The sequence below is a fragment of the Vicia villosa genome, linkage group LG5 (assembly GCF_029867415.1).
Source record: "Vicia villosa cultivar HV-30 ecotype Madison, WI linkage group LG5, Vvil1.0, whole genome shotgun sequence".
NCBI classification, from domain to species: domain Eukaryota; kingdom Viridiplantae; phylum Streptophyta; class Magnoliopsida; order Fabales; family Fabaceae; genus Vicia; species Vicia villosa.
This window is the reverse complement of record NC_081184.1, coordinates 172057620-172126658: the sequence shown is the minus strand read 5'-3', so window position 1 is coordinate 172126658 and position 69039 is coordinate 172057620. Positions and strand designations below refer to the sequence as shown.

At 32.7% G+C, this 69039-nt stretch overlaps 6 protein-coding genes across 6 annotated transcripts; 3 read left to right on the top strand and 3 right to left on the bottom strand.

The window, feature by feature from the left end:
- The first annotated feature begins 23202 nt into the window (after positions 1-23202).
- Positions 23203-29613, top strand: LOC131606030 (uncharacterized). The gene is made up of 3 exons (XM_058878316.1): positions 23203-24544; positions 24836-25024; positions 29606-29613. Exons 1-3 carry the CDS (start codon positions 23203-23205, stop codon positions 29611-29613), a joined length of 1539 nt encoding a protein of 512 aa, XP_058734299.1.
- A 744-nt stretch (positions 29614-30357) lies between these two features.
- LOC131603981 (peroxisome biogenesis protein 3-2-like) lies at positions 30358-35035 on the bottom strand. The gene is made up of 7 exons (XM_058876465.1): positions 34752-35035; positions 34507-34668; positions 34139-34338; positions 33885-34015; positions 32401-32528; positions 31199-31420; positions 30358-30965 (listed from the first exon to the last, which is right to left on the bottom strand). The coding sequence occupies exons 1-7, from the start codon at positions 34763-34765 to the stop codon at positions 30713-30715; spliced, it is 1110 nt and encodes a 369-aa protein (XP_058732448.1). The 5' UTR covers positions 34766-35035; the 3' UTR covers positions 30358-30712.
- An 8105-nt stretch (positions 35036-43140) lies between these two features.
- LOC131606029 (uncharacterized) lies at positions 43141-43596 on the bottom strand. Its single transcript, XM_058878315.1, has one exon. It carries the CDS (start codon positions 43594-43596, stop codon positions 43141-43143), a length of 456 nt encoding a protein of 151 aa, XP_058734298.1.
- Positions 43597-45253: 1657 nt separating this feature from the next.
- Positions 45254-47267, top strand: LOC131603980 (small ribosomal subunit protein RACK1). The gene is made up of 2 exons (XM_058876464.1): positions 45254-46203; positions 46995-47267. The coding sequence occupies exons 1-2, from the start codon at positions 45331-45333 to the stop codon at positions 47094-47096; spliced, it is 975 nt and encodes a 324-aa protein (XP_058732447.1). The 5' UTR covers positions 45254-45330; the 3' UTR covers positions 47097-47267.
- A 9002-nt stretch (positions 47268-56269) lies between these two features.
- LOC131603978 (alpha-dioxygenase 2-like) lies at positions 56270-59548 on the top strand. Its single transcript, XM_058876462.1, has 10 exons — positions 56270-56457; positions 56619-56879; positions 56968-57117; positions 57414-57550; positions 57646-57859; positions 57960-58105; positions 58202-58429; positions 58602-58804; positions 58902-59145; positions 59227-59548. Exons 1-10 carry the CDS (start codon positions 56383-56385, stop codon positions 59441-59443), a joined length of 1875 nt encoding a protein of 624 aa, XP_058732445.1. The 5' UTR covers positions 56270-56382; the 3' UTR covers positions 59444-59548.
- A 1067-nt stretch (positions 59549-60615) lies between these two features.
- LOC131603979 (actin-interacting protein 1-2-like) lies at positions 60616-66468 on the bottom strand. Its single transcript, XM_058876463.1, has 6 exons — positions 65927-66468; positions 65539-65700; positions 64710-64896; positions 62782-63204; positions 61582-61989; positions 60616-61348 (listed from the first exon to the last, which is right to left on the bottom strand). The coding sequence occupies exons 1-6, from the start codon at positions 66322-66324 to the stop codon at positions 61091-61093; spliced, it is 1836 nt and encodes a 611-aa protein (XP_058732446.1). The 5' UTR covers positions 66325-66468; the 3' UTR covers positions 60616-61090.
- Between the last annotated feature and the right edge of the window lie 2571 nt (positions 66469-69039).

The window sequence follows — 69039 nt, the reverse complement described above, 5'->3', positions numbered from 1 at the left end:
TGGCAATTAATAAGTTCTAATTAATCCTAAAGCGTTCTCGTTGTGTTTAGGATTAATGCTCAGTTTTTACTATTTGGTTAAAATCTCATATTGTCGCTCTGTTGATTTTAATCTTTATCGACTTTTTACTCTCGTTACAAAAAGCATATTAGTTATCGAATTAAAAACCAAAACCAGAAAAATAAATATATAAAAATCAACGCCAAGCTTTACCAAACCCCGTCCGGACGACGGTATCACATACCGGTATCAAACAATTTAGCCGAACATGGTTTTAAACATACACATACTTATATGATAATTAAACTTGAAACTAAACATAATTTTGAAAAACAAATTTAATTTATCAGTTCACATCAATACAAAATAACCACACAGGCATAATTCAGAATGATCGTAAACAAAATAATAAACATAAATAAGGAAATTGAGATGAAAAAGGAGAAAACTGAAATAATTCTAGAAATAATTTTTTGAAATCAAATACAGATGATGTCGAAATGCTTGAGATAAGTTACAAGAAAATTGAAAGACTAAAGTGTGGTAGCTCACCGATGTAGCAAACTACCACTATAACCAGTAAAAATGAAGACTAGAAGACTAAAACCAAGAAAACTGAGTCAGATGCGTAAGAGGCACGCGCTTTTGAAAAAAAAAGGAAATTGCAAGGAGAGAGAGGCGGTGCCTTTATGCTGAGGTGGCGGTTGCCACTAACAGAGGGGAGGGTGCCACCTTCGTTATCCACTTATTTTATTTTATTTTATTTATTTTCTCTCTCTTTTTTTTCTCTCCTTCCATTTCTTTACTACCATTTTCTCTTCACTTCATTTCTCTCTTTCCTCTTTCTTTCCACTTCATTTTCTTGCATAGCCATTTTATAATCGAGTACCTAAAATACGATAACAAATACCGGCATAATAAAACATAAACAAGTGAAAATTAGATAAAAACTCATGTGAATCAAGTCAAATGTACGATATAATTTCGCGTTATCAGTTGTTAGTAAATATGGTTTGTTCATAAATTTATTTGATCTTTTGATTGCTTTTTATTTTTATTCGTGACATGTTGTTAGTAAATATGGTTTGTTTATAAATTGAAGCGATCTTTTGATTGTTTTTTATATTTATCTGTGATTTTTTCTTAGTAAATATGGTTTGTTCAAAATTGAAGTAATCTTTGAATTTTTTTTTATATTTATTTGTGACTTGGGTTGTTAGTAAATATGAGTTGTTCATAATTTGAAGTGATCTTTTTATAGTTGTTGATATTTATTTTTGATTTGTTGTTAGTAAATATGATTTGTTCATACATTAATGTGATCTTTTGATTGTTTTTTATATTTATAATGTTAGGGAATTCAGGCCCTTGATTGTCTCGGATTCTAATTTTAAGTGATTTGACAGTCCAGCTGGATTTTTATTTTAAATATTGTCAAACATATTGGGCTTTTGACCCGTATACTATCATCCTATTTTCAATTCAAATGCCCATATGAGTGATTGACTTATAAAGACTAATATTTTTGTACTACCAAACGATGTGGGACTCCTATATAGACGAAACAACTTGCTTAAATGTTTTTCCAGTCAGACTACCACTATAGCTTGCAAGTTCATGTGCGAGGTTGGATATATTTTTTTCTTCATTGTTTCAGATCAAAATATATATTAAGTGTTTCGGAACAACTATAACATGCAACAATAACAACTATTACATGTTAATGTATCATCATCAACTAGTTAAAGCATACAACAACAATAAGTATAGCATGCAACAGTTCCAGAAACATGCATAGAAACCAATTGTACCAGTCACCACAAAGTGCAAAATAACATATCCTATTTAGATTGTTTCAAATATATGGATAGTGTTTTAAATGTATCATGATAATGTTGGATGCAGGAAAAATGTATTGATATAATAACCATCATATCATATGTATTGATATTTCTCAAATGTATTGATACAATAACCACTATAGCTTACAATGTATGTATTATTTATTTAACATTGGGGTGTTTTATTTTTTTATTAGAGAAAGGAAATATGGTATGACAAATAACGTGTTTGGCTCCTAAGCTGCATAAAAAATTTACAAGCTTATTGAGTGCATCAAATTATGGTCTCTATGAAACATAATTCTCTACAATGTCATGTGGTTGTTTAAAGAGAGCCACAAATTCTTAACAAGTTAGCTGCAGACTTGTTTAGTGGTTCCATGAAGACTTGTTTGGTTGAATGACAAGTCTTAAATTTACATGTTCTACTTGATTTCCATTAAATATTATTTGTTTATTGTTTTATGTCTTCCATATGTTTAAGCATTTATGGTCTTTCAAAAACAACGATAACATTTGATAGCTTGCAGTCTCAGGCAGGTTTCTTGAACAAGCTGAAACAGATATAGTCCCACATCGTTTTTAGATCCAGAAACTTAAATGTATATAAAGCAAAACAACATAGGGATTAATAACTTGAAAATAGGCTAAGAGTAAATGGGCCACATGTCCAATATGTTTAATTTCAAATTTTTATTTAAATAACTTCTAAATTTAAAAACAAAATGAAAATTATTAATTAAAAACAAAACGTAAAAAAAAATAATATAAGAAACAATAAAAAAATTTAAAAAATTAATAAATTTCACGTGGCTAAAAAAACTAAACCAAAATTAAAATCAAAAATCAAAATCAAAATTATTAGTTAAAATGATTTTTTTGATTGTTTTTTATATTTATTTGTGACTTGTTGCTAGTAAATATGGTTTTGTTCATAAATTTATGTGTTTTTGATTGTTTTTTATATTTATTTGTGATTTGTTCTTTGTAAATATGGTTTGTTCATAATTTGAAGTAATCTTTTGATTGTTTTTTATAATTATTTATGATTTTTTTTGTTAGTAAATATGGTTTGTTTATAAATAGAAGGGATGTTTTGATTGTTTTTTATATTTATTTGGGACTTGTTGTTAGTAAATATGATTTGTTTATAAATTGATGTGATCTTTTGATAGTTTTTTAAATTATTTGTCTCATGTTGTTAGTAAATATAGTTTGTTCAAAATTTGAAGTGGTCTCTTAATTGTTTTTATATTTACCTGTGACTTGTAAAATTGAAGTGATCTCTTAATTGTTTTTTATATTTATTTGTGACTTGTAGTTAGTAAATAAGAGTTCTTCATAAGAAGTGATATTTTTATTGTTTTTGATATTTATTTTTATTTGGTGTTAGTAAATATGGTTTGTTCATAGATTAAAGTGATTTTTTTATTATTTTTATATTTATTTGTGACTTGTTGTTTGTAAATATGATTTGTTTAAAGTTGAAGTGATATTTTGATTGTTTTTTATATTTATTTGTGACTTGGTGTTAGTAACTATGATTTTTTTTAATAAATTGAAGTGATTTTTTTATTGTTTTTATGTTTATTTATGATTTATTGTTAGTAAATATAGTTTGTTGATAAATTGAAGTGACTTTTTTATTTTTTATTTTATTTGTTACAAGTTGTTAATAAATATGATTTAAATCAATAGTTATTTTTCATACTAAAGACCAAGACATTGCTATTGCTAGCTTTTAGAAAGAAATTATCTCTGTTGTGGTCGGAGGTGAAGAACTGGGGTGTTCAGTCTTTTGGAAAGGGTTTTTATGAATTCACATTCTCAAACACTGAAGATATGAGAAGGGTTCGGGCTTCTGGTTCCATTAGTTTAAACCCAAGTTCACTAAAATTGTTCGCTTGGACGAGAGATTTTAATCATGCGCTACAAAGCAATACTTCTGCTCAGGTGTGGGTTAGATTATATGGGTTAGTGCAGGAGTACTGGAGACCCAGGATTCTATTTGCTATTGCTAGCAGCGTCGACACACCTATCTGTATTGACTCTGCTTCAACAAAAGCTAGGGTGGACCGAACTTTTGGGCAATTTGTTAGAGTTTTAATAGATATGGACTTGAGCTTGCCACTGCATCATAATGTCCTGATGGAAAGGGAAGGCTTTGCCTTCTTCTCAGATATAGAATATGAGAATTTACCTGAATTCTGCAGTCACTGCAGGAAAACAGGTCACATGGTTCAAGACTGTAAAGTATTGAGACCACAAACTAGTGCGACAATTCCTAAGCCCCAGGCTATTTTTGTGCGAAAATCAAATACCATACCATCTGAGGTTGTTTCAACTCCAGTTGATCAAGAACATGGCGCGGTCCGATGTAGTGAGCTTGGTGTGGTGAATACTAAAATAGATCCAGTAGTTGCGTGCGAAAGGAACTTTGATCCGGTAGTGGTATGAAAGGAGATTGTTGTGACTCCTAATTCTCAAAACTTTGTTTCACAACATTTTGCTGAATCAGGTTCTCCTACGTCCTCCTTTGTTGATGCTACTCAGGACTTGGTGGTGCATAATGAAGGGTTTCTGCATAATTCTTGGGAAACTCTTGCAGAGATACCGAAGATTCCTGTGGGTGTTTTTACTGGTGCGGTTGAAACTTTGAAACATAAACGCTCGGCAAGATTGAAGAAAAAGCTTTCCATCAGGTCTCAAGCAAGGCCAGCTAAATTGTCCTTGTGAAGTGCATCTACTGGAATATCAAGGGCGTGGCTAATGCTTCCTCGAGATTAGCCTTGAAACGTTTGTTGAAGTTACATAACCCAGATTTTCTATTTATTGCGGAGCCTAAAGTGGATTTTGCAAAGCTCCCTCATCTTTGGTTCACTAAACTTGGGCTTAAAATGTTCTCTTTTAATTCTATGGATCAACCTTCAGGTTGTGGTGTCTTTGCAAGGTGGATCTTAATCCATGTATTATTTTGTCGTCTGAGAAATTTATGGCTCTAACGATATCTGTAGATAATTGTTTAATGGCTATTGCTGCAGTTTACTCTTCCACAAATGTATACAAGCGAAAAGATCTTTGGAAGGAGTTTGATAGCATTATGAGTACTTTTCCTTTGCCATGGGCTTTGTTTGGTGATTTCAACGCAATTATTGGTGCCCATGAGCATCCTGGGAAAAATAGCCCAGCTAAGGCGCCCATGTTGGATTTCCAAGGTTGGTCGGATTCGAATAAATTGCATCACTTTCCTACTACTAGAGCTTGGTTTACGTGGTCTAACAAGAGGGATCCTTCGTATCTTATTGAGCGTCGGTTAGACAGATGTATAGGGAATTTGTTGTGTATAGACTATTGTTCAAATCTATCAGTGTACACTCTTCCTAAAGTCTGCTCTGACCATTACCCTCTTCTCTTGGATTTTTGTATTGCTGTTGTTAGGAAGGCCTCAATTTTCAAATTTCTGAGCCCTTGGGTCTTACATGAGGGTTGTCGGGGGTTAATTGAATATGTCTGGTCGCAGCCGGTTGTAGGATGTCCTATGTTTGTTTTAAGTAAGAAGTTACAGTTGTTGAAGAAAGAATTGAAGCAGTGAAACCCGATCTGTTTCGGTAATGTTTCGGATAACGTAAGGAGAGCTGAGGAGTCCTTAGGGATTATTCAAGATAACATTCAGATCCAGGGTTTAAACCACAGTCTGAAGCAGCAAGAGTCTGACGCTCAAGCCAAGTTAAAACAAGCTCTTGCCATGAAGGAGAAGTTTTGGAGATCCAAATCTAAAGTCAAATGGCACTTGGAAGGTGATCGTAACACCATTTTTTTCCATCGAGTTGCCAAGATTAAGCAGTGCTTTCGTCCTATTTCTATTCTAAGGAATGGAAGCTCTCTCCTTATTGACCCGAAGGAGATTGAGGAGTGCTTCGCCAATTATTTCAAAAATCTATTTTCTGCTAACTCTTCTTCTTTGCAGGATTGTAGCTTGATTAATAGTACCATTCCTTCCCTGGTTGACGATGCTACGAATCATATGCTAACAGTCACCCCATCGTTGGCTGAGATTTCTACCGCGGTTGTTAACCTGAATTGTGATATTGCGCCTGGGCCGGATGGGTTAGGGGCTGTGCTCTATCAAAAGTACTGGGATATCATCAAGACGGACGTTTCAAATGCGGTGATACAGTTTTTCAACACAGGTTAGGTGCTTCCTGGGTTCAATGTTAATGCTATCATCCTTATTCCGAAAGTTCACAGGGCAGACTCCTTGGACCTTTTTAGACTTATTGCAGTTGCTAATTTCAAATTCAAAATTATAACAAAGATTATCACGGACTGGCTTGCAGCTATTATGCCTATTCTTGTCTCGAATGAGCAACGAGGTTTTAATCGTGGGAAACAGATTCATGATTGTATTGGGTTGGCTTCTGAAGCTATCAATCTCCTGGACTCGAAGGTGTGGTGTGGTAATGTCGCTATGAAAGTGGACATTACTAAAGCATTTGATACTTTAAATTGGGATTTCTTACTAAAGGTTCTTCAGAGCTTTGGGGGTTCAATTCCAAATTCTGTTTTTGGATCAAGATAATTATTCACTCTGCTATGCTATCGGTTAATATTAACGGTGCTCTTAACGGATATTTCCCTTATTCTCGTGGGGTCCGACAAGGTGATCCGCTATCTCCTCTGTTATTTTGTCTTGCGGAAGAGGTTCTTAGTCGCAAGATTGGGTTGCTGGTGGCGAGTAAGGAGCTTGAATTAATCAAGGGGCTAACAGCGTTACGCTTCCATCTCATATTCTTTATGCAGATGATGTCTTCATATTCTGCAAAGGTAAAGTTTCAAATCTTAAGCTTCTCATCTTTACTTTTGACGAGTATGCGGTTGTTTCAGGTCAAAGGGTTAATTGCTAAAAGTCTCACATTTTTGGTGGAGCCATGACTTCCTCTAGACTAAATATTCTTTCGAAGATCTCGGGATTCAAGATTGGTGCTTACTCATTTGTTTATCTTGGAATTCCATTCTTCAAGGGAAAACCTAAAGCGATTTATCTACGTCCAATTGCTGATGGGCTGAAAAATAAATTAGCTTCGTGAAAGGGTTCTTTATTGTCGTTTGCCGGCAGGGTGAAACTTGTAAAATTCGTTATCCAGAGCATGCTTATTCATAGTTTTGCTATATATGCATGGCCAATTTTTCTCATTCGAGGCATAGAGAGGGCAGTTAAAAGGTTTATTTGGAGTTGGGAGGTAACTAAATCTAAGGTTATTATAGTTTCGTGGAAGGACATGTTCAATCCGATTGTGGAAGGCGGTCTCGGGCTTCGTTTGTTGGTTAAGCTGAAAGAAGCGTATAATTTGAAATTAGCTTGGGACCTATTAAATTCTAAGAAAAATTGGGCAGCAGTGCTTCGGCTGAGGGTTCAGAGGAAAGGCAAATTCATCAATCATCACAATTACTCCTCCATTTGGTCTAGTCTCAAGGAAGAATTGACTACAGTGGAGGACAATTCTTCTTGGTGTTTATGCAATGGTATTAATTTTTGGTGCGATAAGTGGTGTGGTTCAGCTTTTCGCCTTGAAATGTCAGATGCAGTTCAGCTGGAAGAGCAAAAAGTCAGTAGTATTATTGTTAATGGGAAATGGGATTTTGCAAATTCTTGCATCCCTATTCCTTCTTCGTTGCAGAGTAGGATTTTAGCTCATCATATTTCGTTTGATCTTCGTACGGATGCGAGAATTTGGATTCATTCTCAAAATGGAGATTTGTCTACCAAAGATTGTTTTGAATTCAAAAGGGCGAAAGGTAATCGTAAAAGCTGGTGGCGTTGGATATGGTCAAAAACAATTCATCCCTCGAAGTCGTGTTTTATGTGGAAGCTGCTTAATAACAAGGTGTCCACAGATGATCAATTGAAGTGGCGTAGGTTTTCTTTACCATCTCGTTGTGATCTTTGTCAAGTAGCGGAAGAATCGGTTCAACATCTTTTCTTTGAGTGCAGTGTTGCTGCCCAAATTTGGCACTGGTTTAAAAACCAGCTGAATAGGGACATGTCTGTCATTGGATGGGATGATGTAGAAATTATCCTCACTACTGCTGGTTCAGGACAGCGTCGGGCTGCCATCACTGCTGCAGTTATATTTATTCTCTATTCTATTTGGTCCGCTCGCAACCAGGTCAAATTTCATGATATCAAGTATAGTTTCAATTCTTCTGTTGCGTACATATTAGACGTTGTTGCTTTAGCTGGTAGTAACACGGAAGGTTCGTTTTTGGATATGTCTGACTTCGAAATTCTTAAAAGGTTTCGAATAGTTATCCGTCCTCCCAAAGCTCATAATATAGTCGAGGTTATTTGGAAACCTCCTCCAGTGTATTGGACAAAAATTAATTGTGATGGGGCTTTTTGGGAGCTTTTGCTGTCGGTTTGGAGGTGTCTAATTTGCTCATCGCCGAACTTATCGGTGCAATGTTTGCTATTGAGTTCGCCCTGAGAGAAATTGGCATAGGTTTTGGTTGGAATCTGATTCCATGGCGGTGGTCAAGGCTTTTAATTCTCCTTACTTGGTTTCGTGGATAATTAGAAATAAATGAGTGAATTGTATAAATTTAATCACTAATTAAAACTTTGTGGTCTCTCATATTTTTCGGGAGGGTAATAGTTGTGCCGATGAGCTTGCTAACATAGGTCTTAATCTTACTGATTATTCATACTTTGATTCCATCCCGGCTAGTTTAAGGACAACTTTTGTAAATAATAGGCTCGGGTTGTCATTCTTTAGGCTCGTCAATTCGTGATAGAGTTTTGGTTGATGTCCCCTCTGTCTTTTTGTAACAATCTTATTTTTTATATATCAATCTTCATTTAAAAAAATCTACTCATTGGTTTTGTAATTGAAACATTATTGAACATTGCTCTTGTATTTTTTTGTAGAACATTATATTAGTAGAACAAAATATTACTTCTACTTGAGGATTCATGTACGATTCTTTTTCCGCACTAATGTTAGTTGGTTAGTTAAGTTATTATTTATACACATTTATATTCATTGAATTAACGTTTATTTTATTTTTTTAATGTTCAACTCAACAATGGATGAAGCTCATGCACATAAAAAAACATTAGCTTCTTATTCAAATAACTATTTCACATTTATTAATTAACTATATATTGAAATAACTATATATTTAATACTAGTATCTAATAAATATTAAAATAATTAATTAATGAACTAGATAGTTAAAAGTTTAAATAGTTTGAATATTAAATAATAAATAAAAAACATTATTAAATTTAACAAATTATTAAAAGGCAATTATATAAAAGGCACTTTATTACTGATGTAATAAATATTAGTTGCTTATACATGTCATATACAAATATATGGTAAGTATTAGATAAGAAATACTAGAAGTATATTGTAAGTACAAATACATGTCATATACTTTCTTATTAATGTAATATATTCTATTACAACTGCAAATATGAGACTACTGTAAGTTTTCATGAGGTGATATTCGAGGGAGATAAAGATGTTCCGGCTTTGTGGGTGGATGATGTGACATACATTGAAAGTTTAGTTAAGCCAAATTAAGGTACATGGTTTGAACATAAATGATGACCGATGGAAAAAGTTTACTTAGTTTTATTTTATATTCTGTTTCATTGAGCCTACTTGATTCATTCACTGATGTATCATCTCATGTATCCTATAACAATAGTAATAAAGCAACACGGTTCAACTTATTTTCTATAAATTACATATAAAACTAACATGAATAGGATTTAGCTTGTCAAGGGAAGGTTGCAACAAGGTTGACCTACAGCCTTAATATAAATTTAGATGATGCTTTATCTTTGACCTAATAGGTGACATTTTTTATATTTATTATCATTAATAATTATTATCAATATATTTGTAATAAATAATATAGGTAATAGAGTAATATAAATATTATTATTATTATTATTATTATTATTTTATTATAGAATTTTTATTACTAAGAGAAATAACTAGAGAATATTAATATTAGTATTTTTAATATTGGTTGTCTCGTAACTTAAAATATAAGATGGTTATTTTGACGTTTAATAATATTATTTTATTATTTAAAATGAAATTATCATAAAATTAGTAAATAAGTTAAATAAACTATTTATTGTATTATATTTTACATTATCAATTGAAAAACAATTGAAGAAAGGAGAGGTAGAAATGTAAAATTAAAATAAATGATAAAATTTATAGAGATCAGAGCTATAATTTACCGCATAAGTTAATAAAATTAATTTAAAACCCTTTTTAAAAGAATAACAAAAAAATAACAAAAATTTATCTTCTAATCTGTCATATCATATAACCTAATTTCTTTAAAAATTCTTATAGAAAAATACTGTAGGATGTTTCAAAACAATATCTAAAAAAATAGTAGAGAAAGTGAAATGTTATTTGTGAGCAATAAGATAATTTTTGTTGTCTACCGCAATAATAAGAAGGCCATTATTTTATTATTTTATTTACTTTTTTAGATTTTTTTTTGTCTACAACAATGATAAGAAGACAATTATTTTATTTATTTTTTTAAAATTTTATTATGTTTAAACATTTATATTTTCTTATATTTTTAAAACTATATTGAAAATACAAGCTGTTAAATTATTGATAATCTTTTTATGAATGCAATCAATATAAAAAATTATATTAACATATTTTAAATAACTTTTTTATAAACTTTAATTCTCAAAATAGATACTTTCATTTATTTTTTATCTGACCATCATCATAGTCTAACTTCTTTAACAACAATTTTAATATATATATATATATATATATATATATATATATATATATATATATATATATATGTGTGTGTTTTTTTTTTTTATATAATTTTTCAAAGCTTACATTTAGAAAAAATAATATAGATAGTAATCAATAGAACAATAAAAATTAAAATAAAATAAATAAAGCAATACACATTAATAATGATTATTAAATATGTTTGGATCTCAACCCAAAAACTAACTCTAAGGGAAAAAGTTGTGTTCACATCTTTTATATGCAGAATAGCTTAGGAATTTAAGTAACGTGGAATTTCAAACAAACTCCAACAACACAACTATCAACTTCAACAATAATAAAATAATAAAAGCATGATTCATAAAATAGTAGTTGAATCATAAATATATGATTTGAGAAATATGACTAAGAGTTAGCAAATCTATAATCTTAATATCTTAATCTTAATATATATAAATGCAAGGTTATCATGATGGCAACCCTAGCCACATGTCAACCTGATAGCAACTCTAAGCCCAAACCCTAATACTAATTTTACAAATTTGACCTCACACCCTAATTTTAACTTTACTAATTTAACCCTACATTAAGAATAAATATAATAAGAATAATAATAATAATAATAATAATAATAATACCATTAATAATAATAATAATAATAATAATACCATTAATAATAATAATAATAATAATAATATAAATAATAAGTAATATATATTTATTGCCACAATCTAAAATCTATTAGTTATTGAATTGACATAATATTAATAATTAAAATAATAATAATAATAATAATAATTATATTTAATTTTTAATGAACAACAAATTAATTTTTACATAAACTCAAATTCTTTCAAATTACTCATCTAATGATAATAACTGTATTTTATTATTTAATATTTTGTAACTCTCAAATATATTCCGATTATAAAATATAAAAATATTACATAAAAAACTTTTATGTGTATGTATTTTAATGTTTATATTTTTAATAATATTTTATTATTTAGTATTTTGTAACTCCCAAATATATTCTAATTATAAAGTATAAAAACATTAGATAAAACTTTTTTTATATGTATATATTTATATTAAAAATAATTTATTATTTATATTATTATTGTTAAAAATATAAATAATATTTATATTATAATTTATTATTTATATTATTATAAATATCTAAAAATAAAATAATAATAATAATAACAATATTAATAATAAACAAAATAATAATAATCAAAATAATAGTAATGATAATAATAATAAACATAATAATTATGATTATAAATTAAATAATATTATTAATAATAATATAATATTCAGCATCACTGTTAAAAATAATAATATAAATAATAAATTATAATATAATATTTAGCTACCACGATTAAAAATAATTTGATTTATAAAAAATATAATAATAATAATGAGAAAATATAATAATGATATAATAATAATAATAATGAGAAAATATAATTATTCAATCATATTGTCTCTTTCGGTTACCATTCAATCATATTGTCTCTTTTCAAGAATAGATATATTTTTCTCAATAAATATGATGTCTTGATTTCTTAATAAATAATAATTACATAGTGATATTTTTCTTTAAACTTTTATAGTTCATTATTTATTGTTACACTTCTCATATTCTAAAACCTATTAACAATCATTATTAGAGTTGTTATACTTTTGCTATTAGTATTAGAATTGTTACTTATTTGCTATTAATAATTAAGTTACAACAGTCGTATTTATAAAAAATTGCAATTAGAATGGAAATTTAATATATATATATATATATATATATATATATATATATATATATATATATATATATATATATATATATATATAAAATTTGTCTTAACTATTTATTATAAATCAAAAGATTAAATAATATTCATATTTTTGTAAATTTAAATCCCAAATTATTTTTATTTCTATGAGTTTTTATTTTATTAATTTTTTAAAAAATTCATATTATTTTTATGAAATTTAAATTTTAAATATCTTATTTGAAGTTTATAATATTCTTATTATTATAATATTATTATTTTTAATAGTGTTAGCTGAATATATTATTATTAATTCTTAAAAAGTCAATAAAAAGTTTAAATGTTACCATATGACGGGTTACTTCAATAAAAGTTTGAAGATATTGGTGACTAAAGATGAATGTGAAGATATAGATACAATATCAAATGTAGTTTACAAAAAAATATTTAATAATATTCTTTAGTTACTTAATTTTTCTTTCTTCTAATTTATACATTCTAAATAATTAATAGTATAATTGCAATATAATCTATATAGTCTATAAAATAGTTTTTATGCAAATAACAAATAAATATCAACTATTAGTATGAACTTATTTCTAACATACCCGTGCAGAGCACGGGTCGGTAATCTAGTATATGAAAATTGTATCTTTTTCAAGTTTCAATCTGGTGCTGCCAAGTGGCTTCCTGCAAGAAGAGTATTTGGTCCTTCAACTTTCATCCTGGAAGTGCCACATCACTATTGATTTCTAAACTTCCATATTCCATAAGTTGTCATTCCATCCCTCCACCTTCCACTGTGCAGCAGTTATGCAATCAAGAGTTTGCAACTGCTCCACTCTCAATTAATTCTTTCTTTTATACGACTTCTGCTTCCATCTTCTTTCTCCCTCTCCTTCTTCCTTCTCACTATTCTTATTCCTTCTCCCTCTCTTTTTTTCATTGTTATTATTGAGTATTAGACAGGTTCAATTTTTATTTTGATTTACTGTTTGTTGTTTTAGGTTTGTCGGTGTTGACTCATAAAAGGGAGAAGATTCACCGGCGGTGCGGTTGCTCAACGAGTTTTTGCTTAAAAACATGTCATACGACCCATATGTTGCAAATCTCTTATCCCACTTCAGATTCAGGTTTTCATCTTCTTCAATCTTCTTCGTAATTTCGATTTCTCTTAATTTTCTTTTTTTTCAATCTTAGTATAGTTGCTCGTAATTGATGATTATATTAATATGAATCAATGAATTTTCTATGAATTTTTGTATAGTTAACAACCCAATTATTATCGCTATGCGATTTTGTTTGTTTTTCAGTTATTTAGATTTGTTCGCTCATGGCTTCCAATTCGCAAAAGGATATTCCTTCCGGTATGTATCTATAATCGGTGACGATATTTTTACTAGATTGTTGTTGTTGTTATTTTTAATATCGGTTCAAAATTCGTATTCTGATTTTAATAGATATGTTCTGATTGTGTTTGTTTTTATCAGAATCAAAATTACTAGACGAATTTGATTTTGTTTGCCAAATTAACCTCAGTATGATGTTCTGAAATCGGATTAGTCGGTCGGAAGGATGATTACCAAAATTTCCCAGAAAAATGTTCTGAAATAGTTCTTGCTATGTAGCACTGACACTTCTGGAAAAAAAGTGTTTCAGAGTCTGAAATTGAAATCAACACTTGTGATTATATTCAACTTATTCATTTTTGTTTTCAAATATTTATAATCTCAGAGATCTATTTGAGTTTCATGCTTCGAATCTGAAACTGGGAAAATGTATGACGATCTTTGGGTGGGGTGAGCTTGTGATAGATTCAGCACAAATAGCCAAGCAATACCTGTGACGATATTTCATCATTGATTTCCTATCTGTGTTGCCGATACCGCAAGTTGAAAAGACTTTTGTATCTTGAATCAATCTCTTTTTGTTTATACTTTATGATTATTTTCTTTGGCTATTATGATTTTTCTGTACCAACAATGTTTACTACTTTGTTATCATTAACTTTGAATTTCTATAATATAATATCTTCATTGCAATCCTTTCTTGCCTCATTTTGTGTTTGGATCAAGGGTTGATTTAGGGGATCACTTTGATACTCATTAGAAGGTCTTTATTAATTTTGTTGGGGCGTGGTGGAGGGTGGGTGAAAGTAAGAGACTTCACTAAATTACTACAAAGAAGAAAAATGAGTAAAATAAAAATGGAGGATAAAATATCATGCTTTGCAGCACCATATAATTGAAGCATAAATTGTCATCAATATAATAAAGTTTTTCAATCTCATTGCATATCTGTTTTATTTTGTTTGAAACCATTGGAGTAAATTCATAATTTGGTTAAAGTAATACCAAAGAAATATTGACATTTAACATGATAGAATCATGTGATCACGAGTAGTTTAAAATTTTTAAAACACTAACATATTATTAGTTGTGTTTATGATTTTTTTCTGTTCTATATTAATATTTTAACTAGGTTCAAGATGTTGAAGGACTTGAATTATGTGGATGGCTTGGAGATGAGAAATAATACAAAAGTGGGCTTAAAGGAATTTGTCGTCAGACATGACATGATCATATCATTCCAGAAAGATAGTTTGACGCATTTTGATCAATTTGAAAGACTATTCGGCAACGACAGATCCCTCACAAAGTGGACGAGTGTTATGTTTGTAGTTATTGCAGAAAATATTATACATGCAATATTAGAAGTGATTTATATATTTGTTCTATTTTTCTGTTTAATGTTATAATTATATTCTTCTATTGTTGCAATAAAGAACATATATGCTAAACTGCATCATAGATGACATGACTACTATAAACATGCACTATACGCCGGTGTTATAATTATATTGTATATTCTTTTTTTTACACATTGTTCTTATACTTCCAGGATAATTTTATGGCTTAAGACATGCCAACAATCATCACCCAAGCTAATTATATATTATACTTTTGTTTTCAAATTTACTAAATAATCAGCACACCTTTCCGAAATAGTTGGATTGATGTGTCACATAATTATAAAAACAACAACCACTAATAATTTAATCAAATCTTTTTATAACATTATGATTTTTTTAAACGGAAAAACTATTTTAGAAAAACATTTAATGGTAACGTAAATGACAATATGAATGATAAAATAAATAAATAAATAACTATTGTTAGACATTACTTATCTCCTATTTTATACCGCCAATATAAAAATATACGAAAAACTATTCCAGCCATTAAATATCATCATTCCTCTTTGCAAGATTTGCTATGATTAGAATTTGAATTCAACAAATTTTTATAACATTGATATCAAAAGATTAATTTACATAAATATCATAAATATTAGTTATAAAATAGAAATCAGTTACAATCAATTAAGTTAATGATCATAAATATTATTCTAAATTTTTGTTTATGTCTTTTAATATTCTTTAGGTATTTATTTAATTCTATATGTTATATTAAGAGTCACAAATATTCTTTAATATTATTTCTTGTTATGAATATTATATTAGTGGATGTCTATCCTTCTTCTTGTTTTTCATCTTCCTATTCCATATTTAATATGTGTGATTTTCCATCTCCCTTAGGTCCTATAAATAGAGACTCACATTGCAATGTAAATGGCACTTGAAATATGAAATAAAGAGATCTCGATAAATTATGTCATAGATAAAATGGAATGGAACCGAAATTGAGATGATCAAATAAAGTCAATATTGACAATGTCTTTGTATACGATATAGCGCTAAAAGTGATCAATGATAACGAGGATCATGAGTCAAAGTCTATTAAAGATTGTAGACTAAGTGAGAATTGGCCAAAATAAATATATTCAATTGAAAAAGAATTAAACTCACTTTACAAGTGACTCACTTTTGGACATGTAGTTCGAACACCTCAAGGTGTGAAACTAATTGGATATAAATGAGTTTTTATGAAAAAGAAAAGAATGATATAAAATTTGATTTATTGCTCAATTATTCTCACAAAGACCTAAGATTGATTTTGATAAAACATATTCACCTGTAGTGGATTCAATTGATTTTTGATAATTAATTAGCCTTGTAACACATGAAGGGATTAATTTGAACATGATGGATGTAATGACATCTTATTTATATGGTTCACTTAATAATGACATTAACATGAAACTCCCTGAAGGGTTCAATATACCAGAGGCACGTAATCGTGGATCTCGAAAAAACTACTACATAAAATTGAGCAAGTCTCTCTATGGGCTGAAAGAATATGGATGCATGTGGTATAATCGCCTCAGTGAATATTTACTAAATGATGAATATACAAATAACTCAATTTTTACTTGTATTTTCATAAAATGATGTGGAAAAAAAATTTGCAATACTAGTTATCTATGTGAATGACATACATATTATTGGAACTCCTGAAGAGCTTCCAAAAGCTATAAATTTCTTAAAGAAAGAGTTTGAGATGAAGGACCTAGGAAAAACAAAAATTATGTCTAGGCTTACAAATTGAGAATTTTGACAATGGAATATTTGTACATCAGGAAGATTATATAGAAAAGTGTTGAAACACTTCTATATGGATAAATCTCATTCGTTGTCTACTCCAATGATTGTTATATCATTAGATGTAGAGAAAGATCCTTTCAGGCCTCAAGAAAATGATTACAAAAATTGTTTGGTCTTGAAGTACCATATCTTAGTGCAATTGGAGCACTAATGTACCTTGCTAATTAAACACGTCTCGATATATCGTTTGTGGTCAATCTATTACCAAGATACAATTATTCGCCTATATGAAGACATTTGAACGGAGTCAAACATATACTTCGTTATCTTAGAGATGTTGGTTACTTGTCAGATTCTCACAATGGTAAATCAGAAAGAGGTTATTTGTTTACATGTGATGGTACAACCATTTCATGGAGATCTATGAAACAACTCATGGCAACAACTTCATCAAATCCTGCATAACTCTTAGCACTTCATGAAGTCACTTCAAAGAAGAAATTTTAAGCAACTACTACAAATAATATCGTCTCACATGTAAATGTCTGCATGAGGGGGAGAAATACATATTTTCTTCACTCTTTTTTCCCTTCACCATGGTTTTGTCCCACTGGGTTTTTCTGGTAAGGTTTTTAACGAGGCAGCTCACATTCAAAGGATATTGTACTCTTTTTCCTTCACTAGATTTTTTTCCACTGGATTTTTTCTAGTAATGTTTTAATAAGGCATATCCTCGATGGACATCCAAGGGGGTGTTATGAATATTTATATTAGTGGATGTACATCCTTCTTCTTGTTTTTCATCTTCCTATTCCATATTTAATATGTGTGATTTTCCATCTCCCTTAGGTCCTATAAATATAGACTCACGTTGCAATGTAAATGACACTTGAAAGAAGATGATAATACAATATTATTTTTTCTCTTCTCTTTCTCTCATTCATCTCTATATTGTTTTGGTTAATTTCATAACATTTATGTTATATTAAGAGTCATAAATATTTAATAATTTAAATCTCCTCCACTCTTTTCTAGACCTAACACCCACTATTAATTTAAATCGTGAATATAGTTATATTAATTTGATAAATATTTGCTACTAACATATATGGTTGTATTAAAACAAATAAAAATAAATAAATTAAAATAATTTCATATTAATTAAAATTATTAATATAAATATATAATAATAATATATCGTTATATTAAGGATTTTGACTATTATATAGTTATATTAAATTTGTTATTATTATATAATTACAATAAAAATTATAATTTATATAAAAATATATTAATTTTTATTTTTTGAATACAAGAAGATATAGTGATAGAAAATATTTTTTTGAATAAATATAGAGCCATATTAGCAGTTTTATCTAAGGTGTTAATTGTTTACAATGATAATAAATAATTATATTTTCATTATAAAATAACAAAAAGCATTGATAAAATAATTTTATATAAGGTGTTAATTGTTTACAATGATAATAAATAATTATATTTTCATTATAAAATAACAAAAAGAATTAATAAAATATTTTATGATAAAAAATCTATAATAGTATAATAGAAAAAATATTTGTTGCGTTTTAAAGATAATAACAACGAATATATTATTCTAACTGTTAATATAGTTATTTAGTAATTCAAAAAATATTTTTATAGGTTTTAATTTATATTATATATTAATATCTATTTTTTTATACAATAACTACAAATATATAAATATTAATTAAAAAATACAAAACACTATAAATAAAATTATTTAATGTTAAAATAAAAATAAAAGAAATAGAAATTACTTACAATTAATTAAATTAATTATCATAAATATTACTCTAAATTTTTGTTTATGTCTTTTAATATTCTTTAAGTATTTATTTAACAGTATATGTTATATTAAGAGTCACAAATATTCTTTAATATTCTTTATGTTATATTAAGATTCATAAATATTTATTAATTTTAATCTCATCCACTCTTTTCTAGTCCTAACACCCACTATTAATTTAAACCTAAATATAATTATATTAATTTGATAAATATTTGCTACTAGTTGTATTAAAAAAATAAAAATAAATTAATTAATATAATTTTGTATTGATTAAAATTATTAATATAAATATATAATAATAATATATAGTTATATTAAGGATTCTGACTATTATATAGTTATATTAAATTTTTTATTATTGTATAATTATAATAAAGATTATAATTTATTTAAAAGTATATTATTTTTTATTTTTTGAATACAAGAAGATATAATAATAGAAAATATTTTTTGGAATAAATATAGAGCCATATTAGCAGTTTTATATAAGGTAATTGTTTGCAATGATAATAAATAATTATATTTTAATTTTAAAATAACAAAAAGCATTGATAAAATATTTTATGATAAAAAATCTATAATAATAATAATAATACAATAGAAAAAATGTTTGTTGCATTTTAAAGATAATAACAATGAATATATTATTCTAACTGTTAACAAATTTTGAATATTAATGGAAACACGAAGTTACTTATCAAAATAATAAATATTAACGGGAACACAGAGTTATTGACAAAATATTGAATATTAACGGGAAGACGGAATTTTTTGAATAATAACAGAAATATTAAGTTACTTATAATTTTTTTGAATATTAACGGGAATAAATTTGGAATATTAAAGGGAACACGAAGTTATTGATCAAAATAATAAAGATTAACGAGAACACGGAGTTAATAATCAAAATATTGAATATTAACGGAAACATGAAGTTACTACTCAAAGTATTTTTCTATTAATTATGTATTTAATGGATTTTTCCTTTCAATAACCATGAAAAATAGCGACATTACAGCTTACCACAACAATCTATATTATTCAATGGCATCAATTTAACTCAATTATTATTTTTCTCCTATAACATATATATTATATTCTCTATCCATTTCATTTTTATTATGTTTTATTTACTTTTTATATTCCCCCAATATTAGCGTGCCAGAATGGGTACCCATGCCGCCGTGCGAATATTTATAATTTTGCTACTACAACATATATATTCTATTCTTTATCAATTTAATTTTTAATTTTATTATGTATCTTTACTGAATGAAATGCATCATAGTAATAATTACATAAAAAAAAATCTATAAAACAAATATAATATTAAACAAAATATTGAATATTAACGGAAACATGATGTTACCGAATGAAATATTGAATATTAATGAGAACATGAATTACTTATAAAAATATTGAATATTAACGGGAAAATAATGTTTATTGATCAAAATATTAAACTTTAAAATGAATGAGCGTACCACACTGGTCCACGTGTGAATGCACGAGTATCCAGTTAATATTCAAAATATTGAATTATCAGGAGCACGAAGTTATTGATTAAAATATTGAATATTAACGGGGGCACGAAGTTACTAATCAAAATTTTGAATATTATCAGAAACATTAAGTGAAAAAAAAAATCCAAATAACCATGTTTAATAATTTATTTACACCAAAAACCACCTTTTCGGAAAAATTACCGGTATGACCATGTTTAAATAATAAAACATGGATATTATGCTATTCACAACCCCTCCGACCATGACCCCTCCGACCCGGCGCCGGACCATGACCCCTCTCACCGCCAGTTCCGCAATCTGGAACTGTTCGATTCCGGTTGGAAGGTTCTCGACGAGCCACTTCTCCACGACCCCCCTATTCCTTGGTTGTTCTTGTTGTGTCTGGGTAGGCGGTCCTCGGATTAGCCCCTCCATGCGCTCATTGGACATGTATTCTTGTATGTTGCTGTCAAATAGTCGGGTCCCCATGCCCTCAAAGATTTGTCTTGGCGGTGGAGTTGCGTCACATGGTCGGTAAAACCCAGCGCTTGATTGACCTTGAAAAAATGGCATTGTTTGCTGGGGTGTGGTGTACCCATATTGTTGGTGTTGTGGAAATTGGGGTGTGGGGTATCCATGTTGTTGGTACTGTGACGATTGAGTGGTCATTTGCTCGTTTGGGTCGTAATCGTCATCTGAACCCATGTCGGGGCTGGGTTGCCTATTGTAGTTGGAGGGGCCGGCGTCGCCGTGTTGTTGGGTGAAGGCCCATGATTGTTGCTGGATGGGTTGCCTAGTGGAGGAGGAGGGGCCGGCATCATAGTGTTGTTAGGTGAAGCCCCACGATTGTTGTTGGACGGGTAGCCTAGTGGAGGGGTCGGCGTCACGGAGTTGTTGGGTGAAGCCCCATGATTGTTGTTGGAAGGGTTGACTTTGGTAGGGCGTTGTTGGTGTTGTTTGAAATTCCTCATGGTCAGGTTGTTCGGATGTTTGGCGTTGTCGGCGTTGTTGGCGTTGTTGTCGTTGTTGGGGTGGTTGTTGGGGTGGTTGTTGTGCGTATTGTTGGGGTGGTTGTTGTGCGTGTTGTTGTTGGCGGGGGTCGTGTAGGTAGTAGGGGTCTGACACATACATATCGGGGGTTGTGACTGTTCTATACCAAGCAAGGTATCCCGCGGTTGGAAACATGGGGAGTTGGGCAACAGGGAATTGTAGCAGACGGCTGCGACGCTGTTTCCACATCTCACAAAATTCAGGTGCGAATGTACGATAATCTGCGTGGTCCCATTGATTGTTAACTCTTTTAATATGCCAGCGACCCAAATCAGTGGGGGGATCCGGGATCGGTTGATGCATGCCAAACTGCAGTCTCACACGGTCAGATTGGTGCATCTCCACGATGTTGAACCTTATTATCGGTACTACTGCAGTCCAAACTTCCCGGTCACTCTCGTTTGGCTCATGGTCCAGCAACAAGTATGGTCTCCAATTAAACTGCGTAGGAGAAAAAATAACATATTATTAAAAAGCATGATGAATTGTAATACATCTATATGATCATATAAAAGTTTAGGGATAATACATCTTCAGCTCGGAGGTGATCAATTAGGTCCCGATATAAAACAACACTCCCCCTCGGATTCTTACTGTAATCCAATTTAGGACCACAGAACCTAAAAAAAAAGAGCAAAAATGTTATTTCAGATTTTTATGAAAAAGATAGTTAGCATTCAAGGAATAGCGTTGAAAAAGAGAAAAAGACGTACCTTGTTGCATAAGGGAACGTGTAGTTGTTCCTGCCTGCAGGGGACAGCGTCGGCATTCTCCACCAACCCCATACTTGCAGGAGGAACGCACATCCATAGAAGGTGCACTTCTCGGCAACCGCGTTCTTACAAAGAGACTGGTATAACATCGCCAAAACGGCGGACCCCCAACTATATTTCCTAATCTTGCTAATACTGTCAAATTTACTTAAATAGAAAAAGTTGACAGTGTTACCTGTCGACTCCGGGAATAAAAGTTTACCAAACATCAACATTATATAGACCTTAGTCATTAACCAAACATGCTCCTCGGTAGAGTTGTCCATCAAGACGAGTTCATCATAATAATCTCTAAGGGAGGCCAGACTGATACCCTGGCCTCTTGAACCTTGAGTAGGCACAACTAGATCTCTTCCCAACACTCTCTCACACATTGAATTAGCATGTTGAATAGATCCATTAACAGCCTTGCCATCAATGGGCAGACCAAGTAACATATAAACATCCTCTAGAGTAATAGTACACTCACCTATTGGAAGATGAAACGTGTGGGTTTCAGGCCTCCATCGCTCTTGTAAGGCAAGGATGAATTTTCTGTCTATGGTGTTGTTGTTAACTTTTATGATATGTCCGAAGCCACATGCTTGGAGATTCGGAATAATCCTCTCGTCGGGTTCAACATAAGCGTGAGAACGTGTACGGAATCGATCAACAGCCTAAGAACCACAAATAAATCGATTAAACTGGATATCATATACGCTGGATATCATATTAGCATACAGTCTTCGCATGTGATTGTACAGTGTACACTGTTCAGTATGGTTGTGTCTGGTCAAGTCGACTGTAGTTCACCAGTGTCAAGCACACCTCAAATCAACTCAGGCATTCATTTTCCGTCAACTTTATTCGCATGTGATTGTACAGTATGGTTGTGTCTGGTCAAGTCGACTGTGCAACAGTTCAGCAGTGTCATGCACACCTCAAATCAATTGTGAAACAGTCTGGTGTGCAGCAGTGTCATTTATTCATCAAATCAACTCAGTACGCATGTGATTGTATAGTATTCGCCTTCATAATTGTCATCACTCAATGTTCGTCTACATAAAGGAAACCTATAACGTGTAAACTAACACAACACATTACACATCTGATTACATATTTGAAATAAAACTCTCTACCCACTCAACAATGGCCCCTCCACAATACATTATCAACGCTCATGTTTTTGGCGAGACCTATGACAACGAAGAAGTTGGTTTTCTGTTTAGAAACACTGAGGTTAAACGATTTTGTTTAAGCAGAAAAGCAAATTTCAGTTACTTCAAAGGGAGATTAGAGACGAAGCTTGCAATGGGTGGTGTATCCCAGATTTTTTACCAATATCGATTTCTTCGTGGAGACAACCCGGTCAAGTTTATCCAAGTTGAGATCAAAGACGATGAAGACATGCAGAATATGTTTGCCAATCATGAGTATTCTGGTTACGAATGCATAGAATTGTATGTTACTCTACCAGAAGTTCAAACCACACAAATGGTTAAGTCACAAGTCATTGATGCACTTGGAGACGAGCAAGCAGAGGTCGACGTTGTAGATGAAGAAGAAGAAGCACCGGAAGTAGAAGTTGATAACCTGGTAAACGAGGAAAGTGAAGATGAACCGGAAGTTGTTGTACCACGAGATCAAGTGCATATGCCTCCAGTGCACATGAGGAACCTGAATTTTGATGGGGATGACGAACCATCGACTGATATTTTCTATGATCCATACACCCAAACAGATCAACGGTTAAAAGTAGGAGACAGATTTCGTTCTAAGGAGGCATGTATCATGGCCATAAAAAGATTTCATATGGCAAACAATGTTGATTTTAGAGTTGATCGCGCCAATGTCGAAAGGTACAAAATTTACTGTAGAAACACTGATTGTGGATTCAGGTTGCATGCATCATACAGGAAGAGAAGTGACTCATGGGTTATAGGATATATTTCCCAAGATCACACATGTGTTAACACAAATGTTTCACAAGATCACCGTAAGCTCAGTTATGACATCATTTGTCAAGAAATCTTGCCTCTAGTTGAAAAAGATCCATCGTTAAAGGTGAAAACGATAATCTCTCATATCGTTGCAACGTACAACTACACTCCGTCTTATAGAAAGGCGTGGCTGGCGAAGACCAAGGCGATCGAAGTTGTGTATGGAAATTGGGAGGATTCGTATAAACGACTCCCACATTTCTTATATGCGCTTCAAATTTATGCTCCTGGAACTGTTACTATTTTAGAGACCCTTCTGGCGCAATCTCCAGACGGAACATCACTTCAAGGAAATGTGATATTCCACAGGCTCTTCTGGGCTTTCCGCCCATGTGTACAAGGATTTTCATATTGCAAACCAATTCTTCAAATAGATGGAACTTGGTTGTACGGAAAATATAATGGCACTATGTTGATGGCTGTGGCTCAAGACGGAAATAGTAACATCTTTCCTGTTGCTTTCGCTCTTGTGGAAGGAGAAACTGCTGGAGGTTGGGGTTTCTTTCTCAGAAATCTTCGGACACACGTTGCCCCCCAGCCTGGACTTTGCTTGATTTCAGACAGACATGCTGCCATCGAGAGTGCGTACAACAATCCAGCAAACGGGTGGCAAAACCCTACATCAACGCATGTTTACTGTATTCGACACATTGCACAAAATTTCATGCGGGAGATAAAGGACAGGGCTCTTCGGAAGACTCTTGTCAATGCCGGATATGCGTTGACTCAACCGACGTTCCAATATTATCGCCAAGAAATTGTAGCGGCAAATCCAGATGCAGGCAGATGGGTTGACAGTCTTGCTAGAGAGAAATGGACCAGATCATACGACAACGGGAAGCAATGGGGGCACATGACTACGAATCTTGTGGAGTCTATGAATGGGGTGTTTAAGGGCATCAGACACCTTCCGATTACTGCCTTGGTGGAAGCAACATACTATAGGATGGCTTCTCTTTTCGCAAAAAGAGGTGAGCGTTGGAATGCAGTTATAGAATCCGGACAATTATGGAGCGAAACATGCGTCAAATTCATGAAAGAACAATCTGCCAAAGCCAACAGCCACATTGTGACATCTTTCGATCGATTCAACCGGACCTTCAGTGTTAAGGAAACGATTGACCATAACGAGGGCCTTCCGAGACAACAATACAGGGTTCTTATAGATGAAGGGTGGTGCGATTGTGGAAAGTTTCAAGCCTTTCGGATGCCATGCTCTCATGTAATTGCAGCATGTTCGTATGCGCATCAAGATCCGTTAGCACTTTTATCTCCCATTTACAAGGCAGATACCTTGCTCGGGGTGTACAACAACTCATTTCTAGTGATGGCAAAGGAGGATTATTGGCCTACGTATGAAGGGGACGTGGTTTGGCATAATGATAACATGCGGAGAAAGAAAAGAGGTCGCCCGAACAGCACCCGGATCACAACCAAGATGGATCATGAGAAAATGGTACGAAAGTGTAGCATATGTCGTGAAGTCGGGCACAATAAAAATACCTGTCCTAACCGTGGATCAAATTCCACCAACAATTAGTTGTATGTCATCTGTATTTTTATTGACAATGTATTTGTATTTGTATTAGTATTCGTATTTGTATTTGTATTTGTATTTGTATTTGTATTTGTATTTGTATTGGTATTCGTATTTGTATTTGTTATGTATTTGTATTATCCTTTATTAAATCAACTAGTTATGTCTTTGTCTCGTAGTGAAATTGTCTTCATGGCCCATACTGCCACTCTTTATTTTGGACAGTCAGTCAAATACGCATGCTTTCGTCTAGTCTCATCAAGTCAGTCATTGATCAGTGTGTCTGCATTTATCATACATGTTAGGCGTGCTTGTAAACAGTACGCAACATCATTAATTTTTTCTACCCACTACTATTATAAATTAGGGGTTCCTATGGTTGAGTTTACACACAGATACACAAACTCCAAATACCAAACAATCACACAAACACAACCATGCCTCGCCGGACAACCACTAGGCCAGATGGATGTCACCGGACAACAGAGTTGCCGCCCCGGAGATCAACATGGCGTGCCGAACCTGAGCCGGAGTATCGCAGAAGGAACGGACATGTCATATTCTCCGCCGTCAAACCTCCCATGCCGGTAATGTTTTGGAATATCTCTTCCGTCGAGCAACTCAAGAGGACTCTCCTGAGATTTTTAGAGGGGGAGTACGAGGCCGGCGAACAGATAAGAAGCATCAAGAGGCTTAAAACAAGGGCCGAACCTGTGACTGGAGCAACGATAAGTTTCTGGCATAAGGTGGAATACGATCTTGATGCCATTCAAATGATGCATGGACCTAATGACATTGTTTTAACCGTGGTGATTTCTTAGATGTTTTACTTTATCTCTTCTGTTGGTTATTTCTATGTACCTTTTAATTAATCAATGAACTACTCTTTTCCGTGGACGCTCGACTTAGCTGATTCACTGAACTTATTTATTTATGTTAAAAACCATTTTATTAATAAATAAAAAAAAATTAAAAAAAAATTAGTATATAAACAAGAAAAAAAAACAAAAAAAAATTAAAAAAAAAAAAAAGAAAATGTGAGAAGGCGCCACCCTAGGTGGCTAGAAAAAAAAAAACAACATTGATGCCACCCTGGGTGGCGCATATGTTGTGACAATTTGGGGGTTGGCGCCACCTGAGGTGGCTCCTATGTGGAGACCACCTCTGAAACCTGGTCATACCGGTAATTTTTCCGAAAAGATGGTTTTTGGTGTAAATAAATTATTAAACATGGTTATTTGGATTTTTTTTTCACATTAAGTTATTGATCAAAATTTTGAATATTAAAGGGAACAAATTTTGAATATTAACGGGAACACGAAGTTACAGATCAAAATAAAAAATATTAACGGAAACACGGAGTTATTGACAAAATATTGAATATTAACGAAAATACGAAGTTACTGATAATTTTTTTGACTATTACCACAAACATTAAGTTACTCATAACATTTTTCAATATTAACAGGAACAAATTTCGAATATTAACGGGAACACGAAGTTATTCATCAAAATAATGAATATTAACGGTAACACAGAGTTACTGATCAAAATAAAGAATATTAACGAGAACATGAAGTTACTGAGAAAAATATTGAATATTAAGAGGATCAAATTTGGAATATAACGGGAATACAAAGTTACTGATCAAAATAATGAATATTAGCGCCAACATGAAGTTATTGATCAAAATATTGAATATTAACGGGAACATGAGGTTACTGAATAAAATATTCAATATTAACGAGAACACATGAATTACTGATCAACATATTGTATATTAACGAGAACATGAAGTTACTGATCAAAATATTGAATATTAACGGAAAAATGATGTTTATTGATCAAAATATCCCAAACTTTGGCCCAACCTACTGAAAACAAATTTCTATATTTTACATATTTATTTTTAAGACATTTACCTGTGAAATAATATCTATATTGAACAAAATAACACGGCCACAAAAAATACCCGTACGGACGCACGAGTATCAGACTAGTTATTAAAGAAATGGTAAAAATATTGTTCAAGAAATTGAATTATAAAGAGAGAGTGGATTAGAAGATTAAGTAAAATATTTGTTGTCACATGTAACTTGTAACATTTATTGCTTCAAAGTTAACACCTAAAAAAAATATAAATAAAAATTAGCAAATATTAAAAAAAAACATAAATAATTTTATTTTATATTTCCTTTTAATTCTTCTTTTACCCCAAATTTCAATTCGTTTTGCATTTATTATTTCAATAATTCTATTATTCGTCTTGTATTTGTTATTTCAATAATTTTATTTTATATTTTCTTTTCATTTTTTTACCCAAATTTAATGATATAACTTAATGATTTAAGAAATAAATTTAAAGATGGATTTTTAGAGATGTGAATATATTTGATGTGGCATAATTATATTTAATGAGGCATAATTTAAATGACATGGACACGAATTCACAGTTTTTATTTAATATAGATAATAGATAGAAGCAGTGTTTTAAAACTCGGACCGGTGATTGACCCGGTCAATGCACTGGATCACTGGGTTAGTGGTCGAACCAGCGGGTCACTAATTAACCCGCATGTTTATTGACCGGTCTCTTTAAAAAATTAAAATAATAAAACATGTGCATATACAATTTAAACATATTAAACTTAATAATAATTAATTCAAAATATAATTGATCTATATAGTATCTTAATATATTTAAATTTAATACTTATATTTATAAATATACATGTATGCTATATTATAATTTATTTAAAAATAATATTATATTTTAATATATTAGATTTAACTAAAATATTATTTTATATGTCTATATATAAAAAAGAAAAACAAAATAGTATACTACTATTATTTATTTATATAGTATTATATATGGTTTTATCTCTTATTAAAGTATATATTTCCGGATATGAAATATATATAAATTATTTTATTCTTAACAAAGAAATATTATTGAACAAACGGGTGAAATCTTGACATAAGAAAGGCAGGTTGTGTGTTCGATTCTTTGTTGGGCCTTCAAATTTTTTAATTAAATATTGAAGTAGTAACAAGCTAATGGTCTGACCGGTTCACTGATTTGATAAAAACCGGCCGGTTATACCGGTTTACACCAGTTTCTTTGCAGGTCCGGTCTTATACTTTGATCAAACTGCTCATGTCACCGGTTTCCGGTTCGACCGGCCGGTTCGGTCCGGGTTTTAAAACATAGGATAGAAGTGCAAGAATGCTTGTCAAAGTTAAAATAAATTTTTGAGAAATACATAGAATGTATCTGAGAATTCTCCATAATTCTTAACCTCAAAATTGATCTAACCGCACTAAGATCACCCTAAAATAGGGTTTCACTGGAAAAGTTGTTTCAATCTCACATCACAATTATTTGTCTCATAACTATTTAGGAAATGAGGGGAATCTTGTGGTAAATCAAAGTATCAGTCACTAAATCATTATATGATAACCATGCCAGCCAAGTATATAGGTAATAATCGAGACACTGAGATGCCTAATTAAAGCGATTGGAACTTTAAGGAACAAAGGCCAAAATCTTATAGTTGCAATATTTGAGAATTAAAAATATATTAAAATCCTATACAAAATGTAAAGATCCTAACCATTGATTCACAATGTGCTGCCCAAAAAGTAAATACTCCTACTCCTCTAATGTCATTTTCATTTGTATAATAAGACATGATTCAATGCACTTGAAAAAATACACTAATATTTTCTATATTAAATAAAGGGCAAATTGCCCTCACCACCCTTAAGTTATGTTGAAATGTAAATCACACCCCCTCTATTTTAAAACTTAACACTAATCTCCCCTTCTTAATTTTTACCATACACTAACCTCCCTTTACTTCAATTTTAATAATTAAATATGATAAATCTCTCTTAACGCAGTTTACCTCTATAAAAACAAAAGAGGTTCTCTTTCACTTTTCTTTAATTTCTTCCGGCTACTAAGTTTTCTTCTGCTTTAATTTTATTTCTACTTTTGTTTCTGTAATAGATTTGTAGTATGAAATTGACATCTATTTGAATATTAGGGAGCATTTTAAGCTAAGTTGATGCCTTGACAACAAACCCACAATGTCATAACCATGCTGCTAAAAACTTGATAACACATATATTAATGCCTACTCAGAAGGTAGTATCTTGCTCAAAATTAATGTATCAAGATTTCATTTTACAAATGTTATAGATATAGAATCCCAACAAAAAATGTTAGAGGAAATGTAAAATAGTTCAAAGAAATCAAATACAAATGATAAAACTAAAATCCAATTCAAATGATTGATGAGGAAAATGTAGAAAAGAAGAGCATAAAGGAAGAGCATAATTTTAAGAACTTCAAAAATCATGTGCAGGATTTTATATGCTAAAGTGTTAACAATCATAATTTGAGGGGAGTGTTTATTCAAAATTAGAGGGGGTGTTTGTATTATTTAGTGAAACCTTGAAGAAAGTAAAGGAAAGTGGAAGGGAACCTCTTCTATTTTAACAGAGGTAAATGGTGTTAAGAGAGATTTATCATATTAAATCATTAAAATTGAAATAAAGGGAGGTTAGTGTAGGGTAAAAATTAAGTAGGGGAAGTCAGTGTTAAGTTTTAAAATAAAGGGGGTGTGATTGACATTTCAACATAACTCAAGGGTGGTGAGTGCAATTTGCCCTTAAATAAACTGTTTTCTCTATGTTCTCATTTTGTTCCGACCAAGTGAAATGGAAAACTGTGAAATTGAACAGCACTAGCAAACTGAATTATGACAAGAACAAACATTGGCATTGTTAGAGCATTTGAAAGACCAATTTGACAAACAAAAGTTATAGAAGAGATGATTAAAAAAAAGTCATTTTCCCTTTCCAGCAAAACTAGTCCTAACTGAACCTGGCTCCTCCAAATGCCAAGTTAAAGCCAAAGGGAGGAGTATTATGAAACACTGACTATTGAATAATATTACACCAAAAGGGAAATGCCATATTATAAAATATGAAGGCTAACAATTTACCTATTACTATCTCTTTCGAACCTCGATTAAACTTTTGTACATTGTCTTACGCCTTTTGTGTAATGAATTTGAACTTTTTGATTGCTTTCATTTGAAACATAAAAATACTAATCACTCTGAACTATGCTCTCTGCATTTGGCATGTTTGCATAGAGGAAAGTGAGAAAAAGTTCAACCTCTGGTATTTTATTAATGATTTGGATGAACTGATTTTTACTGGGTTCTTCGAGGAGCAAAGGACACATCTGCGCAACTTGGGGCAATGCTCTCGCCAATGGCACGCTTGTAGTCCCCATCTGCTCGGCCAGTGTATCCACCACAGCTTTCAGAGATATATCTATAACGCTCCCAAATTCAGCACTGCGGGAAAAAAATGAAGAAATAATCATTGGAGATGTTTATGAAACTTATTGTTTAAATAGGAATGCTATTCTTCCTACATTTCTGACTTTAGCAGTGTCTATATGTTCATGTCGTGTCATGTGTGTATGCTTCATAGTCGTCACAAAAAAAAAACATCAGTCACCGGTCGCATTACATGTAGAGTTCATCCAAATGTAAATTGTAAATAACCAATTGCATCCAAAACATACCTTGATAATACTGCATTTGCTTCCATCATGAGTTGTTCAAATTCAGTCATATAAAATGGAACTACGTCATTACTCCCAGAGGTCGTGGAACGTAATTTATCATCCTCAGGTATCATATATTTTACCCAGAAAAGTGGACTTCCTCTGCTCATGAAAGTGTTCAGTATCTGTGTGATGGTTTCTTGAAACGCTGTATTGTTGAAGAGACTAGTCAACTGCTTTCTGCACAATGAAATTGTACATTGCCAATTTAAATTGAGTCTTAATCATCAATCTAAAACATATCACTATTCTAAGAAAAGCAAAAAGTAAAAAATTTCCAAGCCCCAACTTTGATTAGAACTCATTGCTGATTGTCATTCTTTATATGTGCGAGTGTGTGAGCGGGAAGGGAATATCTAATTGCTCCAAGAGAAACTCTTGGCAACACTTGGTCTGTTTAATAACTCTTGCAGACATTAAATTTACCAATTCAGTCACAAAACTAAAAGTTCTTATTGAATATGCCAAGTGTATAGATTTTCATTGAATTTAAAAACTAATACTTCACCAAATAAATTCAATTTAACAATAATATACATCACAAAATTGAAGTAAATAAAAATAATAAAATCACATAACTATGAATGTTTAATTATCTAAAATTTGGTGAGCATGATCCTCATACTAGGACAATATTAAATAGTTGGATTGGTGAATTATGACAAAAGAGTTACCCCTCAATGAATCTCCGCCCTATGTATGTATGCGTGTGTGCAAAAACACGAGTGAACTTATTAATTATAGACCAACTTCAAACTATTAAAAGAGCAGCTCATGGGTTGTATAGACGTGTTAATGTTGCTGAACTTGGATTTTCACCAGGTTTATTTACTATTCAGGTAAGTGTTTAATAAGAATATACTATAGATGGATAAACTGAAAAGAATTGGAAGCGCTATCTGGGTTTCTTTCTTCAAATACTTAGTCTAAAACAGATTTAAGGTTGGCAAAATGGCAAGTTTCAAAATACAGATATTGCTTCTGACAATTTTATCCACAATGGTAAACAAACACAATCCAACATCTCAAACTATTCCTAATTAAGATTGTCTATACTTCACACAAAATGTTAAAAGAAAACCCTTTATACATCCGTGACAAGATTTTTAATTATTGACAGATTCGATTCACAAATTGTTAAATAATAAAATAAACATCACCCTTTGAGAACTTCTTTTGTAGCTGCCTCCATGTCCGAAATCAAGGCAGGCATACCATGTTGAGAGAGAAAATCAACACTTCCCAGAAATTTCTGCTGACCCTCCCCATCAACCACATCTCCACTTTCCTGCACATAAAGCAACTCAGAAGAAAAAAAGTACTTTTAAGATTCAATGTGGCATGCCATATATGAATTTGGTGGAAAATATTCACATTGAAGTTGAGCAAGTATGGTTCAGTTGCCATGATTAAAAGTTAACCATCCTAAGATAAGATATACAATCCCTGAAGAGTTTGATTGGAAAGCTTTGAAAATTCTAATACCTCAATATTAGTAGAACAAAAATTTTTAAGGAGACACATTTCCTCTTGTTATCAATGTCATCAGTGTTATTCCTTTATCAAAGAATTTGTGCTCCCTTCCACTAGGGAGGAAATGTTGAAATTAAATCTTTCAATATATTCACCAATAATGGGTTTCAATAGCTCTGCTGCTGTAATAATTTTATAACTCAATCACTTATGTATGATCAATCATCAAAACCAGAGGTTTAGTAGTAATTATACCATTTACTGAAGCCGCAAAGTTCCATAATCATATTTGCTAATAAAATGTATGACAGAAACTTGTAACAAGATGTTTAATTATAACTTCTGCTTTCCCAGTCTTACTCATTATACTGAGGATCTGTTTGGGATTGTTTGAGGGAGCTTATAAAACAGTTTATGACATGTCCATAAGCTGTTTTCAGCTTACAAGTTACATCCATAAGCACTCCAGTATAGCTCATATCAAAACAAGTTAACTTTAATTTGTATATTGTTATAGCAATAGTTTATACATAAGCCCTTATATGGTAAAACACTTAATTAAGTTGTTTATACAGGGCCTAAATAGGCAGACATTAATTCATTCATAAAAAACTTCCTTGTAAATCCAAAATGCCACAACATCGAGCTTTCTACGTGAATACCTCTATTTAGCTAGACTAATACTAACAAACATTATGATGGTAAATTAATGTCTGGGGTAATTGTGTTTCTCTAGTGCAGAAAGAGCTATTTATGTGTTATTAAAGTACATAATTGTTTTATTCGGGTAGGATGATAAGAAGGTTCTCTGTAATGTGATGTATCTGCTGTCTCTGGAACTTTGAACTGCAGCCAAGTGATGCTTTTCGGAAAACACAACTTAGCAATGATGCATTTGATATCCACCTCAAAGGAACCTCTTCATTGATACTAATATGAAGATTATTTTTGTACCAGATAGAGATTTGTACATCTTAACTTTGGGTTGAGTTACTCAACCCTACAAAACCGGCTCTGTAAGGTGAGGAATATCTCCCACATATAAACACAATTTTTAGCCATATCTCAATAAATGTGAGACTCGATACACAAAAACGAAAATACTCAAGACAAAAATGAAAATACAAAGCTTCCAAAGCTATCAAAGCAAAACAGTTGTGACTGTTCTTACCGTTAAATAAGAGCTTTCAAAGCTTCGTGCAGTATCAATGTATAGATGCCTTCCTAGTATATTGACTTGAACTTTTGTATACAAGCTAAGCATTACTGTTGCCCAAACAGACAAAGCCATTCTCGTGAAACCTGAGGAACATATAACAGAATATTAAGCCTCGTTGATTATAGCAACAAAACGATATGAATTAACATAACCAAGAAGGTAAGAAACAGTATAATAAAAATGTGAGAGCAAGATCAGATTCATACTTAAAATCTTGAGTCTAGCCCATAAATCTAGTTTCTCTGATTGCGTTAAAGCATTAGGCTGACCCTTTCCCTGCATTAACCTCTCAAGAAGGTGAGAAAGATCCAACTCTTCTGATATACGGCAACTTAGGTTGTGCATAGAATGAGGTAATGTAATCGTATCCGAAATTCTCTGAATATTCACAAAGTGAGCTTGCATCCTATCATAGTCAATTGCCACAAAAACAAATAAATACCATCAACATTTGTTGTAACTTATGAAACACAGACAGCCGAAACACCACACAGACACTGGCACGTAGACACACATTTTTTCAGAGGTGTTAGTGGTAAAGATGTTTTAAAAGAAAACATATAATTGACTTAACTGATCCTTCATACGCTCCTCAGTTTCTCTCTGGACTTGAAGTTCCCTCTCAAGGCCATCGAGTTTTTGCCTATGAACACCATAGAGGTTATACAGACAATAGCCACCTCCTATAACACCGACAGAAATGAAAATCTTCCTCCTATGCCGCCTCCAAAAATCCCTAACATAAACAATTCAATAACATTAGATACATTAAGCAAACATGGGATACAAGATGAAATCAAAGTGGAAGAGTTAATTTACCTGACAGAGAACATAGTTTGTTGGGAATGGGGGCAATGAAAGAAGTGAGAGAAAGAGAGGGGGTTTGGATTTGGAAGGATAAGAGAGAGTGAATCGAAAAGGTTGGAGATTGATTGATTGATAGGTAACTCAATGTTGAGCTTTCAGAAATGGAATCTCAGACTCGGACAGACTCTATGTGTGTATTCTTCGATTCAGAAAAAAAGCTAAGAATCTAAATAAATATCAAATGCTTTTATTTTATTTTCTGGATTTTCGATGAAAAACTCCAACCTAAATATTCACTCCGTAATAAATTAAATTAAGGTTAAAAAAAAAAAGAAGTTTTTTTAGTCTCTTATTCACATTCAGTGATTATAAAGACCTTTTAATAGTCGTTATTATATAGGCATTACTGTATAGACATTGCTCCCTTGTCTAATCTTATTCATTTATGTTCATTAATCTCCTTTAAATATTTGTCAATGCACTCTAATTTAAATATTCATTTTGAGTTTTTTTTAAATAAAGGCCAAAATATATTAAACAAAAGAAAACAGTACAAAGAGGAAGGAGGACAAGATCAAAATCCTCCAGAAAAACAAAGCCGAAAAGGAAAAAACAAAAGATAAACAACAAAAACACATGAGATAACTCATATCAAAGAAACTACCGAGGCGTACGGTTGGATGCACCTACCTTGAAACCTTTGCACATCTCAGGCGGCTTCTTCTTGTGCTTTCTAATTCCTATTTCTTGGAACCACCAATTGAAATGGTTGACTAGAGTTTGCATCCAAATCAACAATCTCATCTCTCTTATCCATGTTAGCCCAGGATTCACTAAGAAAATTCATAGCTTGTTGAGCATCTGAATCAGAATCTCCATCTTGAGACTTGTCAATTTTACCTTGATCAATGGTATCTATATGAACTAAACCATGCAAATTTGCATTACCTTGGACACCCAAGTCTTCGTGATGCAGCACATCAATACTCACAACATTCCCATCAACAGTGGTTTTCAAACAATCAACAAATCCTAAAAGAGGATTATTATCAACACATGTATCATTTTCACATTCAACTGATTCCTTTCTTAAATCTTCATTCTGAGACTTATTCTACTTATTCTCCGTGCGTTTATGCTTCTCCTTAGATACCCTTTTCTCTTGATCAACATTAACAAGTTTACAAGACGAAAAACTATGTCCAATGTTATGACATTGCGAACAGAAAAGAGGCAAATTTTCATATTCAACGTTAACAAGAAACGCATAATCTTCTCTTTCGACCCACAATTTATGTCTGATTTTAGCAGATAAATCAATATTAACTAAAACTCTAGCAAAATGTCCAAAAGATCTCTCTAGAGGGCACTTACTTGTTGCAGCATCCAAACACATTGGCGTTCCGAGACAACTAGCAATAGCAAAGATAATATTGGAACTCCAATATTCTTGTGGCAAATCAATAAAACGAACCCAACATTGAACTGTTGTCTGTTTGTGGTTATGAGGATTAAAGTCAGGAGTCCAAGCAAAAAGTTTGAGAAAACCTGGCTTAAGGTTCCAAGAAAGCACTGCACGAACACGTCCTCAGCAGAAGAAAAAACAAATTCATAGAAACCTCTTCCTAAAAAAAACAATTCCCCATTTACTTAAAGGCTTCCAAAGAGTGTCTAATTTACCACGCAAGTCTTGGAGTTTCAGGGGAGGATCTCCTTTAGACAAAATCAACCTTCCATGAAGATGATTTTTACATGATTCAAGACTAATCTTGTACTCTTCCTCCGGAATTTTGATAGATATGTCTTCTCCTTTCAAACTAGATTTCGGAAATTGACCATGAGGGATAATAGCACAAGTCTTACTCAACACTTGAGCAAAAGATTTTGCGCTTATACCCTTCGCTTTAGGAACCGCGGCTTCACCTGTGACATCCGAAGACATATCTAAAGCAGACACTGATTTTTCAACAGAATTCACAACATTTGCAAATGTCGACTTTTCAACGGGATGAACAACATTTGTTAAATTAATCAAAGGCACACATAAAGACGACCCAGCAAGTTCATTCTCATTCAGAAGAGAGCCAAAATATACTTGTTCTTCCATGAAAATTCTAATCCAACTCCAAGGTATAAACAGAAGCAGCAAACCCAAATATACCCAAATCGAAAATCAGAACAACAACAATGCATACAAATGGAAGCAAACCTGTGAACCTCAGCTGGTTGAAAACACCGTCGGATGTCGTCGGAGCTGTTCCATGGTTCATTAATCTCGTTTATTATTTCTATATGTGGTGAAGAAGCATTGTATAAAAATTTAAAAATATTTCTATGAAATCAAGAGTGTATTTTTCGACACATTAATTTTACACGAGATATTAAATGAATCACACCTCTTTTTTGTCAAAAAAACTTAGTTCCAAGATGCACTTTTGTATCCATCCACTCATCCATTTCTAATTGAGACACTTTCATTTTGACACATTTTTGTTTGGAGATGCATCTCTATATCTAAATACGAATATACACTTCTATTTTTGCCCTATGCAATAAAATTAACATTTTTTTAGAAATGCACTGATGTATTATAACTATATTATCTTAATAGTTTTTATAAACTAAATCATACTTTTATCTAATAAGATAAAAATGCCACATATAGATGAATAAATCCCGAATCCATAATACAACCAGAATAGATTACAAACGATAATATTATCCCTAGTACAAACACTATACAACTGCGTATATCGGACCCCGTGTTTCTTCACTGCCTCCAGTATTATATTGTAGTTGATGCCATACATTTACCTAATGAGATAAAAATGTCATTTATAAATGAATAAATTCTTAATCCTTAATACAATCAAAAAAAGTTACAAACGATAATAATATATCTATTATTAATACTATACTACTGTCACTGTCTACGTCGGGCCCAGTGACGGAGTCAGAACTTTTATGCAGTGGGGGCATTATTTTAAAAATATTTTATAAATAATAATTTTTATTTTTAATTTACTTTATATATATAATTATTTTTTTCATATATGTTTTTGAAAAACATTTTAAATAAGTATCTTAATATTTTTAATTTTTAATTAAAATAATACTGAATAAGAAATTTTCTTTTTCTAATTAGTTTTTATCTAAAGATTTAAAATTATTGGTTAAAAAATCCTAAAATTAATAGAAATAACTTTTAGATAAATTAACACTTTATTACTTCCTTCCAAAATTTAAAGTTTAAAACTTTTGTGGACATTTCATTAAAGAAAATGTTTTTAAATTATTTATATATTCCTAAAATCTATAAAACTATACGTAAGTTATACATAGGGTACTGAAATTTTAGTGGGGGCAATTGACCCCTTAGCTACTCATGTAGCTCCATCCCTGGTCGGGCCTCATGTTCCTTCGTTGCTTCCTATACAACAATGTAGTATGTGTCTCGGTAAGAATGACATCTTCAATGGCCCTTATAGGAGAGCCTTTTGAAAAGACTCTTTTGTCTATACTCGCTCGCGCAAAATCCACAATATGATGGCATGCAGGTAATACGTCAACAACATGATCTGCCATAAAATGCTCCTCCTTTAATATTTCATGATGAGGTGGCCTAGGTGGATTTCCCTGTGCATCCGATCTCACATAAGGATGTTACACTATGTAATACCATTAGACGTAATTCTACGCATAGTTCCATTTGCAAGGAGTAACGACACCCCGTGTTTCATCTAGTATCGGATGATTAAGGAAATCATAATACATTAATTTACATCTTTGCAGGTCATGGCGGGAGGAGTACACGCGAAAGATTCTCTTGGAACAACCTGCATATATCTGAACTAGCGTATGACTCGCTCAAATAGATGTGGATAAATCATATGTGACCTACAAGTCAACCATCTGGAGTAAAAGGTTATGACTTCCAATGGACGGATGTGACGATGGCCATCGTACGGGCGGATGTGTATATCAACTATTATTGTGCGGTCAAGATACACTCTAAAGGGCCCGAACGGTTGATTCTTTCTAAGTGGGATGAATGAACAAGCTCGTGACATATACTCAGTGTCATACCCCAAAATTTGCCCATATCATTTCATCTTTCAAAGCTCATACCAAAGTTCAAGACTTAAGGACATACTCTCCTAAACAATAACCTCCTAAACCAGGGTTTTGATTTCTCTGAAGAAAATGAATAAATCAAGGTCCCCAATGGATTTCAGATGACTTATGATGTTTCAAACTATCTACATGACAAAATTCAGGCTTCAATTCCAAGGATTGCCCAGTCAATCGCTCAGAAAGTCAACAGTCGACTAGTTTGACCTAAAAGTCAAGTGTGGTCAAAGTACAGTCAAAATTCCTGATTTTTTGTCAACATCCTTATTTTGAAGTATCATTAATCATTTTATCAAGGATTTATCATGATTCATTAAGGAAAGTTCATAAATCAACAAAACCTAGAGTTTCTAAATTATGTTTTTTTGATCTAAAGTCAACTGAACTTTGACTAGCCATAACTTTCACATGGAACATCAGAAATTTTCCATCCAAAGCTCAATTTGAAGGAAATTCAATTATCTACAAATTTGTATGTAACATGTCAAGTCTAAAAATGCTTCATTTGAGAAATATGGATCAAAAGATTATAGGTCCTTTTTGAAAGTCAACAAAAAGCAATTTTTTGTCAAAGCCCATATCATCAAGATAGAATCTCCAAATGAAAAATATGTTCTAAAGTGGCTTGTAGAGTACATCTTGGGCTTTCCAAAAAGTCTTAGAACTCTTCCATATCTTAGAAATTAAGAGAGATATACCTTGTCAAAGTTGGACAAATTTGATTGAAAAATGTGAAGTAAAAGTGGTTCAAAATGAATTTCATTGCAAGTAAACCCAATCTTTTTGGCCCAAGCTTGATCCCAAAGATATACAAGGCCCCAAATATAATTGTCACGAATTTTGCAATATTTATTTGATTTTATATGAATTTTTAATCATTTAAAAGTGATTTTAATTCATTTAAATCGAGCAAAAATCAAATATTCAAGTAGATATCTTGTCCTAATCAAATCCAATCACCAATTAAACATTATATTTGACTTAATTTCGTGTAAATCAAAATTGGAGAAAGATGAGCAAAATTTGAGACAATTTTGGGAAGCTTTCATTCAAAATTCAATCAAAATTCAATCATACAAAATTACAAAGATTTGGTTCACCTTTGTTAACCTAATTCCCTCTCCATATATACCTAAAGGCGTTCAAATGCTAAGGAGGAGGTTTTGGCAGCATCCAAGAGCCCTAGCCGAATTCACAAATAGTCAAGAAAATTTCAACCTCAATTTCCAGGTTCTAGCTCGATTCAGGCCAAGAGAGGGATCTTATTCCATTCCTTGAAGTTTTCTGGACGTGACTACATTTAATTCCATAGCCAGAAGCACTTGAATCATCTCCTAACAGCCACGGTTTGCACCCTTAAATTTTTCTTCGATCTCTCCGATCCATGATGCATAAACATTATTTGAATACATATTCTTGCTTATAATGGTGTGTGGAATGTTTCCGGATGCTTAATTTGTGGTATGCGATTGTATACTGCGCTATGCCATTACTGGGGTTTCAAAACCTTTTTTAAGGTTTTTCGTTTAAGGTAAAATTAGGAGAAAACGATGGTATTTTTGGACTCAGGGCATCTGGACGATCGTGTCCATGGGGTCGCGAAGCATTTCTGTGTTGTTTTGTGGGTTTCACGTTTTCACAGGTGTAATAGAGGCAAGTTTTTACAGCTATCATGGAAAAGGTGCTGTAAAAGGTGAGTTGCAGGAAGTCACATGAAGAAGATTATTGCGTGTCATCATCCTACTGGCTGGGAAAGGGCGCGCGCAAAGTTTTAAAAAAAAGGAGATCTGATGCTTCGCGTCTGTGAGTGCATGATGCGTCCTCACCTTCTCAACCATTGGATCGTCATCCCAATACATCCAACGCATCAGAAGCTGCAGGTGCACCATGGTCCCTTAGCCATGAGTCACACAGAATCATACGCCAGGTTTTCTATTTTTTTATTATTTTTAATTGCATAATGCCTTTTTATTTTGTTTGTTTATTTTTCTTTTTTTTTTTTTAAATTTTAAAACTTCTTTTTAATTACTCTTTTCTTATGCGGTATTCTGGTTCAGGATCGGGACGCTTCATTGATGTTCGGTGACATCCATCTGGCCTAATGCGAGACATTTTTGTGTTTGTGTTTAGGGTTTGTGCTTGTAAGTAATGCAAACCTAGAAACCCCAAATATATAGAAGCCTTTGGAGAATATGGACCACACAATATCTGTCACAGACAGTTCCGTAGATGTATCCACTGAAGGGTCATACATAGCACATTTCTGAATGGAATTTTTGGAGCAATTTGTACTTCTTCAATTTATTGAGCAATAGGTGTTGTAATCGGAACTTTTGGAAAATAGGTGTAAGAATCGGAGTCGATATTTGCGGGACTTGCGGTGGAATAGGTGTCAGAGGCGGTTTGCTTAGGCGAGCTCCCTTGTTTGAACTCTTTTGGGATTTTTGCGATTTCGGAGTAGGTGAGTTGGGAAAAAGTTTGCCGACGTGCTCACAATATTAAGGAGACCATGTTGTCGAGTTGTTATTTGGCGTAGACCTCACTTTCTTTAGAGAAAGGGAACAATGGGATAGTGACCATGTTGGTTCAAACTATATCAGAACCTTTCATAGATGCATCTACGGAACAACGTGGCGCTAAGTTGTTCCGTAGATGCATCTACGGAAGTTTCCCTTAACATATTTTAATGTGTATTTTTATCTCAAATACACTAGTTTATTACCTTTTCGTATATGCATCTACGGGAGGAATCAATTTTTTTAAAACTTTTTAGGGTGCTTCCAGATGTGGATCTATGAAAGCTAGGAGCAAATGTGAAATTTTGCGTTGTGTGTATTGTGTAAGATAAATATGAGGTGAGTTGAAAAACTTTCTTTTAGGAATTTGGATCTCAAGATTTTTATTTATTTGTCTCTTACGATTTTGAATGATAATAATTCAATTTATTTATTTTTACATCCAAAGGCCCAAAGAAAAGTCATTATTGGGTATTTTCCTTAGCAATAGTGAATTTGACATGATAGTAAAGTGTACATACTAAGAGAAATTTATTAGAAACAAACATTTTTTACAATAGAAGAATATTTTTATACATACAATAAATCGATTGGTGAATTATTTAATCATAAATACTCAAAGGTTGTTGTTTTTTTTTAATTTAAAATCAACAATTAAGTATAATAATTGAATTATAATAAAAATCAGTTGTATAAGGTATATGAAAATTTGTGTTCTAGAAGAAAAAAAGATCTAAGAGAATTTATATTTAAATAATTTATCAATCACAAATTAATTTCATATATTAAAATATTTTTTTTCCTTTTTGTTCCAATACCTTTTTCTTAGTATATTCACTTTTATTATTTTATTAGTGAATTAATTAGTGAAATAAGTAGTAAAAGATGGCTCAGAGAAGAGAAAATATTTTTATTTATGTGTGATGGTTATTATTTTAGGAATTTGGATCCTCAAGATCTTCATTTAGTTTAATCTGTCACGGTTTTAAATAATAATAATTTAATCAATTCAATGACAAAATAATAAAGTGCACTTTTTTTTTTTTGATTAAAATAGTAAAGTGCACTTACTAAAGAAATTTAATGGAACAAAATATTTTTATAAAATAAAATTATACACAAAATAAATTGATGATTGATGAATTATTTAATTAAAAATCCTTAAAGATTTTTTTTGATAAAAAAAAGAATTTTACTAATTGGATTATAAAAAAAAAAATTAAATGTATAAATTATATGAAAATTTGTGTTTCAGACGAAAAAGATCTATGAAAAATTATTCTTTAAAATTTTAATAAATTTTGTTATTTCCTAATATGAAATGCCGCGGGAAAAATGAAGTTATTGATAAGAAGTTAAATAATAATGGAAACAAGTTTATTATTGACTCAATTATTTTTGTAAATAATGCCAAAAAATATTTATATAAGAAATATTTTTTATTATTTTATGATCACAAAAATAAAATTAATATATAATTATTGAATCAAGCATGAAAATTATATTTGTTTAAAATTTTAATAATTTTTTATTTTCTCCTGATATGAAAATTTTATGCAACGTGAAAAATGAAGTTATCGAAAAAAAAAGTGATAAAAAACGGAAACAAGTTTACTATTTATTCAATTATTTTTGTAAATAATGGAAAATCAAAATTTTATTATTATTTTTTTGAATCAAGGAAAGAATATATTAACTAAAAAAAAAAGAGTTTATGTACAAAGGTGATCCAAAAGATCCAACCCTCAAAGAACCTAAACCATAAGGCTTGCTATGTGATTCCTAATTTTCTTTGATCTCCAACCCCTATACACTATACAATCAAGAATACTATCATAAGTGTTTCTATTAGTATTGTGTTGAAAAACCACATCATTTCTATAAGCCCATATACCGTATATAGCTTCATTAGACGCCAATTTAAGGATAATTGCCTTCCAGCCTTTCCTAGAATTGAAGTTGGTAACCCAGTGTAGCTCATCATACCAATTGCTAGGTGTGTGCACAATCTCAAGCCAAGCTAAAATCTTCTTCCAAATGCTCAGGGTATGAGGGCATTGAAAGAAGAGATGCCCAAGGGACTCATCCACTTCCTTACACAGACTGCATTTGCTGTCATGTATTATATTAAACCGGCAGAGCCTATCTTTCGTGGCCAGCTTCCCATGACAAGCAAGCCAAGTCACATGAATGGCACGAGGCCTCGCCATATTACCATGAAAGATGAATCTCCACGGCACCTGCAAAGTATTCTCACTATATACAGCATAAAACCGTTTAATATAGAAAAAAGAATATTATTCAATCAAATAATTTTTATCTTTGAAAAAAATGTAACACACTAGTACCCGTACAAACGGACGAGTATCAATACTAAGGGATGGAAAAACGGGCAGGTCGTCCCGTCTTATGCCCGTAAAAAAAAATAGTGGGCTGGGCAAGCCCGCCAAATGAAAATAAGCATGGAAATCTGGCCGCCACTCCAAGGTGGCGGGTTGGCGAACAGTGGACTTGCCCGTCTAGTTTTTACTTATTTTTTTAATAGATGAATTGACTTTTTTTACATTTCAATTAGATTTTTCACTTATTTTTTAAAACAATTTTCTATAAAGCATATTTTTAATTAATTTTACCTAAAAAAGATTGCATATATTTACAATAAATGTATACAATAAAACCATTAAGAGTTGTTACTACTAGAATTAACTAAAAAAGGGCGGACTTAAGGAGGAACAGGCTGAACGGGTAGGCTAGGCGGGTTTTGGAAGGCGATGAGCTTTTGCTAGGCGGAAATTAGCGGCGATGCACTTTGACGGGGCAGGTATTGGTGGGCGGTACGGCGGGCCCAAAATCTCAATCCAATCTGCCAATTTTTGACGGGTATGCGAGCCGGCCTGACAGACCACAATCCGTTTTACCACCCCTATTCATACTAGAATTTGTGTGACTTCACGTGTTATTATGTTTTTGTACAATTAAAAAATTAAAAATTATTATTTTTAAATAATGTATGAATTTGAACATACCCAGAACATATTTATTTATGTTACTAATATTTATTTATATAATTAAAATAATATTTTCAAATATTATGTTATTACTTGATATTTTAAAATCAAATGATTGCATCATTATTATTATAAATAATGTCAAAACAATTTTAATATTTAGATAATAATTAAATTTTTTGGTTAAACTATTTTGTTTTTTCTGTTTTTTCACTTTTATTACATTTTAGAAACATATGCGCGTAGTGTAGCAGTACTCGGACGAATACACATTGTCTATAACAGAATTTAGGCGAATCCACGAGTTGTTACATTTTTTGTACAATTAAAAAAATTTAAAATAACGTATGAATCCAAACACGAGAAAAATGTATTGTTTTTTAATTATTTATATTATTAATATTTTTATTTTGAAATTAGTTACAATTTAAGATATAATATTTATTAAGATAATATTTAGAAAATTGAAATATATATTATTGTTGTAAAACAATTTTGTTTTTATTTAAAAAATATGTCTATTTTTAAAAATAATAAATTATTTTCATAAAATAATTTTATTATTCTTATTAATATTATGAAAATAAATGCGTGCATACCACACCACTATCTGTGCGGCCGCACATATATCTTAGTATTTGATTTTTAAAATATAACTTAAAAGAAAAATTAAATTTTTATTTTTTAATTATGGTTTTCTAAAGTTATTTTTCGTTTTTGGGCTATTATTCGTTGTTGTTGTTGAAGTTGAAGGAGTCATAGAATTGGGCTTTACCCAAACATAACATTTGGATCTGAAATCCTGAAACATGGTTCTTCCAAAACCCTAATCAACACTATATATAAATACTTCACTATCGTTTACAAAGCCTCTGCCACTCTCAAATTCACAACCCCAAACCCTAGCAGCTTCACATTTTCTTCACCACCGCAACCATGGCTGAGGGTCTCGTTCTTCGCGGCACCATGCGTGCTCACACCGACGTGGTCACCGCCATCGCCACTCCGATCGACAATTCCGATATGATTGTCACCGCCTCCCGCGACAAATCCATCATCCTCTGGCGCCTTACCAAGGAGGACAAAACCTACGGTGTTCCCAGCCGCCGTCTCACCGGTCACTCTCATTTCGTTCAGGATGTTGTCCTCTCATCCGACGGTCAGTTCGCTCTATCCGGTTCATGGGATGGTGAGCTCCGTCTGTGGGATCTCAACGCCGGAACCTCCGCTCGCAGATTCGTCGGCCACACCAAAGATGTTCTCTCTGTGGCTTTCTCGATTGACAACCGTCAGATCGTGTCTGCTTCTCGTGACCGCACGATTAAGCTCTGGAACACTCTCGGTGAGTGCAAGTACACTATCCAGGACGGTGATGCTCATTCCGATTGGGTCAGCTGCGTTCGATTCAGCCCTAGCACTCTTCAGCCAACTATCGTTTCTGCTTCATGGGATAAAACTGTGAAGGTGTGGAATCTGACTAACTGCAAGCTGAGAAACACCCTTGCTGGACATTCTGGATATGTCAACACTGTTGCTGTTTCGCCTGATGGTTCTCTCTGTGCCAGTGGTGGCAAAGATGGTGTTATTCTGTTGTGGGATTTGGCTGAGGGAAAGAGACTTTACTCTCTTGATGCTGGGTCTATTATCCATGCTTTGTGCTTCAGTCCTAACAGGTACTGGCTATGCGCTGCAACTGAGTCCAGCATTAAGATCTGGGATTTGGAGAGCAAGAGTATTGTTGAGGATTTGAAGATTGATCTAAAGACTGAAGCTGATGCTACCACCGGTGGTAACACCACCAAGAAGAAGGTAGATTTTGTTGTTCATTTTCAATTCATTCTTTGGTTTAACTTTTACATTGTTTATGTTTGTACTTGTTTGTTAGTGTTGAAACATAGATATGTTAATATGTGATTCTGTTTGGGAGTTTGTATTTAGTCTTGATACCTAGGTTCATGTTCAACATAATGATTTGAATGATTCGTGTGACTGGTTTGTAATGTCATGTTAATTAATGTTTCTTGATACCTAGGTTTTAATTGTGTTTCAATATTATTTTAATCAATGTTTGTGTTTCAATTTTGCATATGTTTGGTATTTGTAACTATTATGCTAAGTGTTTGTGAAAGAACATTGGTTGGAAATGATTTTAATTTTGTTTACTGACAAGCTTTTGTGTTGTTTCAAAATGGTTAATTGTTTGAAAATTTGTCTGTGATACTGAATTGAAGTTGCTGACTGTTTTCCCTGGATCACAAATTATAAGCGATTCCCTAAACCCTAAACATATTGCAGATAATTCAAGTGTTTTAAGTGATTTGCTTTATTCTTGATTTTCTCTTGCAGCTATTTGAAGACTTAGGTTTAAGTAATATGCTTTTATGTTTATTATTTTGCGGCTAATTGATGGTTTAGTTTGTTTAGTGATTTGCTTCAGTGGTGATTTGTTTTGTTTAACATTGTTTCAAAGTTAAACTACTTCTGGGTTCTTTTACACTTGCTTCTGTATACCTTATTTTATACAATTTGCAAATGCTATTGTGATGTTTTTGTTTCTAGTTCACTGATTAATTTGGTTTAATTTTTGTAATTTTTTACAGGTCATCTACTGTACTAGTTTGAACTGGAGTGCTGATGGAAGCACTTTGTTTAGTGGATATACTGATGGTGTTGTTAGAGTCTGGGGCATTGGACGTTATTAGTAACGTTATTTTGTTTATCAGATTTATCCTGTTTTGTTTTTGAGACAAATTTAGTTACTGTTTTACGTAGAATTTAATTTTGATGACAATGGCTTTGTAGCCCTTTCTATTTACTTTGAAATGTTTGCTTTTGGTTCTTCCCCCAAACAAGTAAAATATTTATTTTGAATATGTATGAAGTCTTTTGATCACTATGGGTCTTGTCTTGAAATGTTGCAATATTTGTTACTTTGCTATATCAAGTATATCTGTATTTTCCTTTGATGTATGATTAGGAACAGACTTCTTTATAGGTAGAGCAAAGCTAGCAAAATGCAATAATATTTAATTGCTAGCAAAATGAAAAAAATGTGCTTTCCTGATATTTTATAACTTTGGATTGTTCTTTCAAAGAATTTTGATTTTTTAGGTAATTTTATTATTAAACTAATTATATATATTTTTTGCAATAATCCGTCAAAGTCTTTCAATGGTGGTATTTGAATGGTGAAAAACAAATATGTGTTAACACAAGATCTTGAAGGAAGAGTTGGAACAACTACAAAGGAAATGCAATGCTGGTATTTGAATGGTAAAAAACAAATATGTGTTCAACACAAGATCTTGAAGGAAGAATTTGAACAACTACTTAGAAAAGTAGTTAGTGAGATGTTTAAGGAAATGCAATGTGAATTAAAACGACTTAGAAAAGTAGTTAGTGAGATGTTATGAACTTAAGGGTAAAGAATCATGGCGGTGAAATTAAAATGTTTCGTGAAGTTTTGTAAAACATAATTGTTATAAAGAAAGATCTAGGTGTAAAAATGTGGAAATTTAGATTTTTTTTTTAAGATAGTTAAGAACAATATCAAGAAGAGGGTGAGTGAGGCAAGAACTCAAGAAGTGGAGAGGTAAGAGTGGTTTAGTAGCATACAAAGAGTCTTAAAACCTGACGGGTCCTAAAAAAACTTTGATAGTCGCAAGTGAGAGAGGTTCAGGCTTTTTCAAAATACTTTGTACCTTATTTGGATCTCAGACAACTCTTTCAATCGAGATCACATGGCCCAAATAACTAACTTTACTATAAAGATACATTTAAATACTTTGACAACAAAAACATGCGATTCTAATAGTTAAAAAAATGCAAATAAGCTAAGGGATCACTCAAATTTATACTATAAATTAAAGACTTTTGGTCATCGGTGTTTTAATTTTTTGGTCCCTCTATTTCAAAATAAAATTTTTTGGTCCATAATAAATTTTACTTCTCTTGAGATTTTGTTGGTCCTTCTCCACTTTTGGTGATGTGGAAGTGATGACTGTCATAAAAAATTATTTTTAACGATGTGACATTGATAACTAGGATAATTTATTTTTTACGACTTAATTAATCATTTATAATTTAATGTAAGGTTTTTTAGTAAATTATTAGGAATAATATTTCTTTTCTCACCCTTATACCTTCTCACAAACCTTTGGTGAAAATCAATGTCCCTGGTTTTTAGAGATGCATCTCTATACCACCCATTTCCCACAAAATTGAACGCAAACGAGTGAGTCGCCATATTATATTTAATTTCGGAGATGAATATTCGTAAAGTGCCATGTTGTGTTTTTAAAAATTTAATATTAAGTGTATCCGGATAGACAAGCCTAGTATTCATGCATTAGTAATGCAACAATGTCCATATTAAGAAAAACAATTGGAAAATAGAAAACACTTAAAATAAAAGTATAAATGAAATCAATTAAGAGCAAGCCTACAAATTTTTTCAAAAATATGAAAATTGAAAATAAATAAAATAAAATAGAAAAATAAGAAATGTATAGTATGAACCTGAGAGGGTTGGCCCAGTGGAAGGGAGCTCGGGTCCTAAGGGTTTGCTCCCTTTGGACTCGAGTTTGATGGTTTCCGAGACCAAAAAAATAATCCTAAACCCTCAATAGCTACGCGGGGTGAAAACCCTCTATGTGGATTAGTCGATCTGACTAGTTGGATACCACATATTTTTTAAAAAAGGAATATATAGTACGCACATGCATGCTTCAAATTCAAATTGATTTCAATTATGTGAAATCTAGATACATGAATATACAAACTATATATTAAAGGAACTAATCAAGTGGAAGGGATTTCATGTCAAACCAAACTCTGGAAATCTGCAAACATCTCATCATAAACTTTTGAGGAGGCAGCATAATATGCATTCAGCTTCTTTAGAGACAGTTCTACGCGAAGCAGCTGAGAAGGCGAATTGATGTCATTGCATAATGTATTGATTTTAGTTGTGTGGTTGAAGTCCCACATTGTTTTCACTATAAAAAACCTAAGTCTTTATATAGGTTAAACAAACACAACACAATGAATATTTTGGGCTTGAGAGATGTAACAAAGATTGGGCCTTAAACCTTGAAATAGGGAGGTCAAATGTGCATTTAAGCCAAAATTTTGAAAAACAGTCTTATGCGTATCTTTCAATGCAACCTTAATCCTATGATAGTCTGAGCGTAAACCTATCTTGATAAAAAATCATGCAACACCTAGATCATCTAGAAATGCAGCAATTGTAAGAATGAGGAATCTATCTAATACTGTAACGATATGTAGGGCTCTATAATCAACACAAAAATCTCAAAGTCCCATTTTTTTCACTAAGAGAAATGGGTAGGAAAAATGACAATTACTAGAATAATAAAACCTTCCATTAACATATCATGTATGATGGAGGTCATTGCCTATTTTTAGGAGTTAGGGTAGTAATAAGTTTTCACACTAATGAGCGGTGTGTTTGATAGTAGAGGAATATAGTGGTCATGTGGTCTTGAGGGTGGAAGGCCATGGGGACCCTAAAATTTTTTTTGGGTAATGTTAAATAAAGGAAATAACATTTGTTTGAAGAGCGGTAACTAGGATCTCAATGGAAGACATAATGGTCTCAGTGAGGTTTTATGTAGAGTATGTGCTTTGAAGTCATAAGGTGTAAGAATGCAATGAAACGTGTGCGTATGAGTTGGAAATTGGTGAGAATGGTATTAATGGAGTGAGATTTGAGATCACCCTTCAAAGTTATTGTAGTTCAATTGTGAGAAAATATAATGGAAGTACTTGAAATATCTACATGTATTGGTCATGATGTATAAAGCCAAGTCATGCCTAAAACAACATCTACACCCTCAATTGGTAAGAAGTACAGAGGTAGTGTGAAGGGTTGGTCTTGGAAGGTAATTTGGACATTGTTACAAATGCCTTAACATTGTATATGGGATTCATTACCAACTATAACTTGAAATTGGGGAATTGTTGTAGCAACTAGACTTAATTTATGTGCAATTTGTGGTTGCAAAATATTGCATGTGCTACATGTGTCAATAAGAACCATCTCATAAATTTTACCTATCATTTCCTCAAATTTGAGTGTTTGAATATAAATTTATAATTAAAGCTTGAGATGAGGATTGAAAATAAGTATTGGTAGAGTCAACCTCTAAGACTTCTTCTATGCTACTTAGATCTTCCATTTCTTTTATAGGTTGTGTCAACCTTAACCAAAAAGCGACTAAAAGCACACTGATGTCTTGGGACAAACTTTTTTATCACAATTATAACAAATACCATGTACAAATATCTCTTGTAATTGAGATTGTGAGCGACTTCAAATGAATAGTTTAGGTGGTAGGGATGTAAATGATAGCTTAGGTGTATAAGTGAAGTGTTGGAAATTTGAGTTTTGGGATTTGTGAACGAATGTGTTTTGTAAGATGGGATTCGTGCGGTTGAAGAAGTTGGAGAAATATTTTTGGAACTTGGGTTTGGCATCATCTAATTTGGCTTCAATGAGCTAAGCAACGCCAAATTTTTGAGAGATAGAAATTGGTATTTGAAAAGTCATTTCATTTCTAATTTTAAGTATTAGACCAAGAACCCCATGATTAAGAATATCTTCTTTAGGTAATTACGAAATTCGATTTTCCAATTTCTAAAATTTGGTTTGGTAATCAATGGCTGAACACTCTTGCCTCAAGTTAAATAATTTTTCCTAGTGACTTGCATCAGTAGATGGGCCAAATTGTAATGATAATGCTTTTACAAATGAGAACTAAACCAACAACTGATAGTTCTAGTGCATCTATTTATACCAACTTATAGCACCCCCTTCATATAAAACTCAACTAATGGTGAATGAATTTCAAACAATAACTAGGAGAAATTAAAAATTTGTTCTACTTGAAATAACCATTTCAATGGTTCAAAATCATAAAAAATAACAAGTTCTAATTTTAGTGTTTGAAAAGATGGCGGGGTAATAGGAATTACGAGAAATTTGTGACGATGGGTATTTATAGAAATGAAGAAAATTATAAGTGGGTATGTTTTAAAAGGTAGTTTAAGGATACATGTAAGTGGGTTCCGTAAATGGTGGCCGAGGAAATGAGGATGGCGATGGTTATGTTGCATTATTCTGATAACAACAATAAAGTTAGGTTGGTTGTGGTGATTTAAAAGTAATGTTGCATAAGACACAATAGTATGGTTACATATTGGACTAATATGGATAAAAATTGGCAATTTCTCATCTCACCCTTGTACATTTTTCAAGGCACTTTGCGAAATTCCAAAAATGCCACATGTTTTCGGAGATTTCCAAAAGTGTCACATGTTTTCGGAGATGTATCTCCGAATGCACCAAATTCCAATTTTTTGAAAATAAAATAAGGAGATGCAAAATCAAAGTCAATCTAACGGTATGTTCGGAGATGCGTCTTCGAACATACATTTTTTTAAATAGAAAAAACTAGTTTAGAGATGCATCTCTGAACTAGATGAACATATTTAAAGGTTGCGCCAGACCTTCCCTTTTCTCCTTCTTCATTTTCAAAAAAGCAAAAGTTTCTCTCTATCTCTCTACCCATTTTCAGTATACACTCAAGATCAAGTTTTAAAGCTACATTCACGTGTTTCTTACCATTACCAACTTCTTCTACCTACTCCGTTCAACATTAGAGCACTCTAGAACCTCACCAAATTTAAGAGTAAGTTTCTCATTTAACTTATTTTGGTTTTTAAATAATGTATACGTTCAAATAGGTTAGTTTTAATGCATTAGATTTCTCAAATACGTTAGTGTACAAGTTTGGAGATTTTATTCATATGAATTTGGATGTGTTTGCACGCTAGGGCAGTTGCGGAACGAAGCTTCTGCCATTAAGCAAAACAATTTTTTTTTGGGGATGCATCTTCGAACTTGACTGTTTCAGGTGTTCGGAGATGCATATCCGAACTCTTTCTAGTGTCATAATTTTCTATGTTTCTCTCTCCAGAATATGGCTGAAAACCAAGCAAATCAAGGAAGAATATGGTTCGCACGACCCACGCTAACTGCCTCAACTTGTCGCGAGAGGGCTAATCATCATCAACAAGCTAGAGCCGCCCCCCTATGCCCCATGATAGTGAGACGTCGGTCTCTAAGAGTCGACTTTCACGGGGTCGGGATCACAGAGTGATGAGACCCATGACGAGGATGAGCTTGGTGCACCCCAGGTTCCAATTGCTGCATATGCCCCCTTGCAGACCCGTTTCCAGGAGGGCCAACAAATACTTCCTTTCTCATATACTTTAGTGAGCATGTGGCTCCCCATGTTTGGGAAGGAGAGAGATATTTTTGAACTTTCTATATTATTTTATTTGTATCCAAATTAAACTCAACTGATCATGTTATATTTTATTTTCAACAGGAGCGTGCAAGTCTGAAAAGTGTGAATCATGAAAGAAAAATTCACCATCTTTATCAGCCTAATGATGACTGGTTCCAAACTGTGCTTCAAAACTCCGACCTTGCAGGTCTTTGCGCTTTGGGATACACCAACATAATAAGTGGCATGCAGACTCCTTTTGCTGAGAGATGACATAGCGAAACTTCATCTTTCCACCTACCCATCATGACTATCACGCTGGATGATGTAGCTTGCCTCTTACACATCCCCATCAGAGGAAGGTTGTTTGATCATTCGAAGATCAACAGGGCTGATGCGATTGATATGATGGTAATTTTGCTGGGAGGTGACCCCGAAGAAGCATTTGATTAGTGTAGAATAACTGGGGGTGCACATGCCAAGTTCTCTTGGTTTGCAATGTTGTATCACAACAACCTAGAGTTAGCTGAAAACCCCGACGCCGATGATTTATGGGTTGTGTACCACAAGGAGTGTGCCTCGAGGCGCTACTTCATGTTCTTGGTTGGCACGTCCATGTTTGTGGACAAAAGTGCAACCTATATGGACGTGGCTTACCTCAAATATTTCATCGACTTGGAGTCTATCACAAATAGAATTGGGGGGCAGCGTGCTTGGTTTATCTGTACCACAACCTGAGCGAAGCTTGCAAATGGACGACAAGACAGATGACAGGGTCATGCACCCTGCTTATGATAATTTCCAAATCTCACTATTGTGTTACAAACTATTTTTTTTTCTTTTTACACTTGTTACAGATGCTTTTTTTCTTATTGGTCTTCATGGATGTATCCTTGTTCACTATCACCACACCCATGGATTTTCACGTTTTGATTCATACACTCGTGATTGGCCATATGCTTGCCGGTTTATTCCTAGCAGTACCGTATGTACATCGACCACACTTAACACGATGACATAAAATGTAGGTCATACGATACTCACATGAAGAGAGTTCAATTTGGCCCCATTTTATTATACTCTAGATGGTTGGCATGTGAGACCAATATCATGTGCAAGTATCTACACGAGCGGTGCAAGAGGCAGTTTGGATACGTGCAAATCATTCTCAGGTTACCCTTGCAGGCTGCTTCTATCAGTACTGTTCGCAGAGACTTGTATGATATTCTGGTGGACTGGGAGAATTATCTGGTACTGGTGGAGTATCAGACTCATGAGGCCACCTCTCAGTGGAGCTTTGTTGAAGAGTACATGACACGATTCCATAAAATGTCTCACCCTTACATGACACAGGATGCTCCTAGGGCACCCAAGCTTGCTCATGAGGAGCTCTTGGAGGATCAACAGACATTAGACAACCATGCCGTTGGTGTGTTGTTACGCTGTCAAACCATTATGCGGCTTACACTCAGGGCATCGAGTTTGGAGTATTTGTGAGAGGTGGGAATGAAGCTGTCAGCCTGGCAGAGTCCATTCTTTCGGAGGCATGAAGTGCGATGGCTTACCATAGGCAGAGAAGGAACCGGGGTGTTAGAGTTAGGCGTACATAGTAGAGTCTACACCTGGTTTGTATTTTGTTTATTTTTAATCAATTTTGAGAACAATGATTGAACAAATGTATTCGGTTTTATAATCTTCACGTTTCTATAATATCGCGTTTTATTAAAGCTTTATGTGCTTCTATAACATTTGTTTTTATTAATCGTTGAAGCAAATAACATCAATTTTAATCGAATTGAAATTAGTTTCGAATAAAAACACCACTCTTAAAAAGTTGACTCTGTCCAAATGTAATGAAGGGAAAAATTCAGAGATACATCTTCAAAACAGTTTTCTTAAGGATAAAAAGTGACTTCAGTTATGCATCTCCGAACTAAAATTTGCCAAAAAATAATATTTAGTAAATTTGTTGATACATCTTCAAAGGTGCGTCTCATTTAAGAAGGGTGAGAAGAGAAATTGCTTAAAATTAGGATATTTGGGGGGAAACAATGGGTGCAATAAAAAGGGAAAATAGAGTGTTGGTAAGTAAAACAAAAGATGTTGTTGTTGTGTGAATAATGACCGTTGCTGTTGCGGTGCAATCTGAGTCATCAAATTTATGAGAGGAGACATTAGTGAGTCATGTCTAGCATCTCAAATTTGATGTTGATTTTTCATCTTAGTATGCATGGTTTCCAATTAATTTTTTAAATTTTGACTTGCTTCAAGAATCTCTCATCCATTTGATGGTTTGTTGATTGCATCTTCAATGTATTTATGAGCTACTAATATAATATCATTCAAGACCTTAGAGGATGAATCTCTCATGCCTAATTTTAAAATTGAATTTAATTAAAATATTTTGAAAGTGTAAAGAAATTTTAAACAGTAAAAAAATTATAACCGTTAAATTTTTTATAAATGTTTAACTTTTTCTTTTATTATATATAAAATATTACTTATGAGTAATTATTATGCAAATATTAATATTTTACATTGACATTACATGACAACTATTCTCTTTATAACAACTATTCTCTTTAGAGTTTGCTAGTTTTAAAGTTTTCTTCTAGTCTCTCATTTGTTCATCTTTCCTTTCAAAAATGTTTTGGAAATAACTCTTTTTGCCAAAAATAAATAAATTAAAAGTAACCATTCAACTAACTACTACTACTATACTATATTAGTATTAAGATTACTTTGAAAAATTAAACTTATTTTATCACTAAAATTAGTTAATAGTAATTCTTAAAAAGCCAGTGAAATTTATATATTAAAATTATTAGCACTTTTTTAAGGGATCAAAATATCTACTTTGCTGTATGTTATTAATTGTCTTTTTTTTTTTTCTGACTTAGTCTCAAATGTCGGCTACATTTTAAAATAAATTACTTTCACAATTATAATTTAATGCAATTTGTTTTTAATAAAAAAATATTGAAAGTAATCCTATTCAAAATGTTTATTAACTTTTTTAAACAACAGTTCTTTAAATTTTGTTGTAAGAGTGTAACTCACTTTTCTATATTCAATTCTTCAGTTGATATTCTTTTCTATTCATTCAAATTAATTAATATGAACTTATCTTCTTTTTTTTAATAAGATAGAAATTTATCTTTGAAATTTAAATTTTCTAATAAAATTAATTTGAAATAATTAATTCAACATAAATGCTTTAAAATTTAAATTTATGTCAAATGATTACATACTTATTGTATAGCAAAATCACTTTATAAAATTGTAAAATATTTCATCATAGTGATACCATTATTTGAATTAATTAAAAAAATTTAATAAGAGTAACCAACTTCCTAAGTTTTCTTATAAATCATAAATTAAATTTCCCGAAACGGTTATTTTTTATATTTAGTAATAAAATTCACTCTGTTATCCTTATTAAATAGTTTTAAATTAAATAAATATTATACTAAATGTAATAACAAAATATCTCATCCTTATAATAATGATAAATATATTTTTGTTTTGTATAATAATGATAAGAGATGAAAGAATAAACTTTCTTTTTTGTGAATGAAGAATGAATGAAAAAGACAAACTCTATTTAAGAAACAATCTCTAACAAGTAATTCACAGTTGAAAGTTCTAGACACAAATTTTCTCCAAAAATTCAACCATGGCACCATTCCTTCATCCTCAGCTCCAATCTCTTGTTGCCAAAATGACTCTCTTTGATACCATACTCTTCTATGTAAGTATCTCAAAACTCTATATGTTGTGTCTGCTATTTCTGTATAATCTTGATTATATATATAGTTATATTTCATATTGTATAGTTTGTAGACTATATAGAGGTTAATTATAGTGATTGGCATTTTATTTTTGTGATGATGATGTTGAATTTATGTATAGGTGATACATTTTGTGGACAAGGTTTTGTTGTGGCATAGGCTTCCAGTGTTGTTGGGGTTAGCATATTTGGGAATTAGGAGACGCTTACACTATCGTTACAATCTGTTACATGTTGGAGGAGAGAATGGTGTTAACTATGATAAGCAACACTATGCGTATCGGACTGCGGCGGGTACTTGTAACGACCCCGATGATCATTTGGTTGGTAGTCAGGGAACTTGTTTCGGACGGAATATGCCTCCAACCGCGTTAAATTATGGGGTAATTTGGAGATAGTCGAGTTAATCGATGTAATTTTGAAGTTAGTTTGTTAATTTGTTGATTATGGATGTTGTGTGTGTGTGTGCAGCTGCTTGATCCTCATCCTGCTGTGGTGGCATCGAAGCTTCTGGCAAGGAAGAGTTTCGTAGACTCGGGGGATCAATTCAATATGATAGCTTGTTCGTGGATACAGTTCATGATTCATGATTGGATTGATCATTTGGAGGACACTGAACAGGTCTAATATTTTTAGCTTTTTTTTTTTTTTTTGCAATTTTTAGCATATACTTTGGATCAGAGTCGTCTTAAGTTTTTGGAGATCCTGTGTAGGTTAGCCGCGATTCAACCATAACAAAACAATTAGAGGCCATAATTAACCATGATTTAACCGTGACAAATATTTTATGAGGCCCTATTTAGCTATGGTTTAATCATGTAAATATTTGGGACCTCTGCGGTAGTCCGCCTTACACGCCCTCAAAGACGGCCCCTGCTTTGGATCTTGGCATAATTTCTTGCAATTTCTTGGAACAGGTGGAACTTAGTGTTCCTGATGAAGGTTTTGCAAGTGGCTGTCCTCTGAAGACTTTCAAGTTTTTCAAGACTAAGAAATTCCAAACCGGCTCTTCGAATGCCAAGTTTGGCTTCCAAAACACCAGGACTCCGTGGTGGTAAGTAGAACATCTCGACACTCGATCTAATATCGTAAGAGTTTAATTCGTAAGCATTCTCAGCGTAAGTGTATTTTTGGTGAGTGAATTATTAGGGATGGAAGTGTGATATATGGGAACAATGAGAAGGGAATGAGTAGAGTGAGAACATTCAGAGATGGAAAGCTGAAGATCTCGGAAGATGGACTTCTTGAGCATGATGAGAAGGGTATTCCTGTGTCGGGCGATGTTCGAAACACATGGGCAGGTTATAGCCTTCTGCAGGCTTTGTTTATCAAAGAGCATAATGCAGTATGTGACATGCTAAAAGTAAGTCTAATTATTTTCATCTGTGCATAACTTGGCTCCATCTGCGATAATTTTTTGCATCGAAAAATAATTCAATCGGTATTTTTTTCTTTTCTTACAGGAACACTATCCTGATTTTGATGATGAGCAACTCTATAGGTATGCAAGATTGGTGACTTCAGCAGTCATTGCGAAAATCCATACAATCGATTGGACTGTAGAGCTCTTAAAAACCGATACTCTTCGGGCGTCGATGCGGACCAACTGGTAAGTCTAAATAGCGTTGCAGAAAAATATACTTTGAAGAAGACTAAGGAAGTTGTCTATACAGGAATAGTGAAACCTTTTATTTTCCTTTGGCAGGTATGGATTTTTTGGGAAGAAAGTCAAAGATTTATTCGGAAACATTTTCGGACCCGAACTTAGTGGATTAGTCGGTCTTAAGAAGCCGCGAGATCATGGAGTTCCTTATTCACTTACCGAAGAATTCACGAGTGTTTACAGAATGCACACACTCCTACCTGAGGAGATTGTCCTTCGAAAACTCAAGCCCACAACAGGCGCGAACAAATCTCTTCCAATACATGAAAAGTATACTCTTATCCCTCTCAATTATTCTAGTTTTGCACCTAAGATTTAAGAAACTTTTATGTTTCCTCTGAGATTGAGTTACTTCCTTTTCCGTCTCTTGAAAGTTTTCTGCATTGTGCATAAAGCAAAAATACGAAAAAATATCAAGTACAATTGCATATATGTTTTTTAGGGTCCCAATGGAAGAATTGATAGGAAAACACGGGGAGAAAAGGCTTTCTAAAATAGGAATGGAGCAAATGTTAGTATCCATGGGTCATCAATCATGTGGTGCAGTTGCTTTATGGAACTTTCCTTCATGGCTAAGAAACCTCATTTCACATGATATTGATGGAGAAGAAAGACCTGATCCAGTTGACATGGCTACTATGGAAGGTAGCGTAATGCATTACATTTTGTAGGCATGACTTCGTACTTTATAACTTTACATTATGATTAACTTGTTCTAAAACGATGAATCTTCTTCTATCAGTTTATAGAGATAGAGAACGGGGAGTCCCAAGGTATAATGAGTTCCGAAGAAACTTACTGATGATTCCGATTAGCAAGTGGGAAGATTTAACCGATGATGTAGAAGTCACTGAAGCTCTCAAAGAGATATATGACAATGATGTTGAGAAGCTGGACTTGATTATCGGTCTTCATGCAGAGAAGAAGATAAAAGGGTTTGCTATAAGTGAAACCGCTTTCTTTATCTTTGTGATCATGGCTTCAAGGTAAGTTTTCAGCTCTATATAGTATGAAACTAAAATTTGATTTGGGATCTTATGGTTTTATGTGATGATTATGGTGTTTAGGAGGCTAGAAGCTGATCGTTTCTTCACGACAAATTTCAACGCGAAAACATACACAAATGAAGGGCTTGAATGGGTGAACAAAACAGAAAGTTTGAAGGATGTTATTGATAGGCACTTCCCTGAAATGACCGAAAATATGATGTCAAGCTCAAGTGCGTTTTCTGTGTGGGATGCAAAGCCAGATCCTAAGAAATTCTTACCTATATATTTGAGATAAGCAGCAGAAAAATAATGGTTGGTTTAGAATCACTTGTGTATCTAAGTCACAGTTTTACTCCCATACTGTTACCTTAATAAAGCTTTTCAGAAAGTTTTCTTTGTATTTATGTCTTTTAACTTGAGCATAGTTTACTGCTCTATAGCCCATTCTACATGGTAAAGCTTTTCAGAAATTTTGAGAACAGCAGGAAGAATAATTATATGGAACTTTTTTGGCATTAACAAATTTATTTTTTTAAAAAATAAATTTAAATGGTGCCACCTCATTTCTCTGTTGTCTTCCGTTATTTGATTGAATTTAAGTTGTCTTTCGTTATTTGATTGAGTCTAAGATTTTAAGAACCATGTTGCCTCTTTCCAACCGAAATCTCTCCCACTTAAGGGAACATTCTTCCGCTCCATTCTTTTCTCCCACATTTTTTAAAAAAGAAAAATTTAATTTTGGGTTTTGGAAGTGGTGCCACCTCATATGTCCTTTGTCTTCTGTCATTTCACTAAGTCTAAGATTTCAGAAGCGTCGTCACTTCTTCCTAATTAAAATGTCTTTCAATCATGAAACCTATTCTCTGCTCCAATATTTTCTCCTACGTTCTTTTTTAAAAGAAAATTAAATGAAGGGTTTCGAAAGCGGTGTCATCTATGTTGCCTTATGTTATTTGACTAAGTCTAAGAATTCGAAAGCGGCGACACCTCTTTCCGACCAAAATCTCTCCCACTCAGGAGACCATCCCTCCGTTTCAATATTTTCTTCCTCATTCTTTTCTCTAAGCTCTCGAGTTAATGGAGCCCCATCTTCCTCTTTCCTCTTTATGCTCGTTGAATTTTTCAAATATTTCTTAAATTCTCTCAGGATAATTACATGATTTCTCCTCATTTGAGAAATCATTTAGAATTGTCAAACAACAATTATTTGAATATGTATTCTAGAACGATATTTATTATGGGGTGGGATATCCTATAGTTCGACTGCGTTGCTTTATTCTTTTGGGAACTTTGTTCGACTGCGTTGCTTTATTCTTTTGGGGACTTTGTAGTTAATAGTTAGCTTGCACAATTTTGAACAATATCACAAAACATATTAAAAGGGACGACCTTGTTCGCGACTCAACTAGTAATTTCTTAGATGGCATAAATCAATTTTCAAACTTTTTCAAAATTCAAAAGCAACACAAATAAGGAAATATGATTTAGCTGTGAAAAAGTAGACAGATACCAAACCAAAATTATTCTTAGTTTTGTTTGTAAACAAGTTTCAATAAATAACAAACAACAAACATGCACAACTGCAGACCAACTACAAACAAACAGTAGTATTGATCTGGGGACAAACACGAGCAAAATTCTCTGGACAACTCTGGCACCTAATAGAATGATATACAGTAGCACCATAACAGTTTACATTTTGAAACTCACAAGCTACTAAATCAAGAGTGAACACCAAACAGAAGCTTGCAAGCCGCAAAAGTCGACTTTTGATATGAAGAAACAATCAGGAAAGCTTATTTGTCTTTTAGGAAAACCTCCACTCTCCAACTTGTAGTGATAAAGCACAACCCTCTTCATCAGTTTTACTTTTAGAAGCCTTGTATAAGAACAATAAATATGAAATACAACAAATGTTTCTTCTCATTTACAACCTTGCTCTTCAGGGAGGGGTTATCTTCCAGACACGGATAAAAGCATCCTCGCCTGAGCTAACCAAACTATATTCATCAGTGAATACTAACCCGTAAACCCCGCCTAAGTGAGCACCCTTTATGGTATTTCTACTGGACACGGGTTGGTCAATTTCATACACAATAACACATGTGTCAAGTGATCCTGTAGCGATCCTACTGCTATCAGGGGACCAAGCAAGACAGTTTATCCGTGCATTATGGTACAGCATGTTCTTGAGCTTCACCTGCACAATAACATATATAAAAAAGTTTACATTTAAAAGCAAAATAAGCAGTTAATTACAGATAGAAACATTTTCTGTTTTCATTTTAATCACAAAACCGGGTCCATGTTTCCATTTTGAAAGCAGAGAACAAATTGAAAATCAAAGGAAAAGTTTGTAGTTAAAAGTGAAAACAAGAAATGAAAAAAGAAAGTTCTTAAACCCAACCCAACCGGCTCTAAAGTAGTACTCACCTCTCGGGAGGCACGGTCCCAAACAACAGCTTCTCGATTGACATCCCCCGATGCAAACATTGAAAAATCTGGAGAATACCTTATAACACTAACAGCCCCCCTATGTTTCTCAAGGACAGCCTCTTCAACCAGTGTATCACCAGAAATAGAATATATGTGCAGTTTACCATCCTGCCCGCCAATAATGGCTTCACTTCCATCAGGAGAGACAATGGATGCTGAAACAGTAAATTCAAGATTAATGGTTGACACAACTTTTGTGCCGCGCAACATGACAACTCCTGAATCAGTTGAAACTAGAACAAGTTCGGGAGATGAAAGTGCAATGCTAAAATCCTTTGGTTGAGTTCCTATATCTATGGCTTCAGCATCTCCACACTGATCCCCAAGTAAAGAAATCCTCCGTATCTGGTTGTCAGGAGAGAGGAAATGAAGGAGTTAAAAAACCACTAGTTTTGCATTATTTTACCTTGAAATTTGGCCCACACCTCACATTGATTAAACAGATAACAGTTTTCTAAAAGAAATCATGAGAATATAACAACACAAAACATGGACAGAGGTTTCTTAAGTATCTGCCAGGGAACAATAGGCTAAAAAAAGTAGTTAATTTGCAGTGAGCTCATTAGAATATGTAGGGGAGAGAAATGTCCCTTAAAAGTTACATCATTAATTGGTCAAAAGAAATAAAAATATTGGCCATAAAAGGTAAGATCACAACAATATTAGATTTTGGACAAAACTGGTCCAATAATGATTAATGAAAGCAAGAACATTACATATTATGACAATTTAAATAAAGAACATAGTAAGGATAAAACTTTAACAGTTCAACCGATTAGAAATCATCAAATGCGTGAACTTAACAGTTCATATCAATTAAATCTATATGTATCTTTGTTATTTTTTTCAAAACAATAATATGCTGTTTATTTAATTGGTCCACAAATCAAGAGGTTTAGCCAAATGCCTCATGGAAATTTCTACCAAACTTTTCAACCGATATATACTTAAATGGATAACGCCAAATAAAGGATTTATTTTATCACATACAAAGAACAAATGCATTACTTACATGCAAATGACAAGCAAGGTTGATTTGTTTTTTTATCCAAATCGTATTGAAGGAAATGGACATAAAATAAAATGCAATGATTATTATCACTCTCAAATTCGACAAAGACTTAGTAAAACACTCACCTTATTATCAAACCCAGATGTAACAATCTCTTCTTCTGCAGCTGCTAAGGATTTGATTTGAGAATTCTCCTTCCTTTGTAATTTACCACTATATCCAATCCCTTGAATCCACTTAACTACTAAGCCATCATAACTACAAGAGAGGAGCACTCTAGGGTTACTTCTAAGAATGGTTAAGGAGGAAACATTTTTCATGTGTCCTGAAAATGATTTTGGGGCTTTATCAAGATCACTTGCTAAATAAATAGATATCGTCCCACCAAGAGAAACAGTGACAAGATAATCATTCAACCATAGGCATCCTACTAGCATGTCTTCAATTCCGCCAGAGCCAGGAGAAATCAATGTTTTCTTCACCTTCCCATTGTTATCCTCGGATATGTCCCACACTTTTGCAGATTTGTCAGCAGATACGGTCAGCACCTAAAGATAACATTGTAACTGAAAATCAGATGTCTTACAGGGATGGAAGTAAAGAGACTTGCACAAAAATGACAAGTAGAAAGAAATGCAAAGGGGGAAATAACAATTCTGCAAATACAAAGAATTTAACATCAAACTTAAAAGAAAACTTGTACTAAAGCTTTGCTAATTGAACTGTGCAAACTATATATAACATTTAGACTGCCATAACAAATATCTCCCAAAGCTGGCAGTCAAAACATGAATGTTCAGCAAATAAAATTACAAATATCTATTGTTCTTAAATTTTCAAATAAGTCTAAAATCAATGTTTACAAAAAAATCACCTAGACTGGAAAGCAAGTTTTCCCAAAAGACCAGATAACAAACAAACCAACCATAAGGCAATGAAGCACGGATACGCTAAATCTCTTCCCCTGATACATACTGATACGCCGTGATACATCGTCAATATGTATCGAAGGAATATCCGATTTTTTTATTTAAAAGCAACAAAAATAAAAATCGATACAGCATGATATGGAGGCGACTACGCCGTTGACACACGGGTGATGCATGGTTCTTTTGCCCCTCTTCTTCAAAAGCTTCCTTTGAAGCTTCTTGTGCAACCTAACCCTTCATCTTTTTGTGAAAGGAATTGGAGTACCTATTCGTTCATTCATTAAAAAGAAATAAATAGAATCCTAAAAGGGCCTAAGACTTGGTCTATGTGTATAAATTTAGTTTTTTGGGTAGGAAAAGTGAAGAATACAAAGAAGGGGGTACTAAGATGTGGGACATTGGTGGAGATGCATGGGAAAGTTTTGACGGTGTTGGAGCTCTTCAAGTTGCATCGTTATCTTTTGATGAACCAAATATGGAAGCCACCCTATTTACTTATGATGTTGGAGGAGACGACATCGATACTATTTCAACATCTTAGTTTGGATTTAATGTTTAGTAATGTGTTAAAAGTTGTTTTGTGAGTTTGATTTTTGTTAGACTGCTTTAACTAAGTCTTAATTTTTATATATGTTTAAGCACATTGTATCCTATATTTTTCGATTAGTGACATATCGCCGTATCGGATACATATTGTATCCAATACCCGTATTGTGTCCGTTCTTCAATTCTTCATCGCTTACAAAATAAAATACATTCAGAAATGGCTAGCAATAACATTGAGAGCAATTATAATGGAAAAGTAAATATATGTTAAGCTAACAAGAGAACTAAATACAAAGATTTTTTTTTGGAACATATTCACGTTCCTTAGCTCTTAAAACTTGTATGCACCATAATTTTCTATCAAAATGTTACTGCAGCAAAGTAATTATAGGAAACAAGTTGTTACTACAGGCCTTTTACCTCATCACATTTTTCTTAGTTCATAGCAGTATGTTAATTTCTAAATTAAAAAACAAGTTAAGGAGATGGAGAGAGACAAAGACTGGAAAATGGGATCAGTAAATGATGAGACCTTCCATAATAAATAAAAAATACTTGTAAGTCTTAAGTTAACTTACTTGCTTTCCATCAGGACTCCAGCTAACAGCATAAATACTGCCAGTATGGCCACCTTCAGAAGACAACTCCCCAATCTTCTCTCCAGTCTTTCCATCGAATATGATACCCTTTTTGTCAGAACTTACAGTTAAAAATTTATTGCCATCTGGAGAATATCTTACACAATTGACAAAATTTGAATGATCCCTATACATAAACAAATTATCATGATATCAGTAATTTATCAAGACTAGTAGCAGAAAGGACCAAAAAGATAAGAACAGCCCAAAACAGATGAATACCAAAAAAATTGCACTTTCTTTAAACAAAAAAATGTTTAGAAGATCCAACAATTAATATATTTTTTTTACACAATTAATGTTAGTGGTGCTAGAATTAAGTTGCCCTCGACTTCCTTATCACTCCTTAACTATCCCACCCATGACACTAACCCAACATACAAAACTTAGAAGACTAATGTTGGATCTCTTTATGTATAGAATGATAAAACATACAAAACTTAGAAGACTAATGTTGGATCTCTTTATGTATAGAATGATAAAACATACAAAACTTATGGCAATATGCAAAATGTTAGGGTGCACGATTTCAATTAGAAGTATACTTTTAATGCCATGAAAAGGACTGAGATTCACTCGGCTATCTCAAAAGATCAATTTACCCCTAAAAAAAGCACGGAAAGTTATCACATATAAGTCAGTAGAAAGAGCAAAATATAATCAGTGTAGATGAGCAACCATATTAATACTAATTGGCTGAAAAAGAGCCGAAGAGAAAGAATGATGTAGGATAAAGGAGTACAACACCATTGAATTCCTAATACCATACCTGTGAGATTGCTTAAATCTAAATGGCGGTCCTTCATAAAAATTCACAAGAAAATCCTCTCCACAGGTGACAATTCGAAAAGGCCTTGTCGGTTTATATGCACAACTCAAAACTCGCCTCGAGTGTCCATCAAATTCACCAACATTAGTCCCAGAATCCCACCTATCCATTGCAGAATTCAATCATCCAGTAAATATCACCAACTAAAGAACTAAGTACTTATTCAAACATACATATCAAAAGCATCAAAAACAAAAAAAATCAATGCTAAATGAAAGCAATAAATTAGAAATGTGTAAGTCTAATGTAAGAAATGAATCCCTAATTATAGTAAATTGAAGTCAAATATGTAACAACAAGAGTCAAAACAGTTTGAAGAAAACATTACATAAAAGCGCGAACAAAGGAGTTTCCTTTAGCTTCACCGCAAGCTACGATTCTGATACCATCAGGTGACCACTGAAGATCATCGATCCGACCTGACAAGACACGAAACTCCTTCTTCAGAACAAACTCGTTGCGTGTCCCCCAGATCCTCACCGTACCGGACACGTCAGCAGATGCAACCCATTCGCCGTTGGGGGAGAATCGGGCGACGGTGGCAGGGTAAGCGTGCTCGCCGTATACGGAAACTTGAAGAGGGTTTTGGAGGTTCATGATGACAACCGATCTAGCATTGGTGTAGAGGATGGAGTTGGATTTGGAGTCGCCGGAGATGAGGATTCCGCGGCCACGCTCGGTGGATGGCGTGCAGGCGTAAGTCTCCGATAGCTCCGGCTGGGTCATGGTGGTGTTGGTTGTCGAAAAGAGACGCAGTGTGTGTAGTGCAGTGCACGATCGATTGGATGAGTGGATCAGTGAATGACTTGACTAGAGTAAAATTCTTCTCTTCTTCTCTCTCTCTCTTAGACTTTGGCCAATTGTGTTTCACTAGTTCAAATTCAAATGTGTAAAAAATAAAATAAAAATGGGTGATGCACTGTGTCAACCAATCATATTCAATTAAATTATTTTTTTATTTAAAAAAAACTTAATGACATGACACATTGACACATTTATGATTTTTTATTGAATGACAGTGTAAAATTATTTTATACTGTCAGTGCACTGAGAAAAACTTGCCTGTATACGAACATAAATCATTAGTGTTAGGAACAACCAATAAGAAAAGAGAAAATTTTAAATCTATTTAAAATTTAAATTCTTTTTTAATTGGATTCATGTGGTGGTTGTGATTAAGTAGGAGAGAGAAAAAAAATATTTTTGTTTTTTAATTAATAAAAATTTGTGATTGGTTGTTTGTAAAGCCAGTTGTTATGTTTGTGCTCATTAGGGGTGGGAATAGGCCAGGCCGGCCTACAGGGGCCTATAGCCTAGCCTACTTAAGGCCAGACCTATTTGATAAAAAGGCCAGACTTGGGCTTTTTAAAAAGCCTATTTAATAAAATAGGCCAGGCCTAGGCTATTAAAAAAGCTTATAAAGCTTTGTAGGCCGGCCTATATTTTCATATATGTTAAAATTAGTATAAATAGGTTGGCCTATGTATGTATATATATTAGAAAAAACGTTAAATAGATTGGTCTATATATGCATATATATTAGAAGAAAAAAAATGCTAAATAGGTTGGTCTAAATGTTCATATATATGCGACCTATAAGACTTCTTAAGTAATATGAATTAATTGAAAACATTAATAAGAGAGAGACTATTAAATAGGCTTACAGGTCAGACCAGGCTTTTAAAAATGCCAGGCCAGACTCAAAAAATAAGCCTATAGTAGGCCATAGGCCAGGCTCAGGCCTTATAAGTTTATCGTAGGTCAGACCCAGGCCTTATAAAGCCTAGCCTAGCCTAGCCTATTCCCACCCCTAGTGCTCATGTAAGTATTTTTCCAGTGCACTACCTTTTAACTCATAAATAAATATGATTAATTAATCTCTACATCTATAAACTATATGAATTTTTTAAGAGAGACTCTTACCTTGGTTCTCTCGCATGCACCGACTTATCTAAAATACTCTCCTGTTTTTCATAGAATTATTTTCTGAAGCATTCTTTTTTTGTTTAACGCTGTTTTATTTCATAGATGTACATACAGAAACTTTCGTAGATACATCTACGGGAACATTTGATGTTATATTTGCGTCAAACTCTTCCTCTCCTTCATTCTTCACTTTCCAAACTCTCCAACCTTAAATTTTACAAAACTTTTTCTTCCTCTGGAGTTCGAGTGATAAGGTCAAGATAGACTACCAACACAATTCAACAAATTCTAAACTTTATTTAATCGGTAAAAAATTCAAATAAATAATTGTTTTTATATCCATAATAAAAAAATATTTTATCTCTTATAATATTATAATATTAGCGAATTTTAATTTACCCCTCATAATAAAAATAATAATAAAATTATAATTTTTTTAAACTTTAAAAAAAAATCCATGTGGTTTAAAAATAAAAGAAAATCTACCTGGACAAACTGCATAAACAAAGAAGATTCCATATCACTTAAGATAAAGACATGAAATCTAAAAAATCAAAATATTTTTTTAAGGCTAAAATCAAAACTAGCTGACATTAAACATATTTTATATATTTAACCCTAATATATATTAATTAAAATTGATTTTGAGAATACAACATTTCTAACTCAAAACTTGTCTCTGCCATATTGCTTATGCACCTGTTTATAAGTTTTTCTAATCTTAACATTTGTGCCTTCTAGCAAGTATGTCATAAATGATACTTAAAGAATAGGGAGGGGGCCCATTTCATCCCCCATACTAGGAATTTACTTGCATTGGGTTTGTTTTGTTTTTTAATTATTTAAAAAAAAAAGAAGAAAGAAGTTGTTTGGATAATCTCAAAAAATATGAGTTGGTAGCTGCGTGGTCGATGAACCCAACAGTTTCTTTCGTTTACTCTTCAACGTATCTACCCTACCCCCTCTTCCTCTTTCTCTCATGCATATATATAATATATTGATCTTCATTTCTTAGTTGTTATAGAGACAGATATATACCTGAAAGTCAATGTTGCTGGTTAGATGATCTCATATATATAGTGCTTCTTGAGCATGGCAAAAACTAAATCCTCCATATATGAATTGATTGCACTTTTCATCTAACTAGCTACATATACAATACATGATCATAATATCCGGCCAGTAAGGACCCGGTGAGTGGTTTTCTTGCTTTTCTTTGTTAAGTCAACATTCTTCTTGCTCCATTATTCTCTATCTCGTTGTCTGTTCGACCCTGATCAATCATATTACATTTCAATAATATTACACACATACAATATATAGTAATAAACTTGTATAGTTATAATAGTTACTTATGATTAATTGCATGTGTAAATATTACTTACCTTGTGATTTCTGCTAAATATATATTGTCAAGGTCGGAAAGACAACGAAATAGAGTTTCTTGCAAGAATTGTTTGCTTCACAAAGTTTAGCATGAAAATCTATCAATTCTCACCATCTTTCTTTGCTCCT

Coding starts and splice junctions, on each gene's coding strand:
- LOC131603979 (XM_058876463.1), bottom strand. CDS start 66,324: ATGACCCAGCCGGAGCTATCGGAGACTTACGCCTGCACGCCATCCACC. Junction 63,205..64,709: donor GGAGTCCTGATGGAAAGCAA/GTAAGTTAACTT, acceptor TGTTATCTTTAG/GTGCTGACCGTATCTGCTGA. Junction 61,349..61,581: donor GGGACCGTGCCTCCCGAGAG/GTGAGTACTACT, acceptor GTTATTGTGCAG/GTGAAGCTCAAGAACATGCT.
- LOC131603980 (XM_058876464.1), top strand. CDS start 45,331: ATGGCTGAGGGTCTCGTTCTTCGCGGCACCATGCGTGCTCACACCGAC. Junction 46,204..46,994: donor GTAACACCACCAAGAAGAAG/GTAGATTTTGTT, acceptor AATTTTTTACAG/GTCATCTACTGTACTAGTTT.
- LOC131606029 (XM_058878315.1), bottom strand. CDS start 43,596: ATGGCGAGGCCTCGTGCCATTCATGTGACTTGGCTTGCTTGTCATGGG.
- LOC131606030 (XM_058878316.1), top strand. CDS start 23,203: ATGGCCCCTCCACAATACATTATCAACGCTCATGTTTTTGGCGAGACC. Junction 24,545..24,835: donor GGAAGGAGAAACTGCTGGAG/GTTGGGGTTTCT, acceptor ATCCAGATGCAG/GCAGATGGGTTGACAGTCTT.
- LOC131603981 (XM_058876465.1), bottom strand. Junction 34,339..34,506: donor GAGGAGCGTATGAAGGATCA/GTTAAGTCAATT, acceptor TGACTATGATAG/GATGCAAGCTCACTTTGTGA. Junction 32,529..33,884: donor TTGAAAGCTCTTATTTAACG/GTAAGAACAGTC, acceptor CTTTATGTGCAG/GAAAGTGGAGATGTGGTTGA.
- LOC131603978 (XM_058876462.1), top strand. CDS start 56,383: ATGGCACCATTCCTTCATCCTCAGCTCCAATCTCTTGTTGCCAAAATG. Junction 56,880..56,967: donor CAACCGCGTTAAATTATGGG/GTAATTTGGAGA, acceptor GTGTGTGTGCAG/CTGCTTGATCCTCATCCTGC. Junction 57,118..57,413: donor ATTTGGAGGACACTGAACAG/GTCTAATATTTT, acceptor TTCTTGGAACAG/GTGGAACTTAGTGTTCCTGA.